The 71,855-nt window shown below is 40.7% G+C and overlaps 4 protein-coding genes and 1 non-coding gene across 7 annotated transcripts in view; 2 read left to right on the plus strand and 3 right to left on the minus strand.

Moving 5' to 3' along the window:
* Positions 1–4,783: 4,783 nt before the first annotated feature.
* cbln4 (cerebellin 4 precursor) lies at positions 4,784–16,216 on the plus strand. The gene is made up of 4 exons (XM_077515369.1): positions 4,784–4,941; positions 5,014–5,394; positions 8,490–8,606; positions 14,651–16,216. The coding sequence occupies exons 2-4, from the start codon at positions 5,134–5,136 to the stop codon at positions 14,846–14,848; spliced, it is 576 nt and encodes a 191-aa protein (XP_077371495.1). The 5' UTR covers positions 4,784–4,941; positions 5,014–5,133; the 3' UTR covers positions 14,849–16,216.
* An 18,571-nt stretch (positions 16,217–34,787) lies between these two features.
* On the minus strand, positions 34,788–45,758 carry LOC144015054 (N-acetyltransferase 8B). 2 transcript variants are annotated; one of them, XM_077515370.1, is made up of 2 exons: positions 45,689–45,758; positions 34,788–36,901 (listed from the first exon to the last, which is right to left on the minus strand). In XM_077515370.1, the coding sequence occupies exons 1-2, from the start codon at positions 45,732–45,734 to the stop codon at positions 36,162–36,164; spliced, it is 786 nt and encodes a 261-aa protein (XP_077371496.1). In that variant the 5' UTR covers positions 45,735–45,758; the 3' UTR covers positions 34,788–36,161. The 2 variants fall into 2 exon arrangements, with proteins under 2 accessions (XP_077371496.1, XP_077371497.1); XM_077515371.1 differs by lacking the exon at positions 45,689–45,758 and adding an exon at positions 37,159–37,481.
* Positions 45,759–58,188: 12,430 nt separating this feature from the next.
* On the minus strand, positions 58,189–58,285 carry trnas-aga (transfer RNA serine (anticodon AGA)). Its single transcript is given in 2 exon segments — positions 58,189–58,233; positions 58,249–58,285. It is a non-coding gene; the product is annotated as a tRNA-Ser (tRNA).
* A 286-nt stretch (positions 58,286–58,571) lies between these two features.
* Positions 58,572–61,422, plus strand: LOC144014337 (ER membrane protein complex subunit 3). Its single transcript, XM_077514112.1, has 9 exons — positions 58,572–58,719; positions 59,468–59,651; positions 59,770–59,827; positions 59,894–59,987; positions 60,094–60,198; positions 60,272–60,353; positions 60,538–60,617; positions 60,690–60,772; positions 60,847–61,422. The coding sequence occupies exons 2-9, from the start codon at positions 59,497–59,499 to the stop codon at positions 60,973–60,975; spliced, it is 786 nt and encodes a 261-aa protein (XP_077370238.1). The 5' UTR covers positions 58,572–58,719; positions 59,468–59,496; the 3' UTR covers positions 60,976–61,422.
* A 39-nt stretch (positions 61,423–61,461) lies between these two features.
* The window catches only part of usp11 (ubiquitin specific peptidase 11), a 32,869-nt gene continuing 22,475 nt past the window's right edge, over positions 61,462–71,855 (minus strand). For both annotated transcript variants that reach the window (XM_077514106.1, XM_077514105.1), the window contains exons 10-21: positions 71,092–71,316; positions 70,535–70,618; positions 69,319–69,413; positions 69,056–69,238; positions 66,511–66,605; positions 65,956–66,432; positions 65,774–65,844; positions 63,842–63,954; positions 63,623–63,772; positions 63,399–63,514; positions 63,206–63,294; positions 61,462–62,359 (exon numbers count right to left, since the gene is read on the minus strand). In XM_077514106.1, the coding sequence (XP_077370232.1) occupies positions 62,153–62,359; positions 63,206–63,294; positions 63,399–63,514; positions 63,623–63,772; positions 63,842–63,954; positions 65,774–65,844; positions 65,956–66,432; positions 66,511–66,605; positions 69,056–69,238; positions 69,319–69,413; positions 70,535–70,618; positions 71,092–71,316 (1,905 nt within the window). In that variant the 3' untranslated portion in view covers positions 61,462–62,152. The remainder of the gene's footprint in view (positions 62,360–63,205; positions 63,295–63,398; positions 63,515–63,622; positions 63,773–63,841; positions 63,955–65,773; positions 65,845–65,955; positions 66,433–66,510; positions 66,606–69,055; positions 69,239–69,318; positions 69,414–70,534; positions 70,619–71,091; positions 71,317–71,855) is intronic.

Genomic DNA, 71,855 nt, shown 5'->3' on the forward strand with positions numbered 1-71,855 from the left:
TCAACCCTCGACAGGCCAGATGGTCTTTGTTTTTTAACCGCTTCTCATTCTCTCTGACCTACAGGCCAGGCAGCCGAAACGTCAAAGCTGACGCTTTATCAAGAGTCCACGAGTCCGAGCCAGTAGAGACCGAGCCTGAGACAATTTTGCCCCGCGATTGCATAGTCGGGGCCATGAGATGGCAGATTGAAGACGACGTCAAGAAGGCTCTTCGAGATGTCACTCCTCCCACGGCATGCCCTCCACGTCGGCTCTTCGTACCTGAGGGGCTCCGAGCCCAGGTAATCCACTGGGCTCACACATCACGACTATTTTGTCATCCTGGAGTTCGCAGGACCATGTATGCTGTTTCCCGGAGATTCTGGTGGCCGGCAATGGAAACCACGATAAAAGAGTACGTAGCTGCCTGTCCGACTTGTGCCCGCAACAAGACTTCAAATCAGTCGCGGATGGGCCTTCTCCAACCGTTACCAATCCCATCCAGACCATGGGCAGAAATATCTTTGGACTTCGTAACCGGACTACCCCCGTCCCATGGTAAAACCACAATTCTCACCGTTGTCGACAGATTCTCCAAGATGGTTCACTTTATTCCACTATCCAAGCTCCCATCCGCCAAAGCTACAGCCGACATCATGATCCACCACATATTCCGGTTTTATGGTTTCCCTCTACACATCGTCTCTGACCGTGGACCACAGTTTGTCTCCCGCTTCTGGACTCAGTTTTGTAAAGCCTTAGGTGCCAAAGCCAACCTGACGTCTGGATACCACCCTGAGGCCAATGGACAGGCAGAACGGCTAAATCAGCAGCTCGAAACCGGCCTCCGATGCCTTGTCTCCCAGAACCCAACCACGTGGAGCAAGTATCTGGTATGGGCCGAGCTCGCACACAACTCATTGCCCACATCTGCCACAGGTCTTACCCCGTTTAAATGCGTCCACGGCTACGATCCACCATTCTTCGCTCAACTGGAGGAGGAGACAACGGTCCCCTCGGTCCAGGCCATGATCCGTCGGTGCCACAAAGTCTGGTCGACGGCGCTTCAACGCCAGGGAGATCGGGTGAAGAGGGCCGCCGACCGGAAGAGGAGACTGGCACCCGAATATCGCCCAGGCCAGCGGGTGTGGCTATCAGCCAAACACCTCCGACTCAAGGTACCATGTCCAAAGCTGGCCCCGCGATTTGTGGGGCCTTTCCCAGTAACCAAGTCCATAGGGCCTGCCGCCGTTCGACTCCGTCTGCCACGATCCCTCAGAGTCCATCCTACATTCCACGTCAGCCAAGTCAAGCCTGTCCACGAAAGCCCACTGGTGCCCTCCGAACCCAACCCGCCCCCCCCAGAGATGATTGAAGGCGGCCCCGTTTACAAGGTCAGAAAACTTTTAGATGTTCGTAATCGGGGCCGCGGGAGGCAATACCTTGTCGACTGGGAGGGGTACGGCCCGGAGGAAAGACAATGGGTACCCTCCCGGTTCATCGTTGATCCCTCCCTCATTGACGACTTTTACGCTGAGCACCCTGACATTCCTGGGCCGTCAAGAGCCGGCCGTTGAGGGGGGGGGGGGGTACTGTCACGCCGCCACCGGTGTGACGGCCATGCTTTTGTTTTGTTATCCATGTTTCCTGTTTTACTTTGAAAAACCTAACTCTCATCTCACCCCAGGTCACTTGCCCTTCCTGCCGCTCCATAATTACCGGTCCCCGCCCTTGATTATCACCACCTGCCACCAATCACCTACAGCAATAAAAGCCATCTGCATTCTCCCCTCAGTGCCGAAGTGTCACAGTCAGTGCATGGAAGCGTCCCACAGTCCTTATGTCCTCGTTCATGTTGCCAAGTGTTTTTGCCTTGTTTTTGTGCTTTTTCCTCCCCAGTGGAGCGCCTTTTGTTACCCCTTTTGCCTTGTGCCCTTTTTCCTCCCTAGCGGAGCGCTTTTCGTTGTCCCCAGTACCTTTTGCCTGTTTTTTCCTCCCTAGTGGAGCGCTTTTTGTTCTCCACTTTTTTGCTTCCCTGTTCTCCTCTCAGCTTGAGAGGAGACACCTGTTGGCCGGAAATAAACCTGCTGCCTTGGTGGCTTACCTTACGCCTGCGTCTGAGTCCTACCTTACCTCGTCGTGTCAATGTGAAACCTTCTGCTTCATCTATAGTAAATGAGCACAAAACAGAGAATCTCAGCAGTCTTGCTCATGTTTGTTGCATGAATGATATGGGAGCAGCCAGTTTGTGGCGTTATGCTTTGTACATTGCAGGCAAATTGTATTGGTAAAAAAAAAAAAAAAAAAAATGTTTTCCCTCTGCGATTGTTTAGGCAGTGGTTATTTTAGCCGCAACCTCCTCGAGCGTTATTTTTCTGTGAATGGCTCTGGTTGTTTAATCAGAGGAGCAAGAAAATACCATGTTTCCTTATATACATTACTAGTGGGTATGAATAACACAAATGTGCACTTTTAGGGCGCTGCGCGATAGAAACGTGCACGCCTTCTCGTCAAGAGCATATTAGCTTAGCGGTCGATTAGCATCACAAACTCATGTGAATTAGATGGCGAATTACCAGTCACGGTAAAATAAACACCGCGGATTGTTGATCTTGGTCAAATGATACGCAACCGCTTCAGTATTAACCAACCACCGTCTGTTTTTTTTTTTTTTTTTTTTTCATAAGGAGTGCATCGAATCAAGAGTGCTCCAGTAATTAATGTCATGACTGTGTTTTGTTTGGGGCAAGGGTTATGTTTGGGTCATGCCAGGGTTATGTTTGGGTCATGCCAGGGTTATGTTTGGGTCATGACTGACGTGTTTGGGGTCAAGTGTCTGCCAGAAACTAGTTTCAACTAGTATTTAGCTATGTGAAGTCAGAAGCTATGTGATGTCAGGAATCTTTAATCTCTTTATCTGGTCAACAGCCAATCAGATAATTCCATGTCAGTCCTGTTACCCACATGTCTGGCCACAGCCAATCAGATCCATTCGCTGTCTATATAAGTCTGACAGAGAAGTGTGTTTTCGCTGACTTATTCCTCTGTCCATCTGGCCACCTGCTCATCTGCTCCTCGGCCCAAGTTAGTTCCTTGCCTCTGGATCCATGATGCCTTCTCGTTGTTTCTGGTCTAGTCAAGTTAGTTCCGCGCCTTTTGATGTTATGCAAATAAAGTGTTAAACTCTTATTTGTGTCTGCGGTTTTGGGATCCAACCCCAGAACATAACACCCTCAAAGCCAGTTGCACAGGTGAATATCAAATGTGGCATATTCCAAGGCAGTGGTCGACCACGAGACTGTCGGAACACTTTAGGTTCACTAATGCCGGCCCGAATGGGCCACCACTGTAAATGTCTTGGGTCAACTTATTAAAAAGCCATTGGCAATTTTATTTACCCCTACACTTTCTACTTACAGCATTAACGTTCAAATATGTCCACAAAACCACCATGCATTACATATTGTGTACGACAGTTGAACGCATGTAGCGGTTAGCAGAGCATCCATCTTCATTGTGCTCTAACCACGGCAGATTAATTAAAGCCTTCGATGGCCACAAATACCGCCCTGATCACCCGGTGCTCCGACTGAGACTCCACTGCTTGTGTTGAAACTGGTTAAATGGGAAATACTCCAAAATATTATTTGAAGCATTGCTGTATTTAATATAATTCTTAGCACTTTTCTTTAAAAGAGCTTCTACAACCACATATCTTGAAAGTGACTATTTATGGCACCTAGATATTTTCTTTCATTTTATTTCGTGTTTATTTTTTTTAAATTAATTTTATTGTGTATTCTACATGCCAGGGTGACCATATATTCTGGACACAGGTAAAAATACAAATGACCCTACAAATTTCATACATAAATTTGATGAAATCAACACAATAACACTGGCGCATCGTGACGCAATCTGGTTGGCTGCACACTTAGTGACAGATTTCCCCATCTGTGCGTGTTTAGTGAATAAGGCGCTCGCAGATTGCTCCATTTTTGTCGGTTAGCGTGGTGCAAAGGCGACGCAAACCTTTAGTGAATAGGCCCCAATGAGTTATGAGTTATCTTGTATTAGGCATCATTACATTCTTATCTTTTGTTACTTATTATTATAAGTTATATTTTGTTTTGTTGTTTTGCCAAGGTGCATCGTGCTTGCAGTGATGGTGCGAGTTCTGTTGACGTTGCTGTGTTGGCCACCATCATTTGTTCTGTCAATGGGTTCTATCAAGAAACTGGCAGAATTTTAGTCGGGATGAGCTTGCTTGATGAAGAACGTCACGCATTGCAAAGGATGTGGGTTCTTTAAATTAGCATAGATAAATTACACAATTAATTTGTCAAATGTTCAAAGTAAAAGTTTTAACACATTTGGGAAAAATGAGTGAGGCATGCAAGACCAAGTGTCACAGCCGTTTGTGTCAGACCATAGTATTCTATTCTATTCTATTCTATTCTATTCTATTCTATTCTATTCTATTCTATTCTATTCTAAGCAATACAATCCACCTTTGTTCTCACTGTATAAACAAAGTATTTCCATTGTGTTGCATTGCAGAAATATCAGAAATGCCCGGATGTTAAAAGTCGTGACCACTTTCTGGGTCAAATACATAATCTTTTAATTGACATTTTTGTCAACTTGTCCCTCGCAAATTCTGTTGGATTGTTGTGTTAAACATCCGTGGAACCAATTGCCAAGACCTGCTTACGTCAAAATTGTTCTCGTGGAAGCATGCAGATGAGGCGTGTTAAAAGTGCGAGACGCACCGGAACTTCGGGTACCTGACAATTGCCAATTAACGTCTGGTGCGCGTGCGCACAGAGAGGCTGGCTGCATTTGGGCGCGCAATCACGCAGCACCGCTGATCAAATCTGTTCAGCTCTGTGCGTGGAGCGGACAGTGACGGTCGCAGCTTGGAGGCGCATCACGGCGGGTCTGCCTCACGGAATCGAAGAGGTCTGATTGACGCACGCGTACGCACGAACTTTATTGATATATTTACTTGTTTTCTTTTCATGATACGCTCAGTCGTTCCTCGCGCTTGGAATTTGGACTCGACGGGGATGGCGTGCGCGATGAGGGTGTCTGTCGTGGACGCGGCGCGCGTGCGGACCCGCTAGTGGACAACTGGCGGGGAAACTCGCGGACATGCGGGCGTTGGGCTGGAGCGTGCTGTGGCTTCTGGCTGCGACGCTGCGAGCCCAGAACGACACGGAGCCCATCGTGCTGGAGGGCAAGTGTCTGGTGGTGTGCGACTCCAACCCGGCCGCCGACTGGCGGGCGTCCAACTCCCCGCTCGGCATCTCCGTGCGCGCCGCCAACTCCAAAGTGGCTTTCTCGGCGGTGCGCAGCAACAACCACGAACCCTCCGAGATGAGCAACAAGACCAGGATCATCTACTTCGACCAGGTCCTGAATCTCCGTGTGTTACGTGTCACCAAAATAGTAGCCATGTCTGTGCGTGCGAGCGGGGCTGCGTATGTCATGTGTCATGTATTGTGTGGGGGAGGGGTCCATCCTGCACATCACCTGCAGATCAACCATGATCCACCTTAAGGTACTTCAACAAACAATACAGAAATCTTTTCTTTTTTTTTGTCTTTCCGTATGCTTGTTTTTATTATGAACAAAGATCATTTAAATGTAATGTATGGATGGACGTTGCCATTTCCATAGTGCCTGTCTTCATAAGGGTGGTGGGTGTGCTGGAGGCGAGGTGGTTCCTGGGAATACCCACAGCTGGACTGGTCAATGGTCAGAAAACTATTAAGCTTGTTTTAGTTCTGAAAAACGAGTAAACTTCCCATTTCCCCAGCGTGAATATTGGAAATCGAAATAGTCTGACCCTGAATGGAAATGTTTATTCTTGTTAATTATTTTAGTTCATTCTTAGTTTCCGATATTAACAGTAAAAGCTGGTGAAAACAAATAAGACTTAAATGATATTTGACGGCACATATTGTAACTGCTTTTGAACATGAGCTTGTGTAGGATTCCACGCCCCCCCCAACTATCTTCTCTGAAAAATACTTGTTGAGAGCCCCTTCTCCAAGTGCAGGGGTCTGCAACCCGCGGCTCTGGATTCCAGAGTCTGGATCCAGATGTGGCTCTTTAGTCCCTCTCCTGTAGCTCCCTGTGGATCACTTAAAAAAACACACACACACACACACACACACACACACACACACACACACACACACACACACACACACACATATATATATATATATATATATATATATATATATATATATATATCAGAGAAAATATTCTTCAAATGAATTAATGACTTAGATTTAAACAAAAAAATAAATATTTAAAAAATGTCAGAGTCCATGTTTGTAAGTTGTCAGAAGAGAGATGAAAGGTAGATGACAAGTTTTTAAAATTACTTAAAAATGTACAAGTACAAAAAGTGACCTTAAAATGTCAAAACGGAAGAGGAAAAGCAGAGAATTGAATAGAAAGACAGATAAGAAAAGGTTGAAAAAGTAGCCATAAATTGTTCAAGGAGAGGCAGAAAATCACCATAAAATGTCTTTGGAATTAGCCAAAAAAAAAAGTACTTTAACAAAAAAGGCAGAAAGAAAAGAACATTTTCCGAAAGTAACTATAAAGTGCCCAAAAACAAATTAAGAAATCCCCAAAATTACAAAATTACTATAAAATGTCCTCAAAATTGCCAAAACTGTCAGAAAATTAGATTGATAGCAAAAAAGGCAGAAAAGAAGAAGAAGAAGAGACAATTTTTTTTTTTTTTTACCATACTATGTCCATAAAATTGCCAAAAACAAAAAGGTCAGAAATTTGACAGAAAGGCAGAAAAGTCTAAACATGTATGAAAAATAGGGCGGCACGGTAGTCGAGTGGTTAGCACGTCTGCTTCCCAGTTCTGAGGTCTCCGGTTCGAGTCCAGGCTCGGACCTTCCTGGGTGGAGTTTGCATGTTCTCCCCGTGCCCGCGTGGGTCTTCTCCGGGTACTCCGGTCTCCTCCCACATTCCAAAGACATGCATGGCAGGTTAATTGGGCGCTCCAAATTGTCCCTAGGTGTGCGTGTGAGTGTGGATGGTTGTTCGTCTCTGTGTGCCCTGCGATTGGCTGGCAACCAGTCCAGGGTGTCCCCCGCCTACTGCCCAGAGCCAGCTGAGATAGGTGCCAGCAGCCCCTGCGACCCTTGTGAGGAATAAGCGGTCAAGAAAATGGATGGATGGATGGATGTATGAAAAATAGTGTTGCAGCTCTAATTAGCTCTTGGGCCCATATTAGATTAGACTAACGCTCATCACTCATTTTGTTGAGAATTATCTGGCCTCAAATGGCTCATTTTTTTAGGAAAGGTTATTGACCCCTGTTCGAGTGTAATGATCACAACAAGCCAAGGATAAGGCAAAACAAATGGAGTTAATGAATCATTCAATGAGCACTGAACTGAGCACTTGCATTAGAGCACGCACAGGAGCCCCATTTTTTTGTGGGACTTTAGAGGCATATTCTCATCCACAAAATGTTGGCTAAAGTCAGGTTCTGCATATTTAACAAGCTGCTTTGCTGACTTGTGGTTGGGCAGGTAATGACAACAACAATCCCAACAATCCTTTCACAAGTAAACATGGCATCAAATTATTGATGTAATATCTGACATTTGGCAATAGCTGGGGTACATTCCAGACTGAACAATCGCATGATGAGCATGTATAATAACCATTCACATTCACATCCATGGTTGATTTTGAGTCTTCACTGGACCTAATGTGCATGTTTTGGGATGTGGGAGGAAACTTGGGTACCTGGAGAAAACCTACGCAAGCTCAGAGAGATTTCAACTCTACACAGGAGAGGCCGAGCCAGATTCAAAGCCAGGCATGCTAACTAGTACTACCTGCTTTACAGACTACAGTATATGAAATTAATGATGGAAAAAATAAATTAGCCACCAAATGGATTTATCATGGCAACCACCGATGAACTAACTATTAATTTGAAATAAAAATGTTATGTTCTGGAGTTGGATCCCAAAAACGCAGACACAAATAAGATTTTAACACTTTATTCGCATAACAATACTTGTATACATGGAACGTACTCACGACAAGAGCAGAAACATCGAGAAAGTATCAAGAATCACGAGACGCTAAGTTAGCTTGGGCTGTGGAGGTGCACAGAGGAACAGAGGTAATAATCCGACAAAAACACACACTTCTCAGACAAGCTTATATATATCGATCTGATTGGTTGTGGCGAGACGTGGGTAACAGGACTGACATGGAATTAACTGATTGGCTGTTGACCAGATAAAGAGATTAAAGATTCTTGACATCACATAGCTTCTGACATCACATAGCGTCTTACCAGTTGAAACTAGATGCTGGTTACATCAGTTCATAACAGACACTTGACTTCACGGTCATGACCCAAACATAACTCTTGTATGTCCATAGTCATGACAAAAAAAAAAAGAAGGAAAGATTGATTGTGAGCGCCCGTTGTCTGTCTTCTCTTGTAGGTTCTCGTAAATATTGGAAACTTCTTCACATTTGAGTCTGTGTTTTTGTCCCCAAGAAAAGGAGTCTACAGTTTTAACTTCCACGTCATTAAAGTGTACCAGAGCCAGACCATACAGGTATGTCTTTTTAAAAACACGTTTAGGCTGGTTTGACACTGCATGGTGCACGGTTCAAGTGAATCAATTCACATTGTATGCAGTCAAGTGGGACCATTTTTATGTGTTAGCTATGTTGAGGGGGGGAGAGAGAGAGAGAGAGAGAGAGAGAGAGAGAGAGAGATCTTCAGATCAGAATCTGACAACACAGAAATGACATATGAATATGATACACGTGATGCATCTCCATCATTAAATAATAAAAATAATTGCTAACGGAGGTTACCGTCAATTAAATCAGTGGAACGAATTGTCAGCCCAGGTCTGCAAAATGGTATGCAATTCTTCAAAGGGGACATTTTGAATGTTAGTACAGCATATAAATAGAGGATCTGGAGCGACACCCACCTCTCAAAAGTAAAATTAAGCAACCAAGTCAATCTTTAGTATCTGCATATTCCTGAAAGTGTGAGTGAGCCATGTACGGAGACATGGTAGAAAAACAATCTTTGCGTTTGCGTGCCCTCGCAAAAAACTTTGCGTTCTCTCGCAAAGATTGCGAGGGAATGCAAAACAACCTTGCGAGAGAACGCAAAGTTGTTTTGCGAGGGAACGCAAAGTTGTTTTTTTCGCCTACCATGTCACCTTAGCTGCTCCGTAAACACTTCCGGGTCATCTTCCCTGTGACCAAAAGCGACCTGTAAACAAAGCAGTGGAAAAATACATGCTCATTCTAGTCGCTTTGGGAAAGCTTTCCCACTGTTTTGTTTCATGTTTACAAATGTTCCGTCCTCTTGCTTTCACATGGAAGATGACCCGGAAGTGTTTACGGCGCAGCTAAGGTGAGATGGTAGGTGAAAAAAGCAACTTTGCGTTCCCTCGCAAAACAACTTTGCGGGAACACAAAGTTTTTTTTCTCTACCATGTTACCTTTGGGGCTCCGTAGCCATGCTACTGGGGCTACTCGACAATTATCCCCACACCAAGGTTTTTAGCCAATGGATTGGCATCTAGGTTGGACGACACTCGGAAAAGAAAAAAGAAAAAAAACACACCTTGACGCTGTGGCCGTAGCGCCATCACGTCAAAGGCAAAAGGTAGTGTTACTCCATTGTCAGCACAGATTAGCTTCAGCTAAGAGTTTGCAACATTAATATCTGATAATAAGGAAGGGGTTGGCATTTGTGTTTGGTGATTCCATGCACCACACGGCTATACTAATTAATAGAGAAGGATACAGAGCACTGGTACTAAATTGGCCCCGGGGCTGAATTATTCAAAACTGGAGGATCGATCGGCTCCATCCTTGAATGGACGGTGTGTAAAAATTCACCGCTAGATGTCACTATATATCAACATCTACGGTGACTCAGAGAGACCACACTTTGCAAGCCTACCACCAGTTCTCATTTTATGTGAGCGAGCATCTTGGCAAAAAAACAAAACAAAAACAATATTTACAAAAAAAAAAAAAAATTAAATAACAACTTAACAGACAATCCATTATTATTCAATTCATTATTTACAACCGTCAAAAATGTCTTTGCGAACAAGTATTTTAAAAATTGAAAGTGTTTTCAAAAGTTTTCAAAATTATATTTGCATCATTCCAATATATAACTCCAACAACACAAACACATCTTGTAATTCCTTTAACAGCTTTTTGTACAGTATACATGGACACACCTCTCAAGTCATATTGAGACTCTCAAATTGCAAAGAACTTTTGTATGTAGTAAGGAAGAGATTGAGATTTATTGCTATAAAAATTATTTGCACAATTTTATAATATGTCTTTTAACTAGAAATGAGAAAAATGGGTCAGTATGAGCCTAATAGTCAGTATTATTAATGGTACGTATTGCTCTTTTTTGCAAGAGAAATAAAATTATGAGATAATTTTTTAATTAGTTTTTTTTTTTTTTATTCCTTTTGAAAAAACTGTTGAGATTTTGTCTGATTGATGTCTGTAACAGCCAATCACGGCTTTTCTGAAAATAAAATTAGGTATATGCAGACTTACATGCAACAAATACGTCAATGTTGGCGTGCAACAAAGTGAAGCTGAAGTTTTTGTTTTTGTTTTTAAATTTGCTATTGCTTACTGTGACAAGACACTGTAAATTATGGATGTAAGCATACATTTCTATATGAACACTAGATGGCTTGGCGCACTGTGAACTAATGAGAAGTAATGTCACAGGGCGGCCATCTTGGGACAGGGCTTCTTGATTACTCATACCATTACAGTCGAGCACGGACTATGTAATAACTGATGATTGCTCCCAAATTCTCAACCAATTTTAAAAAAGCAGCGATTTAAAAATTCAGCTTAATCATTATCTGTGTTGACAAGGATTGCAATAAACATATACTTTATAAAATTCATTTGTAAAATTAGCACGGTGCACCAGAGTAGTCCCCTCTCCTAAGAATAAGATGGCCAACCAGTGACGATGCTGCTGACTCCGCCTTGAGCCATCTCGTGTTCTTATAGATATCTATGATTTAGTATCGAGAGCCAGGGACACCCTTCATGCCACAGTACAGCAAGTGAGGAGGGATCAGTGGTGTAGTCTGTGGTATACGCATTTACGTGGCCACTTCCAAATCCTCAATTTTGCGTCTACCCGCTTCTGAATCCTCCTCAGAGAATGAATAGGGCGGGTCACGCCGAGGACTTTATTGTTAACGCGTGGCTGCCAATGCCATTCCAGTTGATTGACAGGTCACTCCGTCTCCTGCGCAATGATCGTAAATGTGAGCAAGGCAGAAATAAATCAACGTCTTTCCAGTGAGTGACGGCATGTATCCAAAGAACATACTGTACATATGATGAAAACATCACTCACGGATAAGTTTTAAAGTTGTTTTAAATTACTGGAAATATAAATGTACAGAGGAGGTTTTTGTTGGCCAATACATTATAGTGAAACTGTGCGTTTTGGCTAGGCTAACGTTATGAAATGTAGCGTTATCCTAACGTTAGCAATTTAACCCGAACTAGCTAGATTAGGATCATGTATTGCAGTGGTTCGCAACCTTTTTTCAGTGATGTACCCCTGCAATATATTTTTTAAGCGTAGTACCCCCAAACCAGCCTAAAGAGTTTTGGATGAACAAAACAAAATAGTGCTGTGCCATCATGTGTCTGGTTTTAATTTGGGAACTGTTTTTAACTTTGACCACAGCCCCACTATGTATTGGAAGAAAAAAAAAAAAAAAAAAAAGCAAAGAAGCAATTATCTTATAATTGTGCAATAATTATCAACATAACGTGTCCTCCTTTGTGATCATGATGGTACAGGTTGTTTTTCAAAACAAATAATTCAGTTAACTTTAAATAAAAGCAGAAACTGGAAAAAAAAAATTAAGATGGTTTCTTGCATGTATGCTACTTTTTCCATATATTTTAATAACACACGTACCCCAATTTGAGAACCACTGATGTTGGGAACCCGCGTAATTGCTTCAAGAATTGTATAATTAACCCAGTTTGCAAAGACTGTTACTTATGCCAGACTGAAATGTTAGATGAATGAAACTGTAATAATGTCCAGACAAGAGATTATCTCAGTGTCTATGAAGCTCCCCCCACCTTATTTTTAGATCTAAATAACGGTAACCGTTAATGTATTCTGTATACAATAACTTAAAGTAATATAGCCCTAACTAACTTATATGATGTAGTTAAATTTTATAGTAGATAACATTTTATTCATGTTTACCTCACAATAAATACATTTTACATTGCAAACTACTCCTAATACATTCATGATAATTTTATTATTCTAAAACAGGGCATTATTCTAGAAGGGAAAAAAAATAAATAAATAAAATTGAGAGTATACCCACTTCTCCAGGGACCACTACACCACTGGGAGGGATAAATTACATTAGTGCAACTAAAGAGCCATTTGAACACGTTTCATAAAAGAATCCACGGGAATCCACAAACCCTTTGGACATCTAAAATGAAGTATGGTTTTGCTTTCCTTTTTTTCTTTTAATATAGGCTGCAAACACCTGTTGAATCCGGTGTCCCATTCAAAGTAACGTCAGCGTATCCGCCATATTGGAGGTGACAATTGTATTCACCTTGAAATCAACAAATCATTTCGTAACATTCAATTCTAATGACATAATACAATCAAACGTAATGGTTCCTTATTAATCCAGCAAGTTGTGGCTTGATGACACACCTCCAAGGAAGAAGTGAAATAGGATTCTTCACAAATATTTTCACATTGCCACATCCAATACAGCTGTGGCGCCATCTGTCAAGCCTGATTCATACTACTGCGTTTGCTTCTGCGTTAATGACCGCCGCACATCACGTGATTTACGCTGAGAGGTTTGCCATAGCTTGCGGCCGGGTACTGCGCACGTCACCCATCCTTGTACGACGTAGAAGGTAGGGCGTAGCATCGCTCGTGATTGGTCCGTGATGCGTGATGGTGTACTCGGCCCACGCCAACCCACCGAATAGTTCCCGTGAAGGCAACTGTTTGTAAGCGCAGGCGGCGTGGATTCACTTCCCGCCCGGGAGACCACGTTTATGTGTGATTGTGTGGATGTATGTGACGAAAGCAAAAAACAAAACAAAAAAACAACAACAACTGTTTGCTAAGCATGTAGTGTGTTGTGCTCTGGCATGGTTACGGCCGACAGTAACCGTGACAAATTAGCATTAAATAATTGCTTGCCTGATCGCTGCTCAAATGTTACAATATGCATTTGATGCTAGCTCGAGGTATTAAAAGACACACAAATGGCAGCCAACTCTTCAATCCACATTTATTTCCCCTTCATGTGTGCTCAAAATACCATCGAGTTTCACGCAAGTCATGCAGTGTTATTTAGGTAGGTTACGTTAGCAACTTAGCAGCTGCTAATTGGGCCACGGCCGCCATCATTTATGCCGTAAAAAGTCTTCTTTTTGGTGTTGGTCAGTTATTAAATTCAACTGTGTAATATATATTAAACCGTAGCAGCACAAACAAATGAAACAGATTCTCCCACATTTTGCATGTGTAGGCTAGCTAGCTTCAGGCAAGGTAGCATCTGCTGATTCATCTACCATGTACGACGTGCCCGGTCACATTTTTTGTATTCATTTAATAACTATACAATCGTGCTACATCTACACAACAAACTGATTCAGTAATTGACTCACCTAATTGCTACACAAGCAATGAGGAGGATCCCAAATCCTCACTCTTGTTGTTCACACTTTTTAAGGCTGCTGTGATCCATTGTGATCTTTTTTTTTTTTTTTTTTTTTTTTTGCCAGCTCTTCTCGTTCTTCTTAATCTTGATCTTCATCTATCATCGTCAAAGTGTGCCGTATGCCATTTACTTAAAGTGGCGGACGTGTTTTCTTTACTGCAAAACTGAAATGGCGGCGCGTAATGCCCATTTTGGGATGCGTGACATCAACATCCAGATCTCTATTGATGCAGATGAAGGTGCGATTGATTTATTTTCACTGTTGGCGATTAGAGTCACTACGACATGAATGGTCCAATTCAATCCAGATTGAATGTGAAATGTCTATTTGTAATGTTGCATCATCCACTGCACACCAGGAAGTAGCATGCTAAGTAATGTATGCAAATACGTCACTCCTCATTTCTTTTTTATTTCTGGGAACATTTTGGGTTTGTGATCCTCTTCACTTTCCGATTTAAATATAGTCATCCAAAAGCTCTTAGACTAACTTTGTAATCTGTTTCTATTGTATTACGAAGAAAAAAAAAAGAGGCTTGATTGGGTCCCAGGCAGAGAAAGCGGCATTTACCAATTTATATTTTCTTAAGAACACTCCACAACATATAAGTGTGTCATAATTGAAACACATCATTTTTTTTTTAAATTAGACATTTAGATCAGATTAGATTTAAAGTACCACTGGATTGATGCTGATGGATGAAAGAACACATGAGCACTCAATTTCAGTGAGCATGTCACCATTTTGAACAGGAATTAAGACAAATCATATTCACCTTGCATGTTAAACATTGATTAAAAATGATTAACAGTTGTTGACTTTTGTGACTTGACAGGTGAACTTAATGCTAAATGGGAGGCCTGTCATCTCAGCCTTCGCGGGCGACAAGGACGTAACTCGCGAAGCCGCCACCAATGGAGTTCTGCTTTATCTAGAAAAGGAGGACAAAGTCTACCTGAAGCTGGAGAAGGGCAACCTGGTCGGCGGGTGGCAGTACTCGACATTTTCTGGCTTCCTCGTCTTTCCGCTGTGAAGAAGAAGAAAACAACAAGAGTTTGTAAACTGACTGACTTCTCTTTCGTGATGTGTCGTCGCCGTGTAACTCAAAACATGACTGCCAAAGCAGCGTCGCAAAAGTGAAGATGCTTTTGTTGAGCGTGATCCTGTCAATCAAGCTACGCCCAGAAAGAAGCCTTCCACATCCTGCGAGCACTTTGTCGTCATGGCAACTGTTGCTCAGGTGTGTCTGCCTTTTTGCTGACTGAGGTTTTTGTGTTGTCGCCAAAACCCATTTGATATGAAATATGCTTTTAATGTAGCTAACATCGTTGTCTGATTAAAAACACGTATGTCCACTTAATGACAACATTGGCAACCATTTTTATTTATTCAATTTTTTATATATGCTGTATGTATGATATATAAATGAATGTCCGTAGTGTCCCCTGTTATCTGACACTGCATGTCTAAGCAGATGCTGTCTCGACTGCCAAGAAATGTTCATTCAATCACATACAGTGGAACCTCGAAAGCCGAATGGCCGTGAGGTCGTACACTTCGCAAGTAAACTGAGGAGCCCCGTACACAGGAAGTTCAGCGAAGTAGGTAGATTGACATTCAAAGGAGCAAGATTTGAGCGTCAGCATTATACACCGCTGCTAGTTATCAAAGTTAATGTTGGTCTTTAATAGTAAAACCTTTGTTTTGCACTTGTATGACAAGAATGTAAAAAATATATGACAAACGCGAGGTGGGTCTATCAAGCAGTTACCGGCCTTTATCATTTTAAACTAAAGAACAATTGTTTTGTTTTTATCAGTTTTAGTGGCAGACTTTTCTGACACTTGCATGACAGTTGAGAATGTTAATGTTACTTAAAACATTGCCTGTACAGTCAGTAAAGGTTTTGTGATGGGTGACAGTTGGATCAGACGATTTCTATAAATCACTTTCAGATCCCAAACAAATCTACGTTCAACCTTCGAGGTTCCATTGTATGTTACATAGTGCACGTCCTTGTTCATTTTGTTTGTCGGAATGCCGAGGATTAACACTTTCCTGAACATAAGGCTAATCATGGGCAATGAAAACATTTTGCTGAATTGAAGTCAATTAATGCACATGTTAAAAATAATGGGGCCACATTAGCCTTTCAATGATGTAAAGATTTGATGACATTGTGAACTTTATGTGGTCATATCGTTGGCTCGCCGCAAAGAGCAAAAACGGGTGTTACCTGTTTGACATCTAAAGTAAAAAAAAATAAAAATAAAATAAAATAAAATACAAAAAAGCTCATGTTACGATGCACATCCCTGTCAATCTGCTTAAAATGTTTGCCAAAAAGAAAAGTATATCTGTAAAATACAATGATGACAATAAAGATTTACATTTGTGGTAACTGTGTTGAGTTTCCAAAATACTTTTATTTTACCAAATTACTGTACATGACATGGTTTACAGCAACCAAATGCTGCTTCTTGAGTGGAGAGTACTTAAGACATCAAAAGCACACCACACAAGAGATTGAATGACTTCAGATGCTTTTTGTAGTCAACACTATAGTGATGACCTTCACCGACAATCACGAGTCTCCTCCCACTAACCAAATGTCAGTCGGACTACCAAGATTTACCTTTGAGAAGCAACTTCGTGCCATACTGAGAAAATAAAAGGAAGAAGAAATAGAAGATGCTGGAGCTGTTAGCTGACCTGCTAACGACATTACCATCGACAATTCTTCTCCTTGTCATTTTAATTGTGGTGAATGACTTTGGAGTAATTCTGTATGTTGTCGGACAGCTGCGCAAGGTTCAGCTCATTCCGAATTGACTATTGTTTGGATTGAAATCAAAATCACGCAGTCTGCGGCTCAGCTGTGGAGTGGATTGACGTGTCTGTTTTGTTATAGCGCACGCAATGTTTCCTATGTAACTTACATTCAGCACTTGCATTACATTTCATCAGCAGTTTTTAACATCTGGTGAATAGCTTGATAAATTAACATTCCTAATGGCACAACCTATAAAAGGAAACCTTTCATCGAAAGCTTATCTCTCCACTGTTTGGATTTAACAGTGACAGATAAGAGAGACTCTTTGGGGGTTGGATTTCATCGTTGCAATTCATGGCTCTTTGGTAAGGTTTTATCAAATCACACAGACGGAGTGCAAGATCGTACTTTCCCTTTGCAAGTATCTTTTGTTTTGTTCTCCCCGTTGGAAAGATTGTTCAACAAGATTGGAGGAAAAGTACACTTTTAGAGTCACTTTTAATTTACTTGGCATTTATAATAATTGTACTCAGCAGCTAATCAACTTCATTATTTTCTGAAGTGGGCATCATCATAACCTATTAAGGAAGCAGTATGCTTACTGGTCATAGTGTGTGTGCGTCCGTGCATGCGGTGTATTCAAAATGAACACCACACGATACTTCCAAGTGTAATTTGCGAGCATTTTGTTCAAAGCCCGAAACTTTTGGATGAACGTGACTCAGTTCATTTGAGCTCAGCCGCAAGTGTGTCAGCAGGAAGTGGAAATGGAAAAACAGCATCTGTCACTCACGTGAAACTTCAGCAAATGGCCAATGAGCAGCCAGCGTGCAGGTGGGAGAGCGACTTTGCTGAATGGACTACTATGTCATTCTTCGCACTCGTTATATTAGTTTTGGATTTTTCATGACAGTTTTTATTTCGTTAATTCAATTCATTTAAATTCATCTTGTAAATGTACTTGTGAATGTGTCACTTTCCTTCCATGAACCCTTTTTATGGTCGTAATAAACATATAACCACATTTGCCATGTGGCTCTTACCTTGACAGATTCCATCAAAATGGAGTCTTCCCCTTAAACATGTAGTCACATGCTCAATTTCCATTATGGTTTCTTAGCAACAAGAGGTGGCTCAACTTGCCCCGGTTTCCCTAACGTGATTCCGCACATGACCATGCAAGTACAGTCAAACCTCGGTTTTTGAACATAATCCGTTCCAGAAGGCTGTTCCAAAAGTGAATTGTTCGAAATCCGAAACATTTTTTCCCATTAAAATTAATGTAAATAATTTTAAACCGTTCCAAGTCTAAAAAAAACTTTTTCCAAGGTTTTTTTTTTTTATTTTTTTTATTTTTTTACTATTTTACACCATAAACTGCACTGTATACTGTTTACCATAAATAGAAAAGGGTAGAAATAGACACTGTTTTGTTTTAATAGAAGATATCCTATCTAAAATGATGAAAAAACAAAAACAAATTGCACTTACAGTATTTCTTCAATCTACATACATATGTTCATTGTTTGCAGCTTTTGGTTTAAGTTGTTTGTATCTGTATGCGTGTGTGTGCGTGAGTGAGAGTGTGTGGTTTCCTAAAGAAAGACAGAAAATAGGCCAATAAGTAAATGTATAAACATAAGTTAAGGCACTCACATTAATAAACAAAGCAAATTAAATTAGCGCAGTTAAGCTAGCAACATTTCCGGTATGCGCTCTTATTATGAAACTAAACGGTGACACTTCCGGTTTCGGGCTTAGCAGCGCAACATCAACGAGTGCTATGTGGTAACGTGCAGATGAGAAAACACCGCCCAAACATTCGTAAGAAACATTTTACAAGGAACAAGCTATAGCTGATTCTGGCAAGAAGGTTACAGACAAGAAATAAGGACAACAAGGACTCACAAGTCATAGACGCACACCACTGGACAAACTCACAACACGGCACACGCTAGCGCCAGACTTCCTGCTGCTATCGTTGCTGGCGAAGACTAAAGGCCTCAGTATACTTCTGCTTGAGGATCACGCGGAGACGTCACGGTTTAGCTCCGCTCGTGCGTTTGCCTTCCAACTTGTGCACAATACACATCACAATACACATCGGTGTCTGCTGTAGTTTCACTCCAAGCCGGGCTGTCGCTATGGCTGGGACGCCAGAGTAGAGATTCCTATTTTATGACGAATTCAGGAAGTTCAATTTAATTCAGTAAGAAGAAACAAAGCCGAGGGGAGAGTCGGCTCATCACCGTGGCAATTATTTATTGCCAATTTGCACCGGTGTCGGCCGTAAACATGCCAAAACACAACAGCCACGCGCTTAGCGAACAGTTTTTTTGGTTTGTTTTCCGCCTCTCGTCTCAGGCATATATCCACATGCACAGCCGTGGTCTCCGAGCAGGAAGTCGATTTGCCCTCTGCCTGCTGTGTTTCCCAGGTGTGTCTTGTTAGTGCGTCGTTAGTGTTGTATTTAGTCAGTGGGGGTTTGTTCACACGTCGTGGTAGCATTGTCTTGTCTTGTCCTGGTGTGCTGTGCTTTGTTAGTAACGTTTGCTATCGAGTCTAGTCGCCACGTCTAGTCAAGTTTCTCCACGTTTAGTCAGGTTCATCCACGTCAACTCAAGTTTCTCCACGTCAATCCAAGTCTGTCCATGTTCTGCTAAGTATGCCATGCCAAGTCTATCCACGTCATGCCAAGTCTGCCCATATCCTGACTAGGGATGTAACGATATTGGCAATATCGTGATATCGTGATATTGAAATTGCCACAATATCGTTGTCGTAATGTTCACAATATTTAAAAGGAACACATCTGTTAAAAAAAAGTCAGGTTGATTTCCATTTGTGCAGTCCTAGCACCCTCTGGTGGCTAGTTTATTAGTGCAATTAAATTTTCATTAGGGCTGTTTTGGGCTTCTATGTTTAAAATCTATGCTAATTGTCAGATGAAGGGGAACCTAATTTGCTTGTGAAGCAATCAATGTGTGCTTGCATTAGCAAGTAAGTGCCTCAATATTGTTATTAGAGATTGTAGGTGGTTTAAATGCATTGTTGTTATGTAGAAAAGCGCAATATTGTGCTTTTTTTTAGTATGAGCTCTTTTTTTTCCACAATATTGTGATCTTATTTAAATATCGCCAACCCCCCCACAATATTGTGATAATTATCGTATTGTGACCTTCATATCGTGATAATATCGTATCGTGATGTTTGGATATCGTTACATCCCTAATCCTGACAGGTGTAACTCAAATTAGGCCCAATTTATCGGAATGTATGCATGCAAATGAATTTAATGCTCAGTGTACACATTGATTTGTATTATTTGATTGGTTAGATAAGGCAAGAGGGAGTTTCCTGCTCCTCCCCCAACAATAAACATTACGTTCTAATGGACTATGTTCAACAAAAGAACATGTGAAATAATGTAATAGCATATAGGAAAACACACATTCGCATATCTCAAATGTAAATACATTCGAGTGAGTCTTGTACAAGCATATAAACATGTCAACACTTGAAAAAATGAAACTGAATGAACCGAACCCTATTCACTTCATACCAGCCTACTATGGCAATATATACAGTATTACTAATGTATCTTTACAAAATGTCCTATTTTGATTTTCTTTGCAACCCTTTTCAAATGTAAACAAGTTTTGGCAACCTCCATTCTGTCTCCGCTTCATTGCAGTAGTGACAATGCAACATCACCTATAAATGATACAAACGTAAGGCCAAAAAGTTACTGGAAAAGAAAGAAATCATCAAATTCAAGTCATCAGTTTGAGCAAATCCAAATATTCAGTTCAGAGATTAAAAGTGTGGAAAAATAATTTGCACACATAAATCAAAGTGGAGGTTTGTGGCCTTCCAGTTTGATTTGACAGTAAATAAGTGCTTTGCCTCCACCGGGAATCCTAATCAATTATGAATCCTTTCTTGGCTTGAGCTGATGTTGTCGACGACGCCATGTGAAGCACTCAAACTTGCACAAGTCCTTGAAAGCTGATGTGTTGTGTAATTACATTTTGTCTCCGTTTTTCACAGAATACAATTTTAAAGCCCATTTTCAAACTAATTGTGTGAATGTTGAAATAAAAGATCACAATATCTATGTAATGAATATATGTATCCATGTGAGTTTGACCAATGTGTATCAGATGTTAAGTAAAAATATACCTTTACTGTCAAGTGCCAATCATCGGCTCCAAACATTTCGGCTTTGACCCAAAGTTGTCGATGTGTTTCATTAAAACAAAGTAACAGTGATCAGCTCTTGTCTTGACCATCTTGTGAGTTTTCGCTTGTTATCAAAAGAAAACAAGCACACAAAATAAGCACTGAAGTAGCCATATGTTGAAAAAGTTTCATGTAGCCGTTGTGGCATTTCGACAGCACGTGGAGGAAAATGCAGATAATCATTTTACGTGAAGTCAAACTTGTCATTGAGTGTGCACGACAACATCTGACAACAATGTCTGTTGTCATAAGCAAAGATTGATGAGTTATGTCACAATATTTTGTCCCTCAGCAGTTGTGTAACTTAGTTACATTAGCAATGCTGTTGTTAATGTAGTACTTTCATAAGATGTGGTTTATTTTTACGTTGGCATTATACAACAATTTGTCATGATCGTCTTTATGCATTTTCATAATGTAATCACCAACATTTTCCTATTCTATTATGTTCTAAGTGTTTTGTACACAACAATAAACTCAAAGTTTAAATATGATTCTGAAAAGTGTTTCCTAAATGGCTAATTGAGAAAAGTCATATTTTAATAGGTAATTTAGCTTCTTGATTTTGACCATTATGCAATAATCAGTGAACTTAAATACGTTTATATTATCTGATCAAAGCACTGCATTAATTATCCAAGAATTTGCAATTGGTTGTCAAACAGGCCGGTATATTGTATCTAAGTTATTTACAGTGCACATTCTACATATTATTCATGAACGGCTGCCACGCATACTTGCTTATTCTCAGTGCTTGATGATGTTTAATATATACAATCATAACACAGTATGCACAGGAGATATTTTGGGATTTCTGATTCTTCGATATTTTCATTCCTGTGTTGCTACTGACCACTTCAGAACTGTAAATCCCAAATGTTCCCACTGCGGAAATAAAAAAGGCTTATTCTGTTCTATGCTCAATCCCTTTGCAGTCGAGGAATAATTCAGGAGAAGCCTAACAATATAACTGTAAGCTTGTTTTAAAATCTTTTTTTCCCCCCAAGGGTAAGAAGAACATCAAAATGGTGTTTCATTCAGTCAGACCTGTAAAAATTACAACCAGTGATACAGTATGTATGCCTGGCCAGCAGTTGTCAATTAATGTGACTTGATGAGGAAACACTACACACATGCCCTCACAGAACATATCCATGTTGTGAGCAACATCAATATATTCTGAACAAAAATGAAGCAAGTTTCTGATTTTTGCTATTTATAGGGCGGGTTATGTTTGAGTAAGAGGCACACTTTTGTTTTGTTCTATTACCGTCTGAAAACATAACTTGTTCATTCGGTAGTCTTACCGATTCAACGTCTTATCATCATTGCTCTTTTTTTTTTTTTTTTTTTTTTGTGTGTGTGTGCGTGCGTGCGTTTGCGTGTGTGCGTTTGCGTGCGTGCGTTTGCGTGCGTGCGTGCGTGCGCGTGCGTGTGTGTGCGTGCAAATACGTATAAATTTATACTCATTAATTCACCTAAAGCCTTATAAATATCCCATTACCCTTCGCCTTAACCAGGTACTTCAGAATCTTGCCAGAGTCGTGAGGTTCAAATGGTCAGGAGACCAGAGAAAAGGTCAGAAAAAAAAAGAAATAAAGAGAAAAGAAAGGTAAATCAAAGTGAAATCCAGCACCGACCAAACACTTCCTGCCTTCCCCATGATTACAAAATCAAAGTCTTACGCCAACCCCGGAAGCCTCTAAATTCCAACAAATTATCGAGATCTCAAGAGACCAGAGGAAAAACTAAAGAGAGGAAGGAGGGAAGGATCGATAAGGCAGAGTGAGATCCATAGAAGCCAGTACATCCAATCCATCAAAGTGAAATCCAGCACCAACAAAACCCCTCCTGCGTGGTTAAAAAACCAGAGTCTTATGCCAGCCCCAGAAACCTCAAACCTCCAATAAATTGAGATCTCAAGTGACCAGAGGAAAAACTAAAGAGAGGAAGGATAGATAAAGCAAAGTGAGATCCACAGACACCAGCACCCACTGATTCAAGGGGCTGTGGGAGGGAGAGGCAAATTCTGTTTGAGTTTCAGTAGATGCTGGTGCGATGGATCTGCCATGCATAAGGACCACCACCAAAGAAAGAAGCCGTCAACCGCGGTCCAGCAAAGCGAGCACCCCCCCCCCGAAACCCCCAGGCCGCGGCAGCACCAAGGCCACCCCCAAGCCACCCGAGCGGACACCGGTCGGCGAGCCGACCCAGACGCCCGGAACACCCCCACCCCAGCCCCGGCCCACACCCCCGAGCCCAAGGCCGCAGAACGAGGCCCGGCGGGCCCCCACAGCGCCCCACCGGTCCCCAGCCCCCATCCCCCCACGACCCCCCCGCACCCCACCCAAACCCGCCACCCGCCACGACCCAAGCCCCACCACCCCCGGCCCCCAAACCCCCGAACACACCCCGACCCCCAACACCCAACCACCCAACCCACCCATACCTCCACCCCCCCCAAAAAATTAATATGTATAGTGTGGTGCATTAAAAAAGGAAATGGAGGGACAAAGTGGTGGGGCAGGGACACAGATGGGGGGGACCACAGCGCTGCCAGGCACTGCATTCCATCCCCTCTGATGGCTCCCCGCCCCAACTCACCCCTCCCCTTGGACATGAAGTGCATTAAAATTGGAGGGGAGTTGAAGGGTGAAGACGGTGGTTCCACCCTTCCCCACCCCACCAAGAAATGTGTTGTGTTACAACTTGTGACAACATAACTTCTAAACAAACATATTGTGATTTAGTGCATGTTTTCAAGAGCTGGATATATTTTTTCTGAGATAAGTGCACCGGCGTTCCCCTTGATTGCGTCCACAGGGTCACATAACCCCCCCCCACCCCCTGAAGTGAACTGTAACTAAGCATTAGTCAGAGCGGCATGCAGTCTAATGAGCAAACACACGGTGGCTCATGATGATGATGATGTGTTGTCCCGCTTCCCGTCATCCGCTCAGCGCCCATGAAGGAAGACAAGACTTTATTGACGGTCCTTTCACTCCCGCAGACGCTAAAGGGAACAAAACAAATGTCTGTTTGGGGACCATAAAAGACGCCCCTGACCCACCCAGCGGCTCTTCCATAGCAACCGTCACTAGGCACAGCGAGGCCTGTTGAGGACCTCAATATAAAAATCTGAACAAAAACAAGTTCACGTTGCTCTGACACCATTTGAACGAGGTATAGAAACACATTTGCAGGTTTTCACATTATTTTGTTATGCACGGATGCAAAAACATCTCACATTTAAGTAACTGCCACCATGTGATATGCATTTGTGCCATTATCAGAAACTCATACTGATACCGCTGTGTTGTAAAACTAATCCATTGGTCCAACAACTTTGCAGCTCAGCTTGGATTTTGGCTTTGACGTCAAAGTGCTTTGTGCAATTTTGCCGCAAATCTTCACCCCAGTCATCTGAACGGCATGTTTTGGAAAGATGTTTTCTGACTTCGGCAGCTCACTAAAATTGACTCATTTTATTTCACACTTTTTTGGACAGGAACTCAAGAGACCAAACAAACAATTAAAAAGTTGGTTTTACATATTATGAAACATTTACGTTAAAAAAATAAAAATTGCAGACACATAGGCATAACGCAAAGGTGATTTGCACTTGTTAATCGCCAAATATCTAAAATGAAGTTTTTAAATAGTTCTTCATGATAAAATATCCATCCATCAATTTTCTAAAAACTCCGATGTAAAGGATTGTGGGTGTGTAGATGTGGGTGGACCCAAACGCAAAGAAACATGGACATGAGACAGACAGGAAAGGGCAATGTGAGGAACATTATTTACAAAAACCAAGTAACAGACTGGACAGAACATGAGAGGACTGGTCACTAAGACCAGACTGGACAAGGGGAAGCAGGTAGCCATGATGGGGCGGGACATGAGCGGACTGATCGCCATGACTGGACTGAACGTGGGGCGGTTTGACAGTACGTGGAAGACTTGGCTTTGACTTGACTTGACTTGACTTGACTTGACTTGACTTGACTTGACTTGACTTGACTTGACTTGACTTGACTTGACTTGACACCAACACATCAAGCCACAACAGGACAAGACAGGACAATGGTCCCACACCGCACGAACAAACAACACTGACTAAATACACCAACACTAACGAGCCACTAACAAGACACAGCTGGGAAACAATAGGCTGAGGGCACTGATTGGTCACACATACTGGGAAGAGAAGACACACGCAGGTGGACAAGGTTAACGATAACGAGACAAGGAAGACAAACCAGACAAAAGACAACGTGAATACCCAAAATACAACAAAAACCCAACCCCACCGAACCAAAACATGACATCACCTTGCAAGTGATGCTACACCCAAGACTGGTTCTCAGTCACGGGCAGACCATATATACGGTAGTCCAAAAAAAAAAAATAAAATAAAAAAAAAAAAAAAAAAAAAAAACATTCTGAATCTCATTCACACCTATGGGCAATGTAGAGTCTTCCATGAAACTATATTGCGTGTTTTTAAAAGTGGGTAGCAATGAAAACATGGGAAACATGTAAACTCCTCACAGATAACAAAAGTGAATCAAACCCGGTACTACTAACTAGTGTTGTTCCGATACTGTTTTTTGGATACCGATACCGATACCCAGGTTTGCAGTATCGGCCGATACCAATACCATACCGATACTTACGTTTTTTTTTTTTCCTCAACATGAAAAAGCTGTCCTGCTATTGGTTCAGCGCATTCAAGGGCCAATAGGATATCTTAGATTGGCATGCAGTGAACATGTCACATACCAGTGAAGACACAAGATGCTGCGTCCAAAATCCTATATTAGCGTTGGAATTAATGGTATCGGCATGTTACATGTGAGTAGTCACCGATACCGATACCACTGTTTTAATGCAGTATCGGCACCTCTGCCGATACCAGTATCGTATCGGAACAACAGTACTACTAACTGTGAGGCAGATGTGCTGACATAAAATAAAACAGCAAAACACACTAGAATCAGCCTAGATTTCGTTGCTTATTCATCTGAAAATGGGGAAATTCTAGAATATTTTTAGTTCTACCTTGCTCTGTTTTTTTGTTTGTTTGTTTTTTTTTATTATAAAAATATGTAATTCTCATCTATTAAGAGAAGAGCATTTTTGGAAAAGGGCTCAATCATCTGCTCGGCTGATCCTTGCCAGCATCATGACGCTAAGCACAAGTGACATGCCAGCTTTCAGTGTACCGTCCTCCGTCCAAATTTTACCTTTGCACGATATGTGAGTGAGTTGCATTATGTCAAGTCGATGCTCGTGTGAACGTCATGGGGCAGCGAACTGCCACTGTCTCGTGTAGGGAAGGATAAGACTGGTCTGATTCCTATAAATATAAATGGCTTTGATTGGCAATGACCACATCAAGGTGCAGGTGACTGTAAAAGGATTTTTTTTTTTTTTTTCATTGAATGTAAAAGAAATTGCCTCACTAGAAAAGGCCTTTGGAAGCAGGAAGTATAAGTAGTCCAGTTGGAGGCTCAAGGCAAGTCCAAGGCCAGATATATATATATATTTTTTAATTAATTAATTAATTTATTTATTTATTTATTTATTTATTTATTTATTTATTTATTTATTTATTTATGTTACAAATGTTATTTAGTAATTTTGGTATCACTTGGTCATTAGGGTATTCTATTAATGTAACTTTTGTAATAAACCTTTCAATGCATTGTCAGTGACTTTGGACACTGAAAATGTTCTTCATCCAAGGTAAACATCCCGATTTTCTGGAATATAAAATGAACATCAGTTTGACTCATATCGACTCAAAATGTGAAATAGTGAAGTCATCTGACCAGCCAGAATTAAATGAGTTTTGTCTCCAGTAAAGGATGGTTGTTATAAGCGAGGGGAGGAGGGTGGTCCAATGCAAATGCACCTCAGAGACTTCAAGAGACAATGAACATGACTCTCGCTCCCAGAAAACGACTACCAGAAAGGCTGAATGAAAAAAAAGCATCACTCAATCACATATTAGAAACTAAACAGAGACAGTGGATGAAAGCATAATTGTAAATCTCTGTCTCACCATTGTGAGTTGTACTCTCAGGTTGGATGGCCTGCGTTGGCGACCTGCAGGCTCGCTCAATTGTACACCGTTATTTGTAAGGCAAATCTTGGTCTGCTGCCCCCGCTATCTTTGTCTTTTTATCAGGCAGAGAAGGACCCGGCAGTATTTATTGCATTATCGGGACCTCTTTATGCTCTCTGTTCCAAATGCACAGAAAGAAAATGGCAGAAAGGCTTTTGGTTACTTTGCACCTTCAGCCTGGAATCTCCTGCAAAACGTCTTTCAAGCTCAAGAACTGTCCGTCCATCCATCCATCCATCCATTTTCTTGACCGCTGATTCCTCACAAGGGTCGCGGGGGGTGCTGGAGCCTATCTCAGCTGGCTTAGGGCAGTAGGCGGAGTACACCCGGTCGCCAGCCAATCGCAGAGCTCAAGAACTGATGTCCTTCATTTTTAAATGTTTTTTTTTTTTTCAATCTAAATTGAATGTTGATGTTTTAGCTTGGCTGTTTGAACAATTTATTCTTAGCCATGACTATGGCTGAACCCATAATATTGTGCTTTGTAAATTAAATTGTACTTTGTCGCTCTTTGTATGTCTGTAATTTTGTGTTTTTGATGCTGCCTGTCCATGTCTCGCCTGAAAAAGAGCTTCACGGTTGGGCCAACCTGGAAAAATAAAGGTTAGATAAAATAAATACTTTACGAATACAAATAGATTTTTATTGTATTTAAATAGATTTATCTAGTGATAGGCTACTTGTATTTCATTTCAGCAGTTATTTCTCTGGCAACTGAATTTACTTTTTTTTTCAATTGTAGTTGTTATCATGAGCTAAATTAGCGTTTTGTTGTTTTTAACTCAGTACAAGCACTATATACAGTAAGTTAATAAAATAGAAAGCATTTCGTGTGAAGAGAAGTTATTTTCTTTGTGCCAAACGACAGTAAGATTTTTTTTTAACGTATCGATGGATGGATGGATGGATGGATGGATGGATGGATGGATGGATGGATGGATGGATGGATATACTTAAAACTACTGAACACAGAAATGTGGCTGAAAAATGAATGTTGCCTTCTTCATGTTCATAAATGGTCAAATTAAAAATGCTTTTGCAAAACTATATTTGGCGTAAATTGTTACAATGTGCAGCTTTAAGTACATTTCAGAAAATGCACCTTTTACTTTTGAACAGTGAATACAGGAGTTGAATCAACACTTCTACTTTTATCAGATTCTTTTATTTTATTTTATTTTACACAACCAGTTGTACTTAATAGAGCAAGGCTAAACTGTTAACTCATTTGGATGGTGCCATCAGTGCACTTGCTTGTCTACAGTTGTGTCACATTGATTGGATGGACTGGATGCAACTTTCTATAAAAGTGAAAATGAATTCCTTAGTCACATCTTTGTCTGGAACAAGACCTTCAACAATATCCATTAAGAATGAGCCAACACTCGCGACTGTTGGACGACCTCCCTTGGCAAAATCTTTCAATATGTGTTTGGATAGTGTCAAAGCGGTCATTGTGTTGCCTTGCGCCAGCAGCAGCTCCTCCACGTGACCGGCTTGCTGAACGCCACTTGAACTTGCGCTCGTTAGATGGCGGCGTGAGGTCAGAGGCAGCGCGTGACTCATGATTAGCACACAAAGAAGTGTTTGAAATCTTGTGATAGAGTCAAGAAAGTTGTAAGGCCTTGAAATGATACTAAAACAAAGAGATATTCAACTGACTGAACATTACCATTTCTTGCAAATTAGAGGCTAGGTTAGCTCGGTGAGTTATTTAGTTATTTTTTCATCATTATATGCGGATTTTGGCTATTCATGGGCTGGGGCGGTCCCTATCGCCCATGAACGTAAGGGTCCACCATAGATGAAAACACATTTTCCACGGCCAATTTTGCTAGGGAATGGGGGGCAAGGGAATCAACACATTGCAATGATGACACTCGAAGAAAGTCAACAACACTGAGCTGTAATATATATATATATATATATATATATATATGTATTTGGATTTCACTGTAGAAAAACAACCTTTTCATCAGAAGGAAATTTATTCTCAGTCAAAGGAAAGGATCTCTCCTTCACAAAAATGTTAGTTTATCAAACTTTGTAAGTTGTTTGTGGGTGTCCACACATATTGAAATTCCATTCACCCCAGGTTAAAAAAAAACAACAAAACATTCCCTGTCCATAGCAATGCTGTTGAAATTAGAAAAAAAAAGATCACATGCTACACCAGGTGTGTCAAACATACGGTTTGGTGATTAAATCCAGCCTGTAGGATGGATTTGAAAGCGGATAAAATACTGGAATGACCGTGCAGTTATGTATTGTGTTAAAACTTCTATTAACGGTTGGGCTGTGCATGTGCATGTGCTGAGTCCTGACTTGTGATTGGATGAGAAAGCAAGAAAGCAAATAGGGCCAAGGCAATTTAAAGGAGAAGTCAACCTTGTAGATTTCTTGACAATAATATGTTATATGTGACCTCACAAGTCTAAACATTGCATTCTGATTAATATTACATTTGTGGAATATGAGTTATGGAACAAAATCTAGCTGTTTTTATCCATCTCAGGGGGGCGGCCATTTTGCCACTTGCTGTCGACTGAAGATGACATCATAGTTGCTCAGGGCTCAGACACCAACCAATCACAGCTCACCTGTTTTCTGAAGATGAGCTGTGACACCTGAGCAAAGGTGATGTCATTTTCACTGGACAGCAAGTGGCAAAATGGCCGCCTTCTGATACTGATAAAAAACTGGATTTTACTGTTTAACTCATATTACATAAACATAAAACACAATATTAACCAGAACACCACATTTAGACTAGTGGGGCTGCATAGAACATATTATTGTCAAGGATTTTTTTTTTTTTTTTAGTAGACGTCCCTTTTAAGAAAATTGTTCATTGTTATTACTTCAGCTTGATTATGACACAATTTGATGTTGATTTAAGATTTTCAGACAAAGTATTTTTTGGCCATGCTGGTGGTCTTCTCTCTTCTCATACCATTCATAGAGTGATTGAATCAAAACAACAACCAACCCCAAACAGGTCATATGACTGAGGGTGGTTTTGGTCTCTCAGCGTGAATGTGAGGATGAGGCGAGGGGAGTTGCTGAGTCATGTTTACAAGCAGGCAACAAGAGGGAAACTTTGAGCCGACTCAACAGGAATAACAAAGCGGATGAGCGGATATGTTCCACTTTTTGCATCTTCTGGTCTGTCAAAATCTTTTGATCATCGGCTTCCTCATTACAAGACACTGATGCTGTTATTGTGTGCTGTGTGTCACTATCACATTCTGTCAGATTAAATTCAAGTCGCACAAAAAAATTATGGGTCATTCCAGAACTGGAGAATTATTCGTCACATGGAATTTTATATGTATTTTATACATATAAAATACAGAAACATGCACTTGTTTTGTAAATCATTCTACTGAGACCAGATGTTACTGTTGCTGTGGTAAAAGTGAATCATAAATATTATGATATTTAAACTATCATCATTCTAAAATAGCTTTATTCTCTTGTTCCTCCCTCTAGATGTCCAATTTAGATTAAATAAAAAAGGCTTTAAATCAGTTTTTTTGTATGATTTTGTTGATATGTCTTATTATTAATAATTGAAAACATTGTTTGATCACAGCCATTTTGTTGATATGTCTTATTATTAATAATTGAAAACATTGTTTGATCACAGCCATTTTTTAGTAGAAATTATACTCTGAAGTTTTGTCTGTCAAAATCGACGTGTCCCTGTTTCTAAAACCTCCAAGTGACCAGCATCCAGTTCAGGGTGTACCCCACCTCTTGTTGAGGAATTAGAAAATGGATGAATGTAATATAAAAAAAACACTTACGTTGTGGGGCGGCACGGTGGTCGAGTGGTTAGCACGTCCGCCTCCCAGTTCTGAGGACTCGGGTTCGAGTCCAGGCTCCGTCCTTCTTGGGTGGAGTTAGCATGTTCTCCCCGTGCCCGTGTGGGTCTTCTCCGGGTACTCCGGTCTCCTCCCACATTCCAAAGACATGCATGGCAGGTTAATTGGGCGCTCCGAATTGTCCCTAGGTGTGCTCGTGAGTGCGGAAGGTTGTTTGTCTCTGTGTGCCCTCCGATTGGCTGGCAATCAGTCCAGGGTGTCCCCCGCCTACTGCCCAGAGCCAGCTAAGATAGGAGCCAGCACCCCCCACGACCCTTGTGAGGAAAAAACGGTCAAGAAAATGGATGGATGGACTTACGTTGTGTATTGGTTCCATGGTCTTGACACCATCCGCAAGCAGAGATCTTCTTGCAGTTCCTTTTATTGTAAACGTACCTGGCAAATGACGATCTCCTGCATGTACTCCTGCGAGTCCTTCCACCTTGTAGTCCGTGCACGTCTGTCTGCATTGAATTGAAATGGATGAATGAGGAGAGCCGCTTCGATTGGTTGTGAGTCGGCTGCGTTCCTTCCCACAGTGCGGCAAACGCCCAATTCTAACCGTTTGCCCGTTTACGAAAATACTAAAAGAAACAGAACTCCACTTGTGCACACAGCTGGACAGTGCTAGACTAGATGAAAATAGAGCCCATTTTGTTCAATGTTTGAGGTATTGCAAAGAAAGAAAAACACAATCATCAGTTGTATTTGGTGGGGCACTTTTCTAGCTGCCCTGAATGCAACATCAGCCCTGCCAGTCTACTCTGACACTTGCCACCCTCATAGGACACCACCTGCTTTATTGCTATTTTAAATATGTACTGTATTTGGAATTTAGGTTAAACAGAAGCAAGGTGAATTCCTTGAAGACGACTCTTCACTTGGTCTGACATTCAAAAGATGGAGAATGATTCTGCTCAAACTGTCAACATTAATTCTAAAGATGCCACTCTGTTGTTTCATTATCTCACCATTGTTTTTATTAGCGTCTTATCCTGCACAGTTGAGGTTCGTAATCTCGGAGGGCTTTGAAGAGAGAACAGTCTGTTTCTTTACCAGCATGTTGGACCCTCCCTAGGCCCGTCACCGTCTCCAGTTATTATTAGTTTTGACACACACACACAGACAACAAAAAAACTCATTTGGAAATCATAGTTGGATAATTAAAAACCCAACTCATTCCATTCCCGCAGGAAGGAGAGCATGGGATGCTTGCAGTAGCTGCCAACATGCTTGTTCATTCCCAAAAAGTTGATCACCATCAGCATGTCGTTGGTTGGTTCCTCTCGTGTCAACCTATTGAAATATTTGCAAAGCCTTCACAAATGCAAGTCAAATCCCGTGCATAATTTGCACAAGCAAAGGCATGGACAAAATAGTAAAAATATTCAGTCGGTAGCATGGCAACAGTAAGTACCTGCAGTTTTCTAATGAATAAAGACAACAAAAACCAGAGGTGAGTAGGCCTACAAACAAAAACAGCTGGGGCTGTAAAAAATCAAAGATGTCCCACTGTGGAGACCCACCAGCAGACATCGTGCCTTCAATGCTTCACACTGACTCAGTGCATTTGCTCTTTGCTCTATGATATTTCATATAGAGTTACTGGTGACTTTGCCCAAGACAAAGCATTAGATGGTGCCATATTCTGTCGGAAAGATACATTTTGTGTTTAAGACAGAGAACTCTGTTTAGACTTTTTTTGTTTTTTGTTTGTTTAACATTGCATTATCAACGTCGCTTCTGGAATGTGAATTTTAAAATGTGGAAAGAAAAAACCTCTATGAATTTGCTGAGGTGGGCACGTCAATGAATTGTGGGCGTCCGTCAATCGTCAACAGTCGCAACGCCCTTCCGTCGTCTTCAAGCCAATCAGTGTCCATCAATGTTTCCGTCATTCGTCATTATATGGCCGTTCTGTCATTGACGGATCTTGTGAAGAAAGAAAAATAAAATCACTGTTGATCGTGCTTTTGTACTTGTCAGCCACTCTTCGGTTCCCAGGATACATTGAAGCAAGTTTTTCTGTCATAAGGTTGTTAATCATTATTGTTTGTGTGCTTATGTTACCCATAGTTTGTTGAATGTGTCTCTTAATTAACTATGACGTTAAATTTAAATAGCATGCTGTTAACATGAAACCCTGAAAGTAGTTGAATCCTTCCTTTTCTCCATGTTGAGTCTTCTTAAACTAGAGTGAATCTAAAATGCCACAAATTCAATCATGGTTGACAACATATATATAATATATATGTACAGGTACAATTCTTCTTCTTCACCAATGGAAATTCAATAGATGGAAGCCCTCCTAGGCGGCACGGTGGCTGAATGGTTAGCACGTCGCCTCCCAGTTCTGAGGACTCCAGTTCGAGTCCAGGCTCCGGCCTTCCTGGGTGGAGTTTGCATGTTCTCCCCGTGCCTGCGTGGGTCTTCTCCGGGTACTCCGGTCTCCTCCCTTATTCCAAAGACATGCATGGCAGGTTAATTGGGTGCTCCGAATTGTCCCTAGGTGTGCTTGTGACTGTGGATGGTTGTTCGTCTCTGTGTGCCCTGCGATTGGCTGGCAACCAGTCCAGGGTGTCCCCCGCCTACTGCCCAGAGCCAGCTGAGATAGGTGCCAGCACCCCCCGTGACCCTTGTGAGGAATAAGCGGGCAAGAAAATGGATGGATGGATGGATGGATGGAAGCCCTACTAAGTGATGTCTGCCAACTAGTGGTGAATGGTGTTTTTACAACTTAAAACTGATCAGATGTGCTCGATGAATATAATGTATCCCGCCAAATGGTTTTCCTCATACTTTCCAATGGGCGAATGTAAAACGAAATAAATAAATAAATAAATAAATAAATAAATAAATAAATAAATACATAAATAAGCACAATGGAGATTTCTGCTCCATTTTGAGTTTCAAGCCAAACACTTGGAGTACAGAGTTAAACAATCACAATACACAAAATCAATCAGTTTTATCCATCAATTTTCTAGACTGCTGATTCTGTTTGATTTCGGGAGAATAGCAGCCTTCACCCTGGACTGGTTATCAGTCAATCACAAGGAACATATGAAGCAGGCAACCATTTACATTCTCAAAGGGGAATTCAACCCAAAAATGTTCCTTTACAATATGTTCTATGGACTCCACTAGACTAAACACATTTTATTTTATTATTATTTATTATTATTTTATTTTATTTTATTAGATTTTATACATCTCAGGGCAGCCGTTTTACCACCTGAAATCAACTGAAAATGACATCACAGTTGCTCAGGGCTCAGATAACGACCAATCACGGCTCAGCTGCCAAACGTCATGACCAACAGTTGATGCGTGATTGATGATGACATTTTCAGTGGGCAGCAAGTGGCAAAATGGCTGCCCCCTGAAAAGGATGAAAACCGGTGGAGTTTGTGGCTTAATTCTTGTTCCATAAAAGTAATGTGAATCAGAATACCGTTTTTAGACTGGAAGGGATCCATAGAAAATATTGTAAAGAAAATTAGGGGCATCATCACCGAAAGTGAACCACTACACTATCAGTGGACCACTTCTATAAAATGTATAAAATAAAAATGTGCATGGTATTGCCCTTGCCCACTCCCAATCACATGAATGGAAACTCTCCTCTGTTATTCTTTTGTTTGCCATTAGTTCTAATCTCAGTATTTTCGCCGCGTACGCTGACCCGAATGCACAGCGTTATACTCCATTCTTTATCCTCTTTGTATGCCGCACTCTCTCAGCTCCAAAGAATTTTAAACCTCCCAATGTCCTGACACTATTGCATTTTTCATTGGTATTTTAAGCAAAGAGTTGTGAGGTCTTAGAAGACGGCTGGCATTAATTCCTCTGAGGTAGACGGATTCCACTTCTCCCTGGAAAGAAGCTTAACACAAAGTTCTCCCCCACCTCCAAATGACTGAACTTCTCTTTTCTCACATATTTGAGAGGCCCCAAGAACAATCAATAGACCATGACACTGGTGCCATTTATTATCCAGTAATCAGTAGAGAGGAGCATTACACTGTCTTCTCTGGCATTGTTGGCAGGGATGTAACAATAACAGCAATATCGTGATATTGCGATATTAAAACAGCCACAATATATAGTCGTCGTCATGTCATGACATTAAAAGCAGCACATCTTTTGAAAAAAAGTCAGGTTGATTTACATTGTAACCTGGCAATGGCCAAATAGATGGACATTACATATCCATCTGGTACCTCTCCACAGTAATTTCGTCGGGAAAAGGCGGGACATTCTGTACAATAATTCGAGCTGATTGGACGATGTGTTCGTCTTTCGTCTTCGTTCTTGCCAGAAGGGGGGAAAAGCACGAACATCTTACCAGCTAGAAATGCACAAAGCGCCTCTCGCTATTCAACATTCAACAAGGAAACGGTGAGTAATTTTGCAAGAACAGAATTAATTGCAGCTTCCATTCGTCCATGTTAGGTTTGTTTGTTCGGTCCGGCATCGGCGCTGGCTTCCTGGTTTCGTCACAGTTGCATATCCCGCCCCCAAACACAATGTGGCTCTGTGATTGGTCCGAACCCCGGCGGTTATCAGCGAGAGCGGTGCAAGATGTATTCTCCGCAGTTTGGCGCTCCTATGTTTAAAATCCATGCTAAAGGTCAGATGAAGGGGAACGTAATTTTCTTGGAGGAACTCAATATGTGCGTGCATTCGCAAGTAAGTGCCTCAATATTAAGTGTTATGTTGTTTATATGCATTGCTGTAATGTCCAAAAGCACGATATTGTGTTTTTGTTTTTGTTTTTACAATATTGTGACCTTTTTTATATCGCCAACCTCCCCACAATATCGTGATATTGTATTGTGATGTTTGGATATCATTACATCCCTAATTGTTGCACATGGAAATCAATGAATTGGGAGTAACTCTGTAATGATTTTACAACTGTTACTGAAGACATGTTTACTTACACCTCAATTGACCTGTGACCTGTCATCAAGTTCACCTTTATCGAGTCCAAGATAAGTTCGAGTCCAATCCAGATAAGATAAAGACAGAGAAATACTATTTTCAGCACCACAAAATTTGAGAAATATTATGAAAGCGGGAACTTTGAAGACAGAGTTTGACGTCTACTACTCACTAAATGTGATTACAACGGCTGATATTTTTCCTGACAAGACAAAAGGAGGCATCTATTTGGGGGCAAGTGGTCAAGTTATTTGGTAACTAAGTTGGCACGGGATCTAATCGAGTGGAGACCACTACTTGAGGAAGTACAAAGTCAAGGTATTTTGCATCATGTAAGCGGAATAATGTACTGCGCAGTCCAGGTGTGACGTAGTCTCAAAGTCTTTCAGAGGAATTTCTCCATGCGCATCACACTGATTCTGGCCAGTTTGGAGAGCCAACAATTGGAGTGTGTGTTGTCGTGCGACAACGTCTGAACAAAGCCGGCCTTTCGGAGCAGCGAGACGGCCCCCGTCTGTGGAGAGCTGACATCCAGCACAAGGCGAGCCAGGCCTCGCTCTTTGCAGAAGTCCAATGCCCGCTGGGTCAGCTGGGAGCCCAGTTTCCGGCGACGCCACGGGAACGCCACAACCAAGTGGGTCATCTCGCCGCTATCGCCGCTCCCGTCGGCCGACGAGCTTGTCCCCACGCCGCCGTTCAAGTTATCACGATGTCCATCTTCCTCCGTTTCCCTTCGCCCCATCACCGCCACCATGCCGACCACCCTGGGAAGTTCTCTGTCTCCCGTCTCCGCCACCCAGAAGCCGTTATTCGGCTTCTCCAGGTAGTTGGCTTGGATGTCAGCCATGTCCGTGCTGATCCTCCTCAGCATGTAGCCCTCGTAGATCTCGTGGCAGCAGAAGTAGATGAGCCCCGCCCAGGCCGTGCCGAAAAGTAGCGCCTGGAAGTAGGAGCTGCCCCCCAGCACGTATCCAGCCATGGAGATGCTGAGTGCCACACCCACGTGGTCCGGGTGGCTCATGGACTTGAAGAAGGCCGGGTATATGTTCTCCCGGACGCTGTCACAAAATAACTCCATGACCACACGGTGATCGGAGGGTCGGTATTCCCTGATGGTGAGCTGGACTGGAGGAGGGAAGCAAGGACAAGAGCTCAGCGAGGATAATCGACGTGAAACATTCCTGATGGATTTTCTAATATGTAACCTGAGAACGGCACTCTAGTTCTACTATGAATGGCTCCAAAGAGCAAATATATACATGTGAAAACTCAAATCCGGATCACAATGTTTACTAGAGGATCTTGTGGTGAGAATAACAAGACCAAAAACACCTCACAGAATTCCACAATCAACAAACTCAAGAAGATTCATCATAACTTACGGTTGTTTTTCTGGGCCATGACGACTCTTTTTTTGCCTTCTCCTACGTTTTCCGCGCACTATGAACTTCTCAATGCTGTGCATGCCCCCAAACTTAAGCTACGGCTAATCAGCCAATCACAGAGGGGATGTAAATTACTCCCAACAAATCCCTCTTACACCTCCCTCCAAACACAAACACACATTGAGATCATCAAATGAAACGGCTGCCTGAGTGGACACGCTTCAAATCAAATAAATCACAGTGTTGTTTGGATGATGGGATATCTTTCCAAACTTAATTATCTCAGCTGACGAACTCTGCAGTCAAGGAGGATGAGCGCAAATCCCGATTAAATTAAAGCCTGATGTGAATATAGTTTGTTCGTGCTTTTTTCCCCCCCAAGAATTAATGTTAGGTACAGCCGTGTCCTCCCACACACTATAGTGAAAGCAAAGTTGAAATGGTGACACACGCATGGTGGCAGGGTTCATGTCTTCTGCAATAGGGCCTCTCGCTCATCATCATCATGTGATCTCATTTGCTGTGCAGATGAACGGCCTTTAGACTCGCTTAAGTCCTTCATGGATGTGGGAACGCTGTGAGGACAAGCGTGTCTCGAGCAATCTCACAATGACTTTGGGGGTCGCGATCACACCTCAAAACTCCTTTCAGTCAAACACACCAATATATAGGTTTTCAATCTGCAGATTAGAATTTGGCCCTACTTAAAGGAAAACCTGACTTGCGAAAAAAATAACCAGCTATTGTGTGAAATGGTTAATTTCAACTCTTCCCTGTAAAAATTGTCAATTTATGTTGAGCGATTATGATTTTATTGCACTTTTTATTAATATTTTTGCACTAAGTACAGCATCGGCCATTTTGGACAGTCACGTCATCATGACTAGGGCTGGGTATTGCCGCAAACCTCACGATACGATACGCATCACGATACAGGGGTCACGATACGATACGTATCGCGATACATATGTATCCCAATACTTGATCTTCAAGGCGATACGTATCCCGATATTTCACATTCATTTAATTGCATTTTATAATAACAGTTATATGTATGAAGGATATGTTTATTATACTGGATGACAAAAACATTTTTGTTGGTAGCTCTACTGGTTTACCACCAAGCGGCATGCCTGGTCTAAATGTGTACGCACTGCAGAGCAAAGAGCAGTTTTCATAGACACACTGGGAAAATGTATTAATAGGCATGAGCCGATATGAGTAAAAATATCAAAGTATTAAAATTACAGCTCTAAAAAGTGCTTATTTGAAATATTTGGGGAAATAAAAACAGCATTTTTTTTCATGTAACATTTTATTTCGTTTTTTCAACAAAATATAGGAAAATTGGTACATTAAGACACAAGTGCCATGTTAAGTTTATAAGTAAATAAATGTTGATATTCTTCCTCTGCATTGATTGTTCTTAGCAAGACACAGTGTCCAATCACTAATCATACACTACTCATTAGTTGAAGGCAATTAACTTCAAAGACGCTGCTGGTTTTTATTTTTGTAGGTACAATGCAAGCTGCAAAGGCAAACGTTAACCTATTTAAAGTCAATGAGCAATATTGATTCTGACGCCTGCGTATCGATACGTGTATTGTAATGAGGCCCGCACCGATATATTGCTCTATCGATTTTTTGAACACACCCCTAATCATGACATATGTAAAATACACGTTGAGTGACATGCCTCCCAGTGACAACAAAGAGACTCACAAGGAATTATTGCATCCGACGGCGGACAAAAGCAGTACAGCCACGGAGGACTCGCCAAAGATTTGTATCCAGCCGAAAGTGACGATGAAACCGGCCGATAAGTAGGAATCGTGCTGCCTTCATGTGGTAACGAAATCATGTTCAATACCACATGTCAAGTAGAAAATTGCACGTGAACACCCTCTCATGTCGTATTTTTTACTGGAGAACTGGGTATTTATTTTGATACCCGAGTTTCTGAGCTGAGAGAACTTTTCACATTTCAACATGGCGGGGATTGCCGAAGGATTTGTGAATGGCAAGAAATATTAACACTTATAAAGGCGTTGTCGTCCGCTAGCAGGTTGTTTTAGAATCTACACAATTACGTAGCATACACAATCAATGTCCTGTCCTTTATAGCTCATTATTTGCCGTAATTGTTCGATTTTACGAGCAAAGATAACATCAGCTGCTAAGCACGCTTCAGCCCACATTAGGAAAGGAACACTCAAACAGTAAGGGGTCCATTTTCATGCTCAGCGCAAGTTTCGTGTAAAGTGTGGTCTATTGTGTGCATGAGTGGAGTTTTCTTCTAGTATTTTCATAGACAAATACAATTATAAACATTTACAAAGAGACCTCCAGTTACTGGTGACATAGCCCCAATGATTCCGAGGTACAATTGACAATTTAATACAATAAATCAAATAAACCTTTATTTTCCTTTGCCACAGTAAATATCATACATATCCTAGAAAAACAAATTTGAGCTGATGGACATGGCATTCAAAAATTTGAAGTCTGATTAAGCTCAGCTGGAAGGTTTTCCACCTCCCACATATCAAGACTATTTGATGGCCACTGCTCAGGGATGAAAACTATTTTAAGGTGACAAAAGAGAGAGCATAAAATATATAATGAAGTCATAGCTTATTACCAGAAGTCACTTTTGCCAGTAGTGTATCATGATAAAGCGATGGGAAAACAATCACCAACAATACAGTTTTATATTTGTTATGGATATTTAATACAAGTATTGATTATTTGATGCTGGTCTAGAGTTACTGTATCCACAGTAACATTGATAAGATACTGTATAATGCCGCCTCAAAATCTTGCAGGTATGACTCATTTAAAATTTGACCCATCTATCCATTTTCGAAACCACTTATCTCCTCTGATAAATGAAACATCATGGGGCCTTCAAATGTATGTTAAAATATGTGACATTTGTCACGGTAACATGTAGCCACATAGCATCGTGATATTAAGGTCAAGGTGAGAACACGTTACGATGCAAACAGGAAATCTCAACGAAGCTTTCAGGGGTGCATCCCGAAACGTCGCCTCCATCGAAGGCGTAGGCTGGCGCCTCTCAAGGGTGCAATTCAGGGATGTTCGTGTGAGTTACACACTCATACCTGCACTCAGGAAGGGCTCTTCCTCTACTACTGTATGCTTTTCTAAATGAAATTGACTGACCTTGAAATACACGGTTGGTAAAAGTTTATTAACAGGCCATTTCAAACACTATTCTTCTACCTTCAAAAGGAGACCCATAGAAATAGATAGCACTTCCAATGATTATTGTATGTTTCACAATCCCATTTTTGCTGCTCTGGATCAGAGTTGCAGGGAGTCAACCTGCGAACTATTCCAGATCTTGAAACCATTGAACTACATTTCTTGAAAACGCTCATTGGCAGGAAATCCCCGTTAAAACAACGTGATGAAGGGGTTACTTGCCAGAAGATTTTGGTGGACCAAATGGCACAACATTTTGTGGACTGATGAAAGCAAGATTGTTGGTTCTGTGTCGAGAGGCTGCAGACGACACTGATACACTGACTGATACACTAAATTCACAGTGAAGCACACCATGAAGCCAGTGAACCATACGTTTTGTTTTATTTTTATTATTTTTAAATCCTATGATGTTTGATATATTGAATTCATGAGATTACTTAAGAGCTCTTGTGACCTTATGCAGAAGGGGAAAGACACTTGAGAGACCAGTGTCATGAGCAGCATCTTAGTTCCAGCCCGTTAAGCTGGAGTGGTCAGCCCAATCATAAAGACATAAAGAAGAGACACAAAAAATGTGATACAAAAACAGAAATATTACAGTTAACCAATAACCACATTGATCTGGTCAGTGTTTGTACATAAATATGTCGACACTGCATTTGGTCTTTTTTTTTTCTTTTTTCTTTTTGTTGCAAAAATTATACTGGGTGTTCCAAAAGTCCCAAATTTTGACATTGAATATCTCGGAAACTATTAAGGATATAAAAACGCATCTGCTAAATTCAGAAAGCTTGCAATCTTAATTTTTACATGGAATGTTCAAAGATGTTCAATGTGAGCACCATTGGTCACACGACACACATCAAGCCATCAAATTCTTGCCAAACACGTCCCAGCATTGCATTGTCAATGGTTGCAACAGCTTCTGTTATTCGTGCCTTCAGCTCATCCACGTGTCTTGGAATAGGGGCACATAAACCAATCCTTTCACAAATCCCCACAAAAAGAAACCGCATGGTGTGCGATCTGGAGATTTTCTGCGAAATGCACTTTGAACAACAGACCATGATTCAATTTTTGCAAATTCAAGCACACAAAACGCCTTTTCTGGTTGAGTGAACGCCATTAATGGGTCTGAAAAGAAATTAAAAAATCAACAGCCTCACAAAAAATGTAATTAGCTTTAAAATGGCACAACTTTTATCTTACATCATAGTTAAGGAGATATGGGGACTTCAAATGTGCCCAAGACTTTTGGAACACCATGTATATATATTTTTGCCTAAATCATCTCCTCACGATGCAAACAGTTTAGTTTTTTGTGTTTCCTGAAAAATCTGAAACAATGACGAAGGCGATTATTTTAAGAAGGCATTGATATTCCATTTTCTTCACCCTTTGTAAAGGGATAATACGTTTGCATCATGTTTTTGTTTAGTGTTTTGAGTTGGAATAGAATGAGCAATTGTGTGCCTAGAAACAAAAGCTAGTACGGTATGAGGATTTTGTGCAAAACACTGCTAGTAAGCACAACTATACTGATTATGGCACAATCACTGGATGTTGATACTATCAGTATCGTTGGAAATATATTGTGATAAATTGTCATGGTCTGGGTTGGGTTTTGGTTAGTTTTTTATTTTACTTTTGTCACGCTCAGGTTTAGTTTGGGTTTTGTCTTTATCCTAATGTTTCTTTAAGTTTCAGCCATTTTGTTTTGTTGTCCTCGTGTGCTTCCCAAGTCTTGTCAAGCATTGTCATGTCCACCTGTGTTTGCCTGCCATTCCTTATGTATCAACCAATCAGCATCCTCTACCACGTGTGTCCTGCCCAGATGTGTCTAATTCTGTCAATTAATGTGTGTGTATTTAGTTTCTTGTCTCCCTGCTGTCCGCGTCGATTCATTGTTGATTTTCTCACGTTTTGCCTAGAAGTTTCCCCATGTTTTGTATTGCTGCTTTTTTTTTAATATATATATTTGTTTGTTAGATCCTTGTTTTTTGTTTTGTTTAATTAAATCTTTTTGTTGACTCCCTGCTTCCCCGCACCCACACCGTAGCATAAATAATCTATAAAAATGTTGTATCATGAGTTACTGTAATTCCGTATTTGGTGTATGTGCATTGTGCATTGTGTAAACAATAAAGAAAAACAATTAGACAATCATCCATGAGATAGAGCAGCTAAATAAATTCAAAATACGGTATTTAAAAACACCATCTAAAAAGTACTGAGTGCTTTGAGCACAGCTACTTGCAGGTAAAAAAATAAAAATAAAATCCTGCGTTGATTACACTGCATGGAGACAAAATCAATCAGGCTGTGATTCAATAAAATGAATTTACTTTTAAATGACCCACTTGAGGGTATTTACAGCCATTTTAATTTCTTTTTTTCTTTTTCTTTTTTTCAAAATGAGCCAAAAGCACTTGAGTCCTGATTGGTCATTGTCACGAAACAAAGTCCGAGTCGGAGTAAGTTGCTGTGGAAACGAGCCAATATACGCACGCAACTGCTCTGCTTGGTATGCTTGTCACACGGTGGTCGCATTAAGAGTCGAAAGCATTAAATTCCTCCTCATATGCAGGCCAGGCATCATTTAAACACACTCCACACTACTTCAACTCCAGCCCACTCGCCCCAAAAACTTTGGAACAGAACCTGACTTGCCTCCAAAGTGCATGTGTCGTGCAAAAACACCGCACAAATATCCTTTTAGTCCAAATGTCTTCCATTATTTTATGAATTCATTTCTCCATGTGCAATGAAATACTGATGGCGTGCTTTTATCTGTGAGTGCTCATCAAACCAAACAAGGGGGGGTCACCCGTGATTTCTTATTATTTTTTCGGGATGTGAAGGACTTACATCTTGTTACTTTCTTTTGATGAATAATTTTCCCTTGTCACAATTCTGCATCGGCCTGCTTCTTTGGAGTGTGCTGAGACAAAAGTGATGCATGGGCTCACCTCGACGCTCAACTAATCATCATCCCGGAAATAAGAGGATTGCACGCTAACACACACACACACGCACACACACCCCCTCTCGAGAGGCTAGCGAGTGTGTTTTGAATTCTACGGCATAAAATCAGAACACCAACTAAGGGGAGACTGATGACAAGATAGAGATGAAGAGTGAAACCTCGAAGGAAATGATGAAAAAAAATCTGTGGTCCAAATAGGCTATAAGGGGAAAAAAAGGTTGCAAAAGACACTTTGACATTCTTTGACATACTCAACACAGTAAAATGAAACCAAAATAAGAACAATCGTTTGTCATTTCAGAAAGATAATTAGTCTTATATTCAGTGGCGGAGCCAGACTTTTATAAATAGGGGGGCCAGGGGGGGGCCAAGGATACTTCATCCAAAGATGATGCCAAATTTGTTTTCATGAAAATTTATTTCAATCGGAGTCTCTATCGAAGTTCAAATATATTTAAGTACATATTAAGCACAGGGAGATTTTTGCACATAATGTGCCGTTTATTAAGAATGTATAAAATGTACAAAAAAAATAATTCAGCACTGTTTAACTTGAATGAACTTGCACGCACACGCAGATACTGTATTCATGCAATTACAGTACTTTTATCAACATAACATTATAATATGAACATAATGCAAATTTGTATTACAGTATGACTAAAGATCCTGTCTAAGTGCCAAACTCTCCTTGTCGTTTCATTTTCCACAAACCCTATGAAAAATAAATTTATTACTCCAACTACTACTTCATTTACAACCACATAATTTATTAATGTGATTAATTAATAATAATGTTAATAAATCCTCCACTTCTACCTGGAAATGCAAACGTCAGTTAGTGTCTGTTTGAACTTTCAACCATTGGAGGGTGCTATTGTATAGCATAACAACAACAACATACTTATTTTTAGCTTGCACAAAACTACGTTGCTTATTGATGTCCGTCCAAAACAATCTATCTGAACTAGAGGTGTCAGTGGATTAAAATTTGTAATCATAATTAATCGCATTACTTCAATAATTAACTGACTATTAATCACACATTAATTGCACATTTTATATCTCAATTTATACCTACATTTACAATAAAATGTACAATTTCAATATGTTTTTTTTTTTTTTAGTCATTGATAGAGTAATTTAATCACAATTCAATTAAAAGAATTTAAAAATTCATTGATAGAGTAATTTCATAACAATTCAAGAAAAAAAAGTTTAAAAAAATAAATAAAAATAAAATATGTGCTGCACTGTAAAACCAAACCAAAGCGTGACTGATTTGTTTTGGTCATTTTTCTCTCACTACAACATGGTATAATTGCATTTGTAAGACAATAGTGAAAGCTCAATGCATTTCTCTTTTCATATTAGGAGCTGCCTAATTTTTAACATGAAGTAACTTGTGAAATTATGCACATTTTTAAAACTGTAAAATACAACACAATCCCCACAAATATATGCATTCGCGCTAGGCTTTTATTTTGTGAAGTGAAATAGGATGTGCATTGTAAAATGACGAACTTTTACTGCATAGGAACCAGAAACGACCGATGTGTTCTTTTCATATTAATAGCTCTGTAATTTTAAACAATAAGTAACTTGCGAGTTTCTGCACATTTTAAAATTGTAAAATACAACTTGACGCCAATCCCCACACATTAGGCAGTATCATTTAATTTATTACTGCTAAATTGTGTTATAGTGACTCCTTTTAATGACGTCGGACGCTTTTATTTTGTTAAGTTCTCGGATGCGAGACGCAGCTGAGGCCGCGCTACTGTTACAGCGAACACATCGGTAGTTTCACTTTCACCCTGATGAGATATTTTGTGGAGATGCTGAATAAAATACGCCTCACATTTAAAGATAAATAGGCTTGTGCTCACTCCAACTGTCAAGACGGCGTCCATTCGGCTCTTAACTCTCACAGGGGTTTCAGAGTGCCCATGGACGCCTCTTGGTGCTCGGTGCGAACGCAACGGCTAACCGAGTGCGTTCTTTCAAAGCAAGGCGCGGGTGGTAGTGGTGAGACACAGTCCAAATGGCTCCTCCACCTATATTCTGCCCCTTAAACACTGTATTTTAGCTCCAGTGCTTTTCTATTGGGTAGTTTTGACGTGGACGTTTCTACTGCGTGGTGACTAGAATTCCCTGAGTAGTGGCTTTCCAAATAAGGAGCGGTTGTTAATCGAGCGTTAAAAAAAAAATAGTGCCGTTAAAGGCACTTTAAGTTAACAAGATAATAACGTGACAATTTTGACACCCATAATCTGAACATAAAAGTTATTTTAAACAGTCACTCACGTCTCACAGGCAAACAAACATGATATAGCCAAACGCCAACATGCATTCTCGGTATTCAGGAGACTGCTCCTTAAAACAGATGATTCTCCTTCTCCAGACTCCTAGTGAGGTGGATTATAATGCTTTGTCGTAAGTAGCGCCAGCTACTGTTCAGGAGGGGCATAACAATTAGTAGGAGTCTGCTTGAAAAAAATGCTGGCAGGCTGCATCGGCAAGGCGTGCGACGTCACTGCGCCGGTGCCGTGATATGTCAATCATTTGGCGTCTGCTGGGTCCAATCACATTTCAGCAGGGGCACGTGCCACCCCGGCCCCCCCTCTGGCTCCGCCATTGCTTATATTGTTACCTCTTTGGCCGCTGCTGCTTTAGCGGAGTAGAAGAAGAAATTTTAACAGTAGAAGAAGAGTGTCTTTCGAATGAAAAGCAAAACAAGCTAAAGTGAAACAAACAAAGCTCGCATTTTGTTTCCCGACTTGTGTACAATAAACACATAATACAGGATCAGACAACGGCTCGTTTCCTGTTTTTTTTTTTATTTCCAATTTTAAATGAGAAACAGCTTGTTCCCGTTCAGTGGAGGCAGCAACACTGCCTCCCCATGGACGGTGGTGGAACTGGAAATGCTGCATTCGAGGATGGTCGGAAGTCGGACTTTTCCAACTTCAAACCAGGAAGTGTGTACAGGAACATTCGAAGTCAGGGCCGGGACTACAATGTGACGTCACTCTACAATGGCGACCCCTTTGTAAACACATACCATGAAAAGGTAGAATACAATTTACTTGAGTATTAAACTAGATAGCTTTCTTCATTCATAAATATTTGACATAACTCCATGTAACACAACGTATGTGCCAGTATGCTATCCACTATCTCCCTGCATGAAATTATACAGTGAACTATACTAAACTGTATGGAATGCTTATGAAATAAGATAAAATAAAAAAAATAAAAACAATAAATGAAGCAAAATTCCAAGAAGGCAAATTTACTGGAGGTCAAAATGTGTTTTGAGGACCAAAATTAAAAAAAATAATAATAATAATTTTTATCACTATTTGCCATTTTGGTTTACTTTCGCCTTGGGAAAAACCAACTCGGATAATTCCGACTTCCGACCATCCTTGAATGCAGCAATAGACACGTGAATATCTGAGGACTTGTTGGTGTGTCTTGACGCCGGTGTGGCGTGACGTTTGTCTCAAAAATAAATACGCATGCACGACGATCTACAAACGCACATCTGACAACTCACAAGCGTGAAAATTACGAATATATTTGTGAATTTGAAAAACGTGAAAAATCGCAAAAACGTTTGTGGATCTGAAAAACACGTGAAAATCCCAAATTCATTTGTGTGAATAATTTTGAGACAAATCTCTCCCCATACTAGAGGGGATCAAGCTTTTACTGTAGATGGTTTCAACCCCCAGGTTATATATACTGTATATATATATATATATATATATATATATATATATATATATATATATATATATATTATATATATATATATACATATACATATATATATATATATATATACAGTGTGTATATATATAAAGTAGATGTCACTGTTACTGCTTTAAATCTCTAACAAGTTAAAAATGGGAGGTCAATGATGTCAGATTCAAGGGAGATGGCAAACAACACAAAGTTTCATCACATCAAGAATGTCGAAAATCTTGTCAGCACTGCAAGGTGAGGCAAAGAATGTTAATGCAAAAGATTGTATTTTCATTTTCTGTAGCAAATTCATCAAAGAGGTGGACAACGCATTCAGTTTACTTGATGTTTATTTTTTTATTTTGGATGTTATAAGCACATCAATGATTGCGTTTTAAATAACAACCTCTATGAATCAAGTTATACATTGCACAAGAAATATTGTGGTTTGTTCAAAGAAACCTCAAAAATATTTACATTAGAGTTTATTGGCAGGTGTTCAACCTCAAACATTTCATTTCACATAATAAGGCTTGTTGTCAATGCATAGGACAAGAAGGCCTTGAACTCAATGGAGAAGAATTAATTGTAAAACTAAAACAATGTCTCATCTATTTAAGGTATTATGGTAACAGCATTTTAATCAATGTTTATAATAGACATTTAAATCGCTGTGGTCAGCACAAACAGACAGCCAAAGGTACACAACTCTAGAGAGTACGGCACTTACTGTATTATGTTTATCCTAATCATAAAAAGAATTAGCGCTGTCAAACGATTAAATTTTTTAATCAGATTAATCACATCTTAGAATTTTGATCAATCATGATTAATCACTGACTTAAAAATGTTTTTTTTTTCCCAACACTTTTTGCCCGCTAAATTTGAAGCGCACCTGTTGTGTTAATTTTTTCAACATTTAATGTTATGAGGACATCTTCAAAAATTTCTATCCACTGCACTCGCTCATCCTACTTTTTCTAATCAATTAATTATTTGCATAATTTAAAATGGGAAAAAAAGACTTACGGCATATGTAAACATTTATTAAATGTTTTACTTTAATGCATGTAGTTATGTTTATTGCTCAAACTCCAACTGCTACCTTTAACGTAACGATCTGCTGTTGGCTAAAAGGGATCATCTGCGGTCAATATTAATAGTGTGATTAATCTGCGGTAATACAATGATTCATGCGATATTTTTTTGTGATTAATTAATTAGTTAACGCTGTAACTTTGACAGCACTAAAAAGAATAGAAAAATTACGACACATTGCTGCTTGAATGAAAAGGTGGACTAAACCACATATCACATTGAAGTCAGACTTTAAACGGGATTATCAGATTGTCATTTGTTGGCTTCAAACATTTTACAAGGGAAAGTCACGGAATGTATACACTAAGCGGCAAAGCAGGACAACTCAATTTCATGTTTTCTTTATACAATAATGAAATATAATTTCCCATGAGTAGTCTTAATTAAAGCAATGCCTACATTTACTTAAATACAGCGGCAGCAGGCCTGTTTGAAAAGTTATTATATATGCATTTTTTTTTAAGTCCATTAGCTGACGGTGTTCAACATTCATTTCAAGCATGGGCATATTTATGTATTTATTTTAATCATTTGCCAAACTCTGTCCCCAGTTTGATTTAATGTAGACAGGAATCAAGTGCAAAGTGTTTCTGTGCATCAAATCATTATATGTGATGTGACATCCATAATGCACTCTGCATAAAAGCCTGACTCCGGCTTGCTTGCTTTTTGACAAGGAGAGAGCAATGTTACAGAATGCAGATTGAGCTCTGCTATATTTTCTAGAGTTCACGGGCGTTCTGCGACCAAGATAGCTACACCCAGAACCGGTCACGATGCAATCGCAGGGCACATGTAAACAAACAACCATTCACAGTTGTGGACAATTGAGAATCTTCAATGAACCTCCACTCAAGAGGGAGATTTAAACCCATTTTGACCATTTTTGTATTCCACATAATGATCATAAATTTTGTGTTTTTGAAAGTGGTACAAAGAGTAATTTTAGTTTCAAAGAAAATATATACACGGCACACAGGCTGTTAAACTGCTCCTTGCTCAGCCTGAAGTACACCTCAAAGTGTTCCACATGGCGCTTTAGCTCATGGAAGAGCCTATACGCCCCCAAATCTTGCCATGCCGTTCGGATCGGATGGACCCCAATCCATTTTTTAATTATTATTATTATTAGCTGCGACTTGTCGTCTCCTCATCCTTATTTTGAGAAAAAGTCCTGACTTTCCATTGACGCGGTGGCAAATTCATATTGGCGGGTTGCGGCCTTCATTGTGTCCAGACCAGCAGGAAAAGGCGCCAGGCTGGAAAACACTTGTTGGGTCGCTTAGCAACTGGCGCCAAATACTATTTGTGCGCCTTGTGTGCATGTGCGCCAGGTTGCCGCTGCGCCTGTGCCATGCTGCGACCGACCCTGTGGTGGGCGCCGTACAAGTGCACTGTGAAACGGCCTTATTGTCTTGTGTTGTTGTTTTTTTTCTTTTTCTAAAATTCAATATAAAACACTCACAAAATGATCATTTTCGGCGACAACGTAGGCCAATCTGCTTGCTTCTAGGCAGAATTCGTATGGCTCAATGGTGACTGCTGCATCGGCTAATAAAAGGAAAAATAACAGGAGTGCCCACAGGCTGTTTGAATGACTAATTAAGGGCCGAAAGCGTAATGTCTCTAAACGGATACTAATACTTATTCGCGGTTCAGCATTTTCAAACCTATTTGTGATTTGTAACATTAATTTAAAAAAAAAAAAATCCCCCTTTTTGTGACAAATTTTCTGCAGTATGTTTAATCTTTATTAGGTTGCTGCATCTCTTTAATTGAAACATTGAAAAGTTACTTTCAGTTTCACTATACAGTAAGGGTGTCACGATTTCGATTTTTTATCGAAATCGATCGAAATTACGTCACGATTTCGAGCATCGAAATAGAAGAGAGGACACACGATTCGATGCCCCCCCCCGCGCCCGCCGCCACCGCCACCTCCCAGGAAAGCAAATGAGATGCAGCCATTCAGCTACTAGCTAACGGCACTTGTTAGCTGACTTCTCCTGCAGTCATGATGGCAAGCGCGGACAGACACAGCAATGGTGCTTCAAGCCGCTCCCGCTTCTCTCGTCACCAGTTTGGAAACATTTTGCGTTCCCGGTGAGTTATGTCGACAACGTTCACGTTGTCGATAAAAAGACCACAGTTGCAAGATATGCTATGTGCGCGTACTGTACTCGGCCACGGTGTTACGCCCGGCTCGTCAAGGGGAAGGGAAGTAACACAATAACAGAAAATATAGAGTAGATAAACACGGGTCGACTTTAACATCTGAGTAGTTTTAATTGAAATTTCAGGCAGGGGTTTGACAAGGGAGTGAAAGTGGAAGGTGAACAAATAATAACCGCATTTGACAGAACTGACAGAACGGAGGAGAAACAATAACTAATAGGGGTATAATACACGGATACACAATAGCGTCGCGCTGGCACAGTCGTCCAATCGGAGTGTCGCGCTGGCACAGTCGTCCAATCGGAGTGTTGCGCTGGCACAGTCGTCCAATCGGAGTGTCGCGCTGGCACAGTCCTCCAATCAGAGTGTCGCGCTGGCGCATTCAAACTGAATGGCCCGAGCCGCCAGCCGTAACAACGGGAAACACGACAAACATGACGGGACATTTACGCAGGCATCACAAAGATTTAGATTTATCAAATTCAACTAGAAGTGGGAAAACAACGGTCCAACCAACTATTTCATCCTCATTTACAGTGAAACTTCCACACACTTCAGCTCGCGCGAAACGCCAGATCCATAGGTCTATTTATAGCAGCAGACCTGCAGCCTTGGAAAACGCTGGATTCAAACATTTAATTAGTGTACTTGAACCACGCTACAGTATGCCCAGCAACTGTAAATGTTGGGATATAGTTTGTTCAGGCTGTATTTGTTCCATGACTTTGGATACAATATATTTTTTGTTGTTGTTGCACATTGCACATTATTTTAAGAGGAACGCACAGCACACTGTTGTAACCAAAAACAGTCAATAGATGGCAGGCACCCACTGTGACTTTTTGTTTTTGTTTTTTTATTTTTTATTTTACACTTCAGTAAGAACAAGACGGTTAACTTTATATTGTAAATAAATTCTTTGAATTTGATCATTCCTGCCTAATGTCAATTATCATATATTACATAAATTTACACAAAAATAATATGGAAATTGCATCACCTATATGTAGCCGATCTTTTGAAATAAGATTTACTGTACAATGAATAGAACCAATGATCATAGACTAGCCTTAGCCTACAGAAGCATATGCCTCTGTGTTATAAAGTGGGGGAGCGGAGAAAAAAAAAAAAAAAAAAAAAATCGAAAAAAAAATCGAATCGTGACCCCAAAATCGAAATTTAAATCGAATCGTGGAGTTGGCGAATCGTGACACCCCTACTATACAGTATGCTCCTATAGGAGTCTGCTCAACCAAACTCCTGTTCAACCACAGATTGCGGCACTCACTTTTCAATCACAAATCTAACAGAAGCCACATTAGATTTGTGGTTGATGTGGGGGAAAAAAAAGTTTTAAAAGGATTAAAATACTGTCTACAAATATGGTATTTATTCGCTATGATCACAGTGCAGGTCAATTACGATTTTTATTTTATTTTTTGCCCATATGAGATGTATCTGTTATATTTTCATGTCACTGTGAACAGTGCAACTCAGATTTTTCAAATTTGAACCACACCGCTTTCATATGTGAACGTGCAGTACTAACCACACACCTTAAGCAGATCGCTCAATTTGTTCGCTCAATTTGCGGTGATATTTTTGACGATATTGGTAATAATTACTGAACAAAAGATTTGTGATTGGTGCTTAGCACTTTTATTACAGCACAATATTTAAGCTACCTTTCCCCCCCACCCACAATTGAAATGCAAACAAAGTGTAAATATTGCACCGTAATGGAATGAAATGGAAATAAAACCAAGCCAGGTAGTTTTTACCCTGCAAGGTCTAATTGTAACATACAGTAACTGCTTAAAGCACTTGAAGCACATTTGCTTAGCAAATACAAAGAAAACACAAACCTTCAGAAGTCAGTGGCAAATTTCATGAATCGAAAAAGTCCATTACGTTCTCCTGTTTGGTTGATCCTCGTGTTGTACAGGGGAAAAATATCACCAATGATACGGTCGCAGCCAGTTTGTGGCGTCATGCTTTGTACTTTGCAGGCATTGTTGAAAAATGTTTTGCCGTGAATGTCTCTCTCTTGGTCAATCAGAGGAGCGGGAAAATGCTGTGATTGCTTGTAGACATTACTATAGCTATGAATAACACAAATGTGCATGTTTAGACCACTGCGCGATAGCAACGTGCACGCCGTCTCGTCACGAGCACATTAGCTTAGAGGCCGGTTAGCATCACAAACTCACGTCAAATAGGCAGCGATAATACGTGACCGCTTCAGTCTTATCCAACCACGGTCTGCTTTTTATTTTCATCAGGAGTGCATCTAATCAAGAGTGCTTCAGCAATTAACTTTTATTCACTTTCACGCCGAACAACACAAGCTGTTTCCATGTCCTCGCTTGTTTTTAAGCTGTGCAGCTGCACACTAGTAAACGATTGTATTGTTTTTGCCTCATATATGTCTTCGTGTAACCAAACAGCCTCCACACGATGAAGGTATCTCACTCCCACTTTGTGACAGAAATGGCTGTTTTTATGCAGCAGAAAACGACGCATGTACGTCTAAATGGACACTTATGACAGATTACGTCATCACGTCAATTTCACGGTATTTCAAATTTTTATCAACTAAAAAAATACACTGGTAATATTGTAGAAGGTACGATATGGAACATATAGTACACCCCAACCACAATTCTATATGTGAAAGTATTTGAGTCCCATTTTGTTGTGTACACATGGCTGTTCACTGAGTTCCCCGCCCCCCGCTGCTGGTTTGTTTTCTGTGTTTACTCCTGTCCAAATAATTGATTTTATACACTTTAAATTGTGCACCATACACACCACTTCGCAAATCTCAAACATTTCACAGCCACGGTGGGGACGCTTTTACAATGGCAACTAGGAAATTTGATTTAAAAAAACAAACAACTCATAATTCCTCCTTGTTATCCCTCTGTTGGAGCACACTATTAGGCTGTAAAAGTGAGTTCTCGTGTGAGAATGACGACGGTGTGTGTTGTTGCCACATCAATTGAGGCTAATTGGCTGACAGCACAGCTGAGTCGGCGCGGCGCTAATATGACTGATCTGCTTTTTAAAATCTTTTCTAGAACATAATGCTGCTGGGGTGAATGTAAAGTATTCATCATTCTTCTGTAAATGCCATCAGAGGAATATTGTGGGGCAACATGTGGACTTTTGGATTGGCTAGCTGGAGCCACCCAGAGGTCATCAAGCTTCGTCGATGCAACCGGACAGAATGTTCGAGCATAATCACAACATCAGCGTCATTAAGCAAAGTTGTGAGAGTTAACTTTTCCATCAAAACTCAAAAGCTTTGTAATTCACTATTTTTTCAAATTTTGGTGTTATCAACTCTGCCCTGGAAGGAGTCGAAACTGTCCTGAAATAATACCAATCAATCTGCCACTGTGATTCAGTATGACAGAATGCTTTTGATGATGAGTAGTAGAGAATACAAGCGGTTTCTTGCGGATGTTGTTTTCCTGAGTACCTTCAGCAAGTGCCACCACTGGTGTGCCTTCCTGACTGCTGAAATGGGGCCTAGCATAACAAAGGATACAAATAATGGATTCCGATCCTCAGCTAGTGCAACACTTGAGTTTCACGGTGTCTTTGTCTGGCGTCTGAAGTCTGTGATCAGCTGGACCCACTATTACACCTGCTGTACGTGGAGAAGTCCTTCAATCTGTTTCATGTTGTCGGATTTGGTTTCCTTAATTCCTCTTTTCAGGTCAGCTCTGGCAGCGCTCTAAAGTTCTCTGTTCTCAGACTTGAAGGTGGTGTTACGAGCTCTAAGAATTGACTTCAACTGCTTGTTCATTTATGTGTTTTGATTCCCAAACACCCTGATGCATTTGTCAGACAATTAGCAAGAGAGCTATGCTAGTACTATTAGCTATTAGCATTGGGTGTAATCTTCGTCCCAGGGTGGAAAATCGTGAGCTGCATTCACATGACAGTAGAGTACATTTTGTTTTACATGCTTTACATATGGAGTAAGTTTTGTCAATGGCCTTTTCATTTTCATACTCATAAAACCGGAAATGCAAACGCTAGATTTTAACGCTAATGAATGAATGTGGTCTGTTCACGATTTTCACAATTGATCCTTGAGTCGAAGTTGTTTTGGAGCATTTACTCATTTTTGAAAATTTACACAATGAATTATGATCGGGCGGTCGCTTTACATTTTGAGGAATCTAGCAATCAATAGTGTCTTACAAGGTTTATTATAACAGTCCCACTAATGCAGCAATTGACCGTACCGTGGCACGCCTCTGCCCGCCCACATTAGCTATCCGGAGCTATCGTTAGCCTTTGGCTAAAAACAACAAGGGAGAATACCTTTGTGCAGAAGCAGACATAGTAGTTTCTGCTCATTTTCAATATTCAATATTTATTCATTTGTCATTGTGCAAATAACATGGTTATAAACAACAACGAGATATCGTTATGAGCAACAAAGACTGGCATAATATATTTTGGAGGGAATCGTCTGGTCGTGTGTGGGGTCCTCCACAAAGTTTGATCCAGCACAGACATTTTCATAATTGTTTGAGGGTTTTGCCCCAGCAAAACACACGCGTCGTCGCAGACATGATGTTTTCCGTCTTGATTGGTTTACTAGGTTATGCGGGCGTGGTTTACAGTCAATTAGCCTGCAAGCTGTGTAGCACTGTTAGCAATCTGCAAATCCAGCCTTTTGTTTTTTTTTTATTTTTTTATTTTATTTTTTTTTTTTAAATACAACAGTCTCAAACTTACAGTGGTAGCTAGTTTCCCTCTATGAGCGGAGGCATCTTGTCTATTCTGTGGGTTATTATGGACCAAGCATTTGTGACAGACATACAATACTCCAGAGGGGCGGTTTATGTGAATCCCTCCTTCGCCTGGCTTCTTCTTTTAGCTTTTGTGCACTCTGAACTTTCTCCTCAAAGCTTCTATGTTCTACCCAAAGGTTTTCTCTCTCTTCTTTTTACAAAGAAATGTAGCCACCGGTAATGATATTCATAGAAATATTTGGAACACTTTCATATAGTGACAACAAGCTTACTCAATTGTTTTGTGGCGGAAATGGAAATTCAATGTTATAAAGCTGAACACACGAAGGGTATATGATTGTAAGGGAGCATTTTTGTAGGAATTAAAAACTCAGGATTCCATTGATTTCCAGTCATTTATAAATGAAGATAAACAAATGTTGGCTGTTAGCTTAAGGACAGCGATGTGTTCCCAGGACACTCTCCGTTCTTTATTGCAAACAACACACAGGATGACTTTTCCTTGTTATTGTGATGCTTAATGCTACAAAATGTAACATTTCTCTGCAGTCTTGGCTGATCAGCGTGATAGACAGTAATGAAATGAACCACATCCCGGCAAAGCGTCCAAGGGAGCAAAGGAACTGAACTCATTATAGACAAACTAATAAAAGTCTCAAACATAATACCACCATTACAACTGAGTGTGCTACTTAAATGACTGCAAACATCAGGTTTGTGTCCCACACTCTCATTCACTATGAAGCTCGTACGTCTTTCTCTCCTCATGCGTCACACCTAAGATCCTCAAAGTCTTTACGTTGTATCACTCAGAGTGAGCTTTGTGACCGGGTCTATGGGTACAGTGCAATAAAGGTAGGCTCACACTGAACTGCCACTTATGCAATTGGGTGTCAGCCCATTTAGGTGAGCCATCACTTCATTACACAATGCTATGTTCTGTTCATTTCTATTGGGGAAGGTAGCTGTTATCACTAAAAACTAGAGAGTGGCAGAACTCTGGATTAGTTCTGTTTGCCCAGTTTACTTCTATTGTGCAAGAACAGTGATTATTACTAATAACTGGAAAGGCGAGCAATGAAATTAATTCTATGACGGTAACATTGTGAGCGACACATGTAAGACTAAGCGTGCCATGGACCCTTTGTTTTTACGCTGGTCTACTTACAATGAATCTCTATTTTGCAGTGTGACGGTTAAGAGCTTTTAAAAGGATCTCATGTTTATTCTAATCAAAATTTATGTCATGACTACGGGAACTTTAGTCCGCCCATTAAGCCATTCATCCATTTTCGATATTGCTTGTCCGTATTTAGGGTCACGAATGAGCAGTGAAGCCTATTCGAGCTGACTATGTGTGAGAGGTGGTGTACACTTTGGACTCATTGCTTGTGTAGCGATCACATCATATTAGGTGAGTCAATTACTGAATCAGTTAGTCTTTAATAACTGACCAACACCATAAAGACTTTTTACGGCATGAATGACAGCGGCGGCCGATTTAGCACATGCTAAGTTGCTAAGGTACCTAAATAAAACTGCCAAGACTTGCGTGAAACTTTTAACTTTGATGGCATTTTGACCACACATAATGTCAGATCAATTCATCAGCCGCCCACAATCAAAGCGTATAAATTTGTAATTTCACAAGCAATCCTCAGATGAGCAATTCCCATATGTATGTATGTGTGTGTGTGTGTGTGTGTATATATATATATATATATATATATATATATATATATATATATATATATATATATATATATATATATATATATACATATATATATATATATATATATATATATATATATATATATATATATATATATATATATATATATATAAGTTCTACTTTTAATAATTCTACAAGTTGTCAGCTCAACTTAAGTTTACCCTGAGTAGTAGAGTTTTCACTTTAAGTAAGCAGTCATTTAGTACTACATTATACAGACATTGCTCAAAGTGCAGTGAATTTATTTGAGTGTTGTATATGTATACCAGTTAAGTGATATGAATATCAGAAATTCAAAATCAAACATAAAATCATGACAAATAAGGCAAAGGATTGGACAAAACTCGGCTATGGTATTAATGCTACACCGCGTTGTATTGCTTCAAGAAGTGATCCCGTGGCTGGTAACGAATAAAAGGTGCAGCACAGAATGGAGAAACAGCAGGTGCCTCCATGGATTTGTCTGACTGTCCTGACATTTGGACGATCGTGCAGAAGCAAAAGGGCAAACACAATTGTTCCTTCACTGTAGCACCACAGAAGAGATTACGTTGATGAGCTAACATTGAAGAACAGAGGTAAAAGAAGACCACGTTCACCAAGACGTCTACTTCAGTCTCGCGCTTGTCACGATGCATTTTCTTCACCGTTCACTGATCACGTGTTTAAGTGCAGCGAGACCGATTGACTTGACTTCTTTCTGGCCAGTGTCACTTGTTTGGTTTCACTGTTGGAGACACAGCGACACACTGTGGTCGCTTTCTGCAGGTACCATCACTTTAAAAAGAATGGAAAACAATTCTTGGACTAAACTAAGCACTATTACTCTAACTGAGAGGTGTTGAGAAGCATTTTAAAAGTTAAAGAAGGAAACCTGCCATTTAAGGATTTTTTTCACTTTCAAACTTACAGGCCGGTTGAATCCACCTACGAACAGTTAGACTTAGACTTAGACTTGACTTTATTGATCCCTTTGGGATGGCTCCCTCTGGGAAATTTACATGTCCAGCAGCAATGAGAACAGATAATAAAATTAAAAAAAAAATTCAATCAATCAATAAATAAGGTTATTACACCAGAGATTGAATTAATAATAATAATAATTAATTTGTTATTAATTTTCCTCCTCTGGACACGACAGTCCCGTGGATTATAAATTTCTGAATGATAAAATCAATAAATAAAATGAAAACAGTGGTTGTCGGCAGGAGGATTCGAATCTGCGCGGCCGTGAGATTAATCAAAATGAAAAATAATAAAAAATAAAAAATCGTTGTCGGCAGGATTCGAACCTGCGCGGGGAGACCCCAATGGATGCCTAGTCTATTACGTTCTAGTCCATCGCCTTAACCACTCGGCCACGACAACGTTAAATAAGCGGGTGACAAAATTCCCTTTTGTAGATTATTCAAAATTCCAGTGCATACGGTACAGTACAATGCGTTTTTATATCATAAATAAAAACTTAATTGAATAATTTGTCTATACATATTTAAAGCATATGAGTTTGTGTCATGAAACGGAAGTTCTTTGTCGTCGTCGTTTGCCGTTAGTGACTTCGAGTTAACCACTGAGTTATATTCATGTTATAGAATACTGTATATAGATTACAATATGTTTTTATATTATAAATAAAAACTCAATTGAATTATTTGTGTATACATATTTATAACATGCGTTTCTGTCATGAGCCGGAAGTTCTTTGTAGACGACGTCCTTTTTTTTTCGTCGTCAGTTTCCGTGAGACTCGTGAGTTACTTCGAGTTAAGCACTGAGTTAACATTTTGAACTTCATTCATGTGGTGAGTCGTCTGTCGTGGCCTACTGCTTTCTATTTTGTAGCATATTATATTTATATTTGAAGCATATACTTGGGGAAAGAAGGCGAATGTTGTGGAAAAGGCGCATTGAAGCGACCTACATAAGAGCAAGCGTGCTTACCTAGGCGAGCTAATGCTAACTAGCTGGTCAAGAAACGTCCGTCTGCGCTTACTTGGCTGTCAACAACTGGATTGAACGACCGACGTAACCGTCTTGGTGTTTGCGTTACGATGTGTACTTTAAACGCGCAGTCACTGCAACACGTTATTTTGTTCTAAACAACAGGCGTGCTAAGTTTATCCTCACCACAGCCAAAGTTGCTAAGTTTGTACCGCAACTCCTCGTCATAGTTTGTAGACCTGCGTTTTCGAGGAGAAACGTGATCAACATAACCTGGCAAGAGCCAGATGGCGAATCGTAATATTCTAGTATTCTCCGGAGTTTGTGAAATAACAAATACCGCGAGAATTTATCACGCGAGAGCAAGGTTCGAATCAACATGTTCCAAATTAAAAGAAAAAGGAGGTGAAGCTACTTTTTTTTTTTAACACTTGAAATGGGGAATATTATGAAAAAAACACTTTGATGTGTCGCATACCATGAGTTGTGTCTGAAGCGGTTGGATAGACGAATCGACGTTCATGGCGTGAAGTCGACTGATGATTTTATTTTTGAATAACTGGCCCAAGGATTTTACAACAGTCTGTTAATGATTTGTTTGGGTTTCAGAGCGTCCAGGCAAGTCAGCATAGCGCGCGATGGCCGGCCCGGAGCTCCTGCTGGATTCGAGCATCCGCTTGTGGGTGGTGCTGCCCATCGTCTTCATCACCTTCCTGGTGGGCGTCATCCGCCATTACGTCACTCAGCTGCTGCACAGCGACAAGAAGGTGGACCTGGAGCAGCTTTCCGACAGGTCGGATAAGATGCTGATATTTTCTCGCTGCACTACGAGCAACCTTTTGAGTTCACTTTGTTCTGTCACTAAGCTCGAAATGTAATGTGAGAAAGTATGTTTGTGTGTTTTCCTTCAGTCAGGTGCTCCTACGCAGTCGCATCCTCAGAGAGAATGGCAAATATATCCCCAGACAGGTGAAGGTTCTCAAATAAATGCTCGAGCGGCTTTATGGGAAATTAAGTGTGCATGTGTGTGTGTAGTCGTTCACAATGAGGAAGCACTACTTCAACAATGCGGAAACAGGCTTCTTCAAGAACGTCAAGAGGAAGGTGGTGCCCAAAAACCCCATGACAGGTTTTCCTCCATTTCTCATAGAAAAAGCAAATGACAATCATTCTAAACAAGATCTTTTTTCACCACTCGTGTCACGATACGAACACTTTTCTCATGCGTGTTGCAGACACGAGCATGTTGACAGACATGATGAAAGGAAACCTGACCAACGTGCTGCCCATGATCATGATCGGCGGCTGGATCAACTGGGCCTTCTCCGGATTCGTCATAAGTCAGCGCCACCGCTACGTGCGTTCCCTCCGTGTCGAACAAACCACCCAAGCCAACACTTTTCCTCCATCTAGCCAAGGTTCCGTTCCCGCTGACGCTGAGGTTCAAGCCCATGTTGCAGCGCGGCATTGACCTGCTCACGCTGGATGCTTCCTGGTTCGTATGGCAATCGCTAATGAATCAAAGCAGAAAGTTGAAGATGAAGTCAGTTTTGAAGAACTTGCTCCACAAAGAAAAGATAATTCGAGCCTTGCAGTGCTCTCAAGATATTGGATGAATGAAGTATAACCTATCCAGGTAAACGTAATCGCACCCAAATTCATGTTTTTGTGACATGCAGGGTGAGCTCTGCGTCCTGGTACTTCCTCAACGTGTTTGGCCTGAGGAGCATGTACAGCCTCATCCTGGGACAAGACAACGGTTCGTCTCCACACACGCACCAGTAAAACACACCCGGCATATTTCAACTTTCAACACCTTCGTTCCTCACAGCTGCCGATCAGTCGCGCGTCATGCAGGACCAGATGACCGGCGCCGCCATGGCCATGCCCCCAGACCCTAACAAGGCTTTTAAAGTGATGTTTTGTTTTTTTAATTGGGGGTGCATTCTCCTGGCTGTTTTGCTCATCTGTCGACTGGTTACTTGCAGAGTGAGTGGGAGGCGCTGGAGATTGTGGAGCACAAGTGGGCGCTGGAAAACGTGGAGGACGAGCTCATGGCACGAGAGCTCAACTTCGCAGGCATCTTCAGCCAGGACATCAAGTCCGCTGTGTTCTAGGAGTAGGCGCTAGAACAGGGCTGGGCAAATTGTCCGCTTGGGCTGAGAGGACAGTTTTCATGTCCTATTGGTTGCAAGTGGTCAGCCGTTTTCCTCAATTAACAAATTATTGTCAAATAACTTAGTGAGGAAAAAAAGTTATTCTATTTAATTTATTGTAAATGTTAAATGAATTTTAGTTAATTACATTATGAATAAAATTATTAAATGGTCTAAATTTTGCTTAAAATGTTCATTTTTATCACCAGTTTTATGAAATGATTATTAAATCAACATGAGAAAAAATGTGGTAAACATATACAGCTAGCGTACGTTATGAAAATCAAATTTGGCCCTCGAGCCCAAAAGTTTGCCCAGCCACGTTCTTGAAGCTTTTTACCTCACAGATGATCCAACTTTTTCCTGTTTTTAAAATCCTTAATTTATAAATAAAGGTTTTCAGTTTTACCACATGACTCTTTGGTCCTTGAAAGTAGACAAGATGGCAGCGGTGACATAGGTGTCCTTTTTATTTCAAAAGTCTTATAAAATCTTCGCATATTTGACAAAAACAGGAAGACCAGAGAAAGCCCCACCAGTTTCCATAAAAAGCTCTGTTAGAAAAATACTGTACAGCATCACCGCTGTCAAAACATTTGGGAGGGGGATGAAGCGTCTCCACGCCCCTGCTAGGTCACGTGACGCCCAATAAATAGCACAAGCAAAATATACAACAACAAAAAAAGCCGAAGTCAACAAGTAGGAATGTGACAAAGGAAAAATTGAGAGATACAAATCAATCGTGATGACAGTATTGCCCTCGAAGCGTGTCGAGCATCAAATTTGGTTAAGACTTTGAACTCAAACAAATTCCATCATCCAGTCAAATTGTCTGAACCACTTATCCTCACCATCCAAACAAATTTTCATCATCCAATTGAATTCATAGATTTTTCTTGGTCCTATCAAGTACTCTTCATTCATCCAATCATATAGTGTCTGTATGTAATTCATAGATTTATTTATTTTTTTCGTTGATCAAATTAAGTGTCTGCATTCATAGATTTCTACCATCTGATAAAATTACCCTCACTGAACAAATGGATTGTGGCCATTTTTTACCACATTGTGAGGTGTGCAACTGTCGCTGTAAATTAAAAATAAAGGAAAATGTACCCACTAAACCCAACTCTGTCATTCAGTCCGTCTCCATGGTGACCTCGGCAAAGGTTGAGGCGTACGGCGGCGTGACCTCGGCGACGTCCTCCGCCTCGGGGGGCTGTGTGGATGAAGCCGTGCTTGTGGCGGACGGCGTGCTTGTGGCCGAGCATGGCGAAGGTGCGGGCATGCTTGGTTCCCTCATCTTGTCTTGGCGATGGTAGAAGAGCACATAGGCGGCGTTGCTCTGCCACACATCACAAACCATGATGGACATTTTTCAAGTCTTGAGTGCAAGCCATCATTTTCAGTGGCTTCTCATATTTTAGTCCTCTAATATGAATTAAAAAAATATATGTATGAATTTAATTTTTTTTTAATCTCAAGTATAATAAAACGTTTTATTTTTTAAGTATAATAAAATGTTCAAATTGGGACTTAAATCTTAACATGTTCCCCAAAAACGCAACTTTTTTTTTTAAACATCATTTTACCCTTCCTAATAGGGATGTAACAATAAGGGCAATATTGTGATATTAAAACTGCCACGATATCGTCGTCGTCATGTTCACAATATTTAATGGGAACACATGTTAAAAGAGTCAGGTTGATTTCCATTTGTGCATTTCTAGCACCCTCTGGTGGCTAGTTTATTAGTGCAATTTAAGTTTCATTAGAGATGTTTTGGCCTTCTATGTTTAAAATATGTGCTAATTGTCAGATGAAGGCGAACCTAATATGCCTGTGAAGCAAATCAATATGTGGAGGAACTCAACGTGTGCGTGCATTAACAAGTAAGTGCCTTAATATTGTTAATAGAGATTGTAGGTCATTATGTACAAAAGCACAATATTGTGCTTTTTTGGTATAAGCTTTTTTTTTTTTTTTTTTTTTTAAACAATGTTGTGACCTTTTTTTAAATATCGCCAACCACCCCCCCCAACAATATTGTGATAATATAGTGATAATTATCGTATCGTGACCTTCATATCGTGATAATATCATATCGTGATGTTTTGATATCGTTACATCCCTACTTCCTAATACTATGAATTTATTTGAAACTCCAATCATAATCTTCACGATTGCTCACCATGATCTGCTCCTCTCTGGCGTACGCCACTTTGCTGTCGTCAAAGTAGTACCACTGACCGTTGTCCTTGTTACGTGCGTAGCTGGTGTCTGCACACGTGCAAATACAAACAAAATCGACGGAGACACTTTTAGTCGGGAGGTTTAACAGCGTCGTAAGTGGGGGAAAAAAAAACAAACAAAAACCGTCGTACAGTGTCCGTCTCGGAGTCCTCCGTCGTGGTTGGAGACGGCGATGAGGTCATAGCGGCTGGGAGGCTCCCCATCGGACAGCGTCTTCCTCAGGAGACAACCGGTGAAGTCCAGATTCCTGCAACACATGAGCTGGTCACCTTGCCAAACTTTGTTTGACTGCTCCATTTTCACAAATACAAGCGCTACGAGCTCCTTGTATTCGACTTTGTGTGTGTGAGTGTACCTGTGGGGAAACTCCACAATGATGTCCAGCTTCTCCCTGCTGAACTTTGTGTAAGAGAACCTCTTGAGGTGGATGATGAGGACCTCTGGCAGAGACCACAGATCTAGTTTCTTGGTGGCCAGCTGGTGCTTCTTACACACGGGACAGTACCTGTGACACACACGTTGGAATAGGTAGGTAGGTGTGTGTGTGTGTGTTTATGTGGGCGCGTGTGCCTACCACGGGTTCTCCTCCTCCAGTGTTTCGACAGTGGTGAAGAGCTGGATGCACTCTTGCAGCGGTATGGTGGTCTGCTGCAGAGGAACGTCCATGCTGCTGTGTTTGACGTATCTCTGCAGCACAACCAAAGGAAACCGTGGGGCAGCCAATCAGAAGGGAGAACAGAGAAAGGAGGGCAAGCAGTCGCTTGAGCTAGCCGGTGAGTTCGAAAAACGGGAGTTTGACATCAGTTACATTGGATCACTTCCATATCTATATATAGTGAACAGTGAGCCAATTATTAAAAATAACAATAATAATAATAATCCGCCATCTCCTCTCTTAGCATTAGGCAAATGAAAAGTTCTGATGATGATTGTGATGTATCATCAACTAACTCTTGTCCTGCCTGCATGACAAAATGGTGTATTAGTACGAGACCAAAAAGCTGCATTTTTTTCTTTTAGGAGGAAAAGGATTCTCGAATTAGGAATATAAAGCTGTATTTTTTTTCAATTCATTTGTTGAAGTATGTCTTTCTTGCCTTGTTAAATTGAGTATAATATAATAAATCCACTAACCTGGAGACCTGACAAAATGTCTTGGTGAACAAAACGTTTGAGTATTTACATGAACAAACCATTACAACTTTTCGCACCACCATTTTTTTTTCGAAACAAAATTCAAATGTGTTATATTCAGGGGTCCATGGATCTCATTTGGAAACCCTGCTTCAAATGAAGAATGGGTATTTTAAAATACATTTATATAATTATGGATTTTGATGCTAGCGAATTAACAACCTCTATTTTTTATTTTATTTATCTATCTATCTATCTATCTATCTATCTGTTTTTAAAAAATCTGTTACATGACAGGTAAAAATGATGCACTGTTGAATATTCTTTTTTTTTAAATCATAAAAAAGCATGTTAAAATATTTGCATGTTATAATATTAGCAACTTGCATTTTTTAGAATCAGGCGATTACAATTTGTCATTGTAATTAATCGCATGACTAATCGTAAACTCCTGATTAATTGCAAATTATATACATCTTCTCTAAATGTACAATAAAACATTTTTTCTAAGTTTTCATACTCGTTAACATAAAATCAGGGGAAAAAAATGTTAAAAATATGGCTGCATCTTGTAATCATTGATACAGTAATTTCATAATAATTCATAGAATTTAGTTAAAATTAAAAAGATGTAGTGTACTGTAAGAAATAAGTGTGATATTGATGTACTGGTCATTTTTCTGCCACTAGATGGCATAATTGCATTTGTAAGACATTGGTGACAGTTCAGTGCAATATTCTTTTCACATAAAGCGCTGTCTGATCTTTGACATTAAGTAACATGTGAAATTCTGCACATTTTAAAACTGTAAAATACAACTTGACTGCAGTCTGCACTGCTAATATAGGTGTTATTATTCAATTTATTACTGCTAAAGTTTGACGTGGGCGTGTCTGCAGCATTGCGTCTGAAATTCCCCCAGTACAGGTTTTCCAAGTGAGTGGCGGTCATTAATCACGCATATATTAAAAGAATACAATTAAAATAAAAAACAAATGGTGGCGTTAAAGGAACTTTAAATTAACTCAGTAATGTTTAGGACATATTTTGCAAATTATAGTTTCGGGTTTGCCCAAATCAGGTCCTCAAGCGCCCCTATCCAGCCTGTTTTCGATGTCTCCCTCCTTCAACACGCCTGAATCAAATGATCAGCTCATCAGCAAGCTATACAGATGCCTGAGCACAATAAGATTATTTGATTTAATTAACATTCAGAGCTATAACAAATAATACAATGTGATATTTCCTTTTAGAAATTTTGGTCCAAACATTTACATAAACATGATCTGTAATATTCACTTCCAAACAACAATTAAATTATTTTACATTGTGAATTTGACCCAACAATAATGTCAACGATCACAAACTGACCTCCGCCTCGTTTTCGTTGTAGAATCTCTTCTTGGTTTCGGCATCCCAGTCCAGAGCCACGTATGGCTGTGCTGCTTACACATCAACCCATATCACATCAAACACACTCTGTGTATGACTGAGACATTTTGTGTGAGAGAGAAAGAGTGTGATTTTGCAAGCGTGTGCACGTGTGCACTCACAACTGACGGTCATGTCGGGTCCCTTTTCCCTCTCAAGGCCGTTGCAGTTGACCGCATGGATGTTAAACAGATGTTTCTTCTTCCTGCGACACTTCCTCGTCGCTCGTTCAGTGACTGGCGGGCTAGGCGAACACGCCTCCTCCTGCTGGCCGTCGTCTTCCGCACCGGCGTCACTTTGCGCCGGCGCCGCCGCCGCCTCATTCTGCGCCTCCTCGTTCTCCCCCTCGTCCACTTCAGCTCGGCTCTCCTCGCCGCGGGCGTGGATGTGGCCGTCGCTCGGGCCGGCGTCGCCGCTGCAGGAGGGCTTGCTGGCGCCGGTGCACGCGTTGTGGACGTCGCCCTCCTCCGGAGGGGGGGGCCGCGCGTGGCCCTCGGCGGGAGCGGCGGGGTCGTGGTGGCGCCCGTTCGCTGGCCCGTCGGCGCAACACGCCTCCGACTGCGAGGCTCCCGCCCGCTCCATGGCATCCTGATCGTCATCTGAGTGGCCAGTTGGACAGACAGGAAATGATGTCACAGATGAAGTACTACAAAGCAGTTCTGAGGTCAGTTTCTAACCGTCACTGATGCCGTTGGTCTGACTTTTATACAGCTCCTCTTCGTCGTCGTCTTCTTCCAGTTCCTCAGAGGAGTTGGGCACTCGCACGTAGCGTCTGCGTGCAAACACAGCAAGAATTACACGCAAGGTGGTGAAGTTAAAGGTCCCATATTATTCAACTTTTCCACACACTAAAATAGTTGTCAAATGTGTAAAAGACATGTCTGTGACATCCATTTGTCAAAATTGATCTAGGAGGTAATATTTTTGCTGTCCCTAAATCAGCCAAAAACCGGCCTTTTTTTAGGGGCGTGTCACGTTTATGTAAATACTCCTCTCTCGAAGGGGCTGTGATTTCAACTCCGCAAGCCATGTGCTAATGTTGAAGAATGGAAACGACTTGCCATGCCGAACAAAAGCTGTGTGGTACAACCGTACCAATTTGAGCCAGGCAGACGTCTAGACGTTTACACATTATAGAACTATTTTAATATGTGGAAAAGTGGCATAACGGTATACCGTGAGGAAAAAGTAGGGGAGAGAAAAAGAAAAAAAAGCCGAGTACGCCATCGAACGGACCAATCACGAGTGAGCTACGCCCCGCCATCTACGGCGTGCAAGGATTGGCGACGTGTGCATCGCAGCCGGCCACGAGCTATGCGGCACTTAAAATTCATGGCTCGCATGATCTACGCCGGTCATTAACGCGAGAGCAAACGTGGAGGCATAAATCAGGCTTAACACGAATGTCCACATTTAGACCACTGCGCGGTCGCAGTTGCCAGTCATGGCGAAATAGTCACCGCGGATTGTATCTTGGCAAAAACAATACGCGACCGCTTCAGTATTATCCAACCACCGTCTGCTTTATTACATCCGACCTCCTGTAACCAAACCACCTCCACACAACAATGTCGTTCCCACTTTAAAGGGATACTTGACTCATTGAGCCAGTTTCAGCAGTAAAAAGTCAATATTTTGTCTATAATTAACTCATTCACTCCCAGCCATTTTTACAGAAGCAATCCCGTTCGCTCCCAGCTGTTTTACTGGATCTTGACTGATTTTGCAAGGCCCACAAAATATTGTGTTCGATTGCTATAAAGGCATGGAACCTATCAAAAGAAAGATTAAAGCCTCTTCTTTCATCAGGAAAAAAAAAAAAAAGTATGTTTCTATCCGTTTCCGTTCTGCAGCAATTAGCATTAGAAGAGAGCTACGTTTCATCAGTTTTCACAAATCTATTTAAAATTGTAAGTAATTGAGCTTTTTTTCTACATGGCCGTGGTTGATCTCCTTTGCTCTGCTGCCACCTGCTGGCCGTTTGTGTAATAACTACCATTTCTGCAACCGTTCTTTGCAGTTGAGAGGCTGCATCAAAGCCTTCTGTATGCTCTAGCATAAAACAAAAAAATGTATAAATTCGTCTTTGGGACACTTAGAACATAAAAAAAAACGTATTTATACATTATTGGGAGCAAATGAATTAATGTGGTAACTTCATTATTTTTCATATACAATTAATACCTTTAAAAGGTAATTTTTCTACTTGCTTTCTACTTCTACTTGAACCATTTTCTGCAATGAAAAGTTAATATTTTCTACAGAATTAATTTGATAACCATTATTTTTCATGTAAAATTAATACCTTTAAAAGGTAATTTTTCTACTTGCTGTCGACTGAAGATGACATCGCCCGTGCTGAGGAAGTTGGTAACGAACCATGATTGGTAGTTCGACTTGTTACCTACGTACTCAGCACAGGTGATGTCATCTTCAATCGACAGCAAGTAGAAAAATTACCTTTTAAAGGTATTAATTTTACATGAAAAATAATGAAGTTATCAAATTAATTCTGGAGAAAATATTAACTTTTCATTGCTGAAAATGGTTCAATGAGTCAAGTATCCCTTTAAGAATAAAAATACACCTCTAATATGGGAGAAGGTATGATATGACACATCTCAAATTGAAAGGAAGACTAAATCAATATAAAATGTTGAACTTACACCTTTCATGTTTGCAGTCGTGTCACATAATAGTGACTGATACATTATTTTTAAACAAGTTGCAAATCCAGCTCTGAACAGGCTTTCACTAATAAAACAGTCATTAGAAATGCTGTCAGTACACCTCCTTCAAAAATAAAATGAATCCACTGTCTTCTCAAAGACTCGGACGAAGGAAGCAACTACTTTTTCCTGATTGTTGTTTCCCCATTGCTCTCCACGGAGTCGTTTGCGAGCAGCGGGAGAAAAAGAAGGGAACAACCAGCTTCTCGGATTTCAGTGGGTGGGACCAGAGGCGGTGCCACTAACCCGAGGGGGTTGGGTGGAGTGTATTTCCGTGTCTTATTGACGTCACCAAGTCACAGAAGTTTAATATGCCCGTTTGAATCACACATTTTAGAAAGGAGAAACCTAAAGAAGCCGCGGACGGATATTTTTCATACCTGGTTGATTGTAGACAGGATATTCTGCTTATTATTGATCGAAAACCTAACACTAAAGTGCATTTTCATACTAGGGGCCCTTCAATGAAGCGGATGTGTTGAGCGCTACTCACGCCAGTCTCTGCAGGAAAATCTGGTAGAGCGCCTCCTGGCTGCAGCTGCTGCGCGGCACGCTGAGCAGCAGCGGGTGTCCGAAGAGCGTGGTGCTGACAGCGCCGTACTCTCTGCAGTGCTTATGCTCCCTCAGGTAGAGCGCCAGCAGCACCTGCTGCTCGCTTTGTAAACTGCACTCGTACCTACGCCCAAACAAAACACAATTTGGCCACATGAGGCCAGAAAAGGCACACACAGGAAGTGGACAGAGAGGTCCACATACACAAAGATGTCATCTCGATCCAGGATGCAGCTCAGAAGTTCGTCTGGTGTGTAGATTTTATAAAAGCGATGTTTGAACACGTCAGCAACCACCATCTGGAACAAAACACACGCCATAGTTTGCAGCTGGCGTCTCATTTTCATTGGCATACGCAAATACAGAATGAAAAAGGGTGTGGCTCAATGGTAGAGTGGTCGTCTCCTAACCCAGAGGTTGTGGTTTCGATCCCATGCCATTGCGACCACGTCAAAGTATCCTTGAGCAAGACATTGAACTCCCAGTTGCTCTTGATGCAGGGTCATCAGAAGGTGAATGAGTAGTTTAATGTAAAGCGCATTGATGGCCTTGTAAGGTGGACAAGAGCTATATAAATGAAGTATCATTTACAAAAAAAAAAAAAAAGTCCATTAGAATCAAAACTCTCAGTGCCAAGGGCGAGTTATGCCGTTCCTACATTTTTTTTAATTGGGACGGGTTGAATTGGGGTCTGATGTACCGGCTCTTTATATTGCAAACAGTTTAATGAGTAGTAGCAAGCAAAAACGGCAACAGACGTAAGAGATTTTCGATTGATTGGCGGCACGGCGGCTGACTGGTTAGCATGTCTGCATCACAGTGCCGAGGATGTGAGATCAAGCCATTGCTTCGGCCTTGTTGGGTAGAGTTTGCATGTTCTCCCCGTGCCTGTGTGGGTTTTCTCCGGGTACTTTGGTCTCCTCCCACATTCCAAAGACATGCATGGCAGGTTAATTGACCACTTTGGATCGTCCGTAGGTGTGCTTGTGTGTGTGGATGGTTGTTCGTCTCTGTGTGCCCTGCGATTGGCTGGCAACCAGTTCAGGGTGTACATCACCTACTGCCCAAAGATGGCTGGGATACGGTTCCAGCAGCTTGCGACCCTTGTGTGGCTTAAGCGGTTTAAGATGATGGACGGATAAACAAAAAGCCATTTTTCTCCAGACTTTGGGCAAAGTAGCGAAATTTCTTAAAATGCCAATCTTTTACAGCTAATTACTTGAGAATGGAAAAAAGTAGAATCAAACTTTCTTTCTGGCAGAAGAAGTGAGTCTATTCTTTAATTTTATAAATATTCATAGAACACTATTTTGTGGGTCTAAAACTGGCACAATAGGCTTGAGATGAATGCAAAATGTGTTCTAGCCGTCTTCAAATGTTGTATGATAGAAGTCCATTACTAAGATGAGTTAACACTCACCTGTGTCTCAGGAACGCCGGCCATCTCTGAAAGAGCCGTGCAGAGGTCTGACACTTTTCCCGCCTTGGAAACCACAACTCGATACTGCGCACACACGCGTACACACAGGGGAAGCATTAACAAATACAGAAATGACTTACAACACATGTAAGATGACTTTTGACTTAAAAATAAAATGTTGCTAATGTTAAAATTCAGTCCTATATGGCAGTAATGAGCATTACATAAGTTAGGGCCAACTGCTACCAAGAGGCTTCTTCAATGGTCTATATCCCAGCCCTAAACTGAGTTTTGTGGACATTGATGGTTTTGTAATTTTTATTTCATCTTGAAACCGTTATCAAATAGTGGCCACAACTCTGAAAACGTACATCAAACGTTGCTATACTCAGCCCCTATCCACAAACAAGAATTGCAATTTAGAGTAATCTATCTGTCTATTAATTACATGTGCTTAATTTTTGGTAGAAATTTTGAGGGTCTTTGAAGGACCCATGGGAATGGCCAATGGGAAGTTAAACTGACACATTATCAAAAAATATTTGGCAGACACTGACCTGCATGGGTTTGGCGAACGGGTCGAGTGAGACGAAGAAGACCTCCATGACCCGCTCCTTGCTGACAGGAAGTGGAATGCTCAGGTAGCAGAAGGGGTCGAAAGTGACGGACACCTTGTGGCACTGGGGGCAAATGAGCGTGGACTTGAAGAGGCCGTGGAAGGTGTCGACTATTACAGAGTCGTTGCGCCGTCTGTGGTTCCGCCATGCCTCCTCGGCCACTTCCTGCTTGAGCCAACACGCACATAAGACGGATCAAAAATGGACAGTTGAAGCCACATAAATCAACTTTAACAAAAAGAATGTCTTTGATTGCCAGATAGCCTGAGCCGAGACCTAAATCTAGTTGAAAATGTGTGGAGTGACCAGCCGCACTTGAAGCATTTTTGTACGGTAAAGGAACACATTTGCGTGTCTTTGTATTTTAGTTTGTATCTATGTATAGAGGTTAATTTAGTAAGCATAGAGAAAGAGTGGTTAGCACGTTCTAGGTTAGATTCTCAACTTCAGTCTTTGTATGTAGTGTTTACATTATTATCCCTGTGTTGTTGTTAAAACAAGCATGTTACGTTAATCTGAATTGCTGTTAAGTGTGAATGTGAGTGTGCACATGAGGCTGGTGACCAGTCTAATGTGTTGGCAAATGTTTTGAGACTTTTTCTTCTCTCTAAACTGAGTTAAAGAAAATACAATAATAATTTAATCTTCTTTTATTTATTTATTTATTTATTTTTTTACACATGTTTAATATATATATATATATA

The sequence above is a fragment of the Festucalex cinctus genome, chromosome 2 (assembly GCF_051991245.1).
Source record: "Festucalex cinctus isolate MCC-2025b chromosome 2, RoL_Fcin_1.0, whole genome shotgun sequence".
Classification (NCBI taxonomy): domain Eukaryota; kingdom Metazoa; phylum Chordata; class Actinopteri; order Syngnathiformes; family Syngnathidae; genus Festucalex; species Festucalex cinctus.

Bases quoted from the DNA above. Each gene is read 5' to 3' on its own strand.
- cbln4 (XM_077515369.1), top strand. From the start codon at position 5,134: ATGCGGGCGTTGGGCTGGAGCGTGCTGTGGCTTCTGGCTGCGACGCTG. The intron at 5,395-8,489 runs GTCCTGAATCTC...CTTCTCTTGTAG, and splicing joins GGATCATCTACTTCGACCAG to GTTCTCGTAAATATTGGAAA. The intron at 8,607-14,650 runs GTATGTCTTTTT...GTGACTTGACAG, and splicing joins ACCAGAGCCAGACCATACAG to GTGAACTTAATGCTAAATGG.
- LOC144015054 (XM_077515370.1), bottom strand. From the start codon at position 45,734: ATGCATGTTGGCGTTTGGCTATATCATGTTTGTTTGCCTGTGAGAC. The intron at 36,902-45,688 runs GTGAGTGACTGT...TCCCTCCTCCAG, and splicing joins TGTTTGTTTGCCTGTGAGAC to TCCAGCTCACCATCAGGGAA.
- LOC144014337 (XM_077514112.1), top strand. From the start codon at position 59,497: ATGGCCGGCCCGGAGCTCCTGCTGGATTCGAGCATCCGCTTGTGGGTG. The intron at 59,988-60,093 runs GTTTTCCTCCAT...TGCGTGTTGCAG, and splicing joins GCCCAAAAACCCCATGACAG to ACACGAGCATGTTGACAGAC. The intron at 60,773-60,846 runs GTGATGTTTTGT...GGTTACTTGCAG, and splicing joins ACCCTAACAAGGCTTTTAAA to AGTGAGTGGGAGGCGCTGGA.